A 72,089-nucleotide genomic window follows, 5' to 3' on the forward strand; every position below is an offset into this window, starting at 1 on the left:
TTTTCCATTACTATTAAAATTTAAGAAAAATGACAAAACACATCTGACATGCCATCTACAGGCTTATTAATGCTTCTAACTTTTATCAAATTATAAACATTTGTGTCAACATTGACTTTTTCTTGAATGCTGATCAGAATGTCGTGTGTGAAACATGTCAAACAAAATTATGCTCAAATGAAACAAAACATTCACAAAATTGAACGAGTTAACATGTTTTATATATATATATATATATATAGATATATTTCTAATTGGCAAAGTCGAAAAGACCCTCAAACTTATCAAAAAGATGGTGTAGCTCAAAACTATTATTATATGAGAAGTATTCTTCGAAATTAGTTCATAACCAAATTTCTTTCAATTATATATATATATATATATATATATATGATACTGAAAATAAAAATTCAACGGATAAAGTGTTCTTGAGTATGTTTTGCACGGGCATTATTTTACTTTTTTATTAAGTTCATTTTTTGAAAAAAAATCATTTTATGATATAAATAAAAACAATTTATGTATAATGATACAAGCATAGATGTAATACATTTTTCTATATACATTATATATTGCATTATTTAGATTATCCCGTGTGTTATACGGGCTCTAAAGCTAGTTCCATAATATTTTAGGATATGATAATATCCGAACTAAATAGTGTTTTAAGTTTTGTATATAGGAATTTAAATATCTCAATCAATTTCAATAATTATAATTTAGAGTTCTGAATAAGATGTTGGGATACAAATAGTTTTAGCACGCTGTATGTATATCAGTATATGTCCTGATGTATACATTCGCTTTTAATTTTAAGATAGTAAAGACTTATTATTTTGGAATAAATTGACTTATTCGTTAGTCGTCTTTAAATTTATTCAATTTAATGAGCATTGATATGTTAGGATTAAACGCACACACGAAACCGAACACACACACGAAAGCAGTAAACGAACACGAGGATTTAACGTAGTTCGGTCTAAACTGACCTACGTCCACGGGTGGCAACTAGGTATATCTTTATTGAGTGACAAATATTACAAGTACATAATGTTGTTTATATAGAGACTGAACTAGGGTTAGTAAATTATTATGCAAGAAATCTAAACCGGGCCGGGCTTGGGCCCGACCGCCCACACCCGTCTCCTCTTTTGACTTCATATAATAAACCGGGCCAACAAGGCCTACGAACCCAACAATCTCCCACTCGGAGGCCTTGAGTACTCTCGTCTGCACTCCTGATTGTACTTCTGTAATCTGAACATTAAACTTCTTCTAGTTGCCACCGCCTTCTCATCAATTAACCTGAAGGCCCGTTGAAGCTCCCCGGAGCTCCAACACGTCAGTCACGGCTGAAACTGCCCCTGACCCATTCTCTGTCCCTACCGGCTCCCACTGTAACGAACTACCGGATCCTGAGATAACCTGAGAACAAACACTCTCCATATTCAGCAAGTAATTCATTGGAGAGACTTTTACAGCTGGAATACTGGTTTTCTTAATCCACTGTCGACCTGGAACTGTAACTGAAACACGACCTGTGCTCCCACTGTCACGATGTCCCCCAACTGATTTAACCTTCATAGCTCGTTCATCCTGAATCTTCACTTTGGCTCTGGGTTTGTTACTTGCAAAACGAACCTTCTTCTGCCCACGAGATTCTGTGAACCGGATTTTGTCTTTCACCAAAACTGGATCCACTCCTTTCGATGACATATCGACCATATACAACGAACCCATTTTCTTGCCACGAGCAACAACGAGATTCCCTTTGACTACTTTCCACTGCCCATTCCCGAACTTAACATCGTGCCCCTGGTCATCCAACTGCCCAACTGAAATCAAACGTTTCTTCAAACTTGGAATAACCCTCACGTCTTTCAAAGTCCAAGAAGTACCGGCTGAAGTTATCAAATCAACGTCTCCCATACCCGTAACCTCTAAAATATCATCATTCGCTAGTCGAACCTTTCCAAAATCCCCAAATTTAAGATTCTTCATCGTTTCACTACAGTAAGTGGCATGAAACGATGCACCAGAATCCATCACCCAAGCATCAACGCTACTCTCAACACTACAAACCAAAGCCTCATCACTACTGACCCCGTCATCTGTGTCGTCTTCTGTAACGTTCACCTCTTTCTTACCATTCGGACACTGATTCCTGAAGTGTCCTTTCTCTTTACAACCCCAACATTCAATATCCTTACGAGTCTTAGACTGACTCCTCTTCCTGCTCCCACTGCCTCGCTGTTTTCCCCTACCTCTACCTTCTGTGACTAGCATATTGCCTGATGATTCACCTGAACTTCTGCGTCTTGAATCTTCTCCCAGAATCAGATCTCGAATCCCATCGAAAGTAATATTTGTAGACGAACTACAAACTGCAGTTACTGTTTGCGACCAACTGTCGGGCAAAGAGGATAATAACAAGAGGCCTTGAACTTCATCATCAAACTTAATGTCAACTGACACTAAGCGGGACAAGATCGAATTAAGATTATTGATATGAGTTGTAACTGACCCACCCTCTTTCATTCTTGTTGTCACTAGCTCTCGGATAAGATAGACTTTATTCGCTGCCGAAGGCTTTTCATACATGTTGGATAGCGCCTCCATCATACCACGTGCTGTGGTTTCTTTCATGACGTTAAACGCCACATCTTCCGACAACGACAATGTAATACAAGCCCTAGCTTTCTTGTCTAACTTCTTCCAATCTGCTTCTGACAACTTTTCTGGTTTTTCATCCTCAAACACTACATCCAAGTCTTTCTGAAAAAGTAGTGCCTTAATCTGCATCTTCCACCAACCGAACTTCTGTCCGTCAAACTTCTGTATCGAAACCTTTCCGTCTTCTGCCATAACAATGACTAAAACGAAAAACTGGATAAAAACAGAGACAGACACAACAATGGCACGAGCCTGAACTTAACAACTGTTCTACTAAACTCTGTTAAAAAATCAACCTATTTATACGCAGCGGAATATCGAACTGAAAATTAGAAACCGAAACTTTAAACTGAAACGATAAACCTGACAAACGCGGTTGGCACTGGTTCTCCGTTTCTTTAACGCTTCTTCTGACTTGACAACGATTATTCAACTAAAATAGGATCTTGATTAACGCGTTCCTGGCTCGTACTTTGCAAAATATGATCTCGTCCAAACCCAAATATTTTCAAGCTAAGCTGCTCAAGACTTGGCCCATACAAATTAAACTAAATTGTTGGGCCTAGTGCCTAAATTCGTGACCCAAAGAAAATATAATTTGTTTTTCTTTCTTTTTTTTTTCTATGCCACAAAATAAACCAAATGGGCCTCCTGCCCAATTACTTCAATACGTGATCCCAAAGAAAAAAAATAAACAATTTTAGGTCTCCAACAAAGTAGGAAACTACTTACTGTACAAGGTCATCTTCTGCAACGGTGCATACGATGGTGATGACAAAGTTAATTGCTTTCAAACAGAACCAAACAACATCGTCGACGACGAGCGCGACGGCCGGCAATTACCCTTCTGCGGCGGCACAAAGAAACGGATGGTAGCACTGGTGGCGGCGGCGAAACCCTAGCAGCAGTTAGCAGTAACGCGGCAGAACCCTAGCTCCGATTCTGTTGCTGCGACGACGAAACCCTAGTGCAATAGGGTGGCGGCGGCAGAAGGTTTGGTGACGACTTGACTGGTTCCCGTGTTCTTCGTGTGATCCAACCTAAGCTCTGATACCACTTGTTAGGATTAAACGCACACACGAAAGCAGTAAACGAACACGAGGATTTAACGTGGTTCGGTCTAAACTGACCTACGTCCACGGGTGGCAACTAGGTATATCTTTATTGAGTGACAAATATTACAAGTACATAATGTTGTTTATATAGAGACTGAACTAGGGTTAGTAAATTATTATGCAAGAAATCTAAACCGGGCCGGGCTTGGGCCCGACCTCCCACACCCGTCTCCTCTTTTGACTTCATATAATAAACCGGGCCAACAAGGCCTACGAACCCAACATGATATTCATATTCTAGATTTCTAGCCCATCCAGACGCGTTATTTTGAAATGGTCCGCCACCACTTATTATATTTTATGTTTTTTTTATAATAGCAACTTATAAAGTTTTAAGAGTTAGTTTTTGTTATTTATAAATACTAAACAATTTTAATTATTATAGTTAATTAAACATGGGACATGATTCTGGCTAAAAGGAATCCTTAGGGGCACGTGAAAAGGGATCGTAAAACTGGAACAAAGGAACCCCTGAACTGATCTAAAGATGATGGACAAGTTATAGGTCAAATTAAGAGTGGGAGATAAAACACTGTGTTTGGATTGAGTATGGACTATGGATCGTGGACCAAGTGTTAAAAACGTTGTTTCCGTCACTGTTTGCACTAGAGAAGTTGAAAGATATCATGGTAAAGGATTGATGTGGCTGGGTTGATAACAAAGTGGTGTGGATTTAATCAGTTGTGCATAATTGAAAGGGTACCCATCTCAACTCAATTTTAGTTGATAACAAAGAAGAATGTTTGGCGATACTAGCTATATGGATGGTCACATGGTTGATACGAAAAACAAGAAATGATAAAATTTAAGACAATTGTGACAAGTTGGTGAACGATATCAAAATTATCTCATTCCTTTGGGTAATACACAAAAGTAAGACGTCGAGTTTGGAATGAGAAAAGTGGTGCAAGTTTTGTGTTGTTAACTTTCCTTTGTAACATGTTTGGAGAGTGTTCTAACCTTGTCATTTTTTTTCCTTATTAGTTTTGGGCCTCTTGCGGCTTGCAAGTTTTAACTCTTTTAGTTTTTATAAAATTTGGTCTTTCAAAAAAAATTAATTTTATCGTTTTAAAAGTATTACACTTGAAGAAACCTTGTTTAGAAATATAGTAGAGTAAATTTCATAGAATGTCTCTCTCCTTGTATAATATGTTGAAATGTCACTTTTCGTTTATAGGGTTCATAATATTCCACTCGGCAACGATTAACAGAACATTATAACGTCTATGTGAAAGAGTAAAAAAAATACTTTGCAACGATTGATAAAATATTACAAAGTCGATCTATGTATCCCATAAACCAAATTTACTTTGAAATAAGAAAAAAATAATGCTTCATTAGTTTATTACGTTAACAACTTAAATTTCAGTTACTTAAAAAGAATAAAATCCATCCGTTAATAATAAATTGCTATGAATCTGTTAATGCTATGAATATACGAGACACGCAATAACTAATACATTGCTTGATTAAAATAACGAGAAAAATATCAGTATTCTACCTTAACACTAGAGGTTGGGGAAGCTATATGCTATTGAATAATTAGCAGTTTGTATAGCATTGACTTAGGTTCAAAACTATTATTTATAAATTTCAAAAATAATTAGTGTGCCAACTATTACACAATATGTTTACACTTTATTTTCTTTTATTATTTTTCCTTTTACATCTACAAATATAACTCTACTAATAAACTATTACATATATTTTTTATTGTTATTGAATTGAACGATTATCAGTTGAAAAGACAAAGTCTTATCAACACTTTATTACTATCAAACAAAAAACCATTGGGTAATTATATTACGTGGTTGAATTGGGTTTCAATAAAGGTCAATTATTTTATGTGAAGATTGTTAATGGATCGTATTGCAACAAAATCAGCCCTTCTAATGAGAGGGGTGAACGTAGGTTATGTAACTTGTGCGCTATGCGGTTTCTTCCCGGAGTCTTCGGAACATCTTATGGTTCTGTGTCACGTAGTGAAATGGATCTGGGCCATCATCCAAAGTTGGGTGAAACTTCCAGCTTTGACATGTTTTGTATCAATCTTGAGATTTTGGATTACATTCATAAACACAAGAGCAACAAGAATGAGTGTTCAATAGTACAAGAAATAGCATTCGTTACGTGTTGGTTAATTTGGAAAGCAAGAAATGGAAAAAAATTTAAGAATGTGCCGATATCGAAAGACAAAATGATTAATGACATAAAAGCTATATTTTTTATGGGTGAAGCATAGAAGTCGAAGAGCTAGCTTGGATTGAAAAGATTGGTGCAAATTTAATTTCGTTAATTTTCCCTTATAATTTGTAGTCAGTTGTAATTCGTCTTGTTTTTGTACTTTATTTTCTTTTTAGGGCTCTTGCGGATTGCAAGTGGTTTCTTCTTTTTTTAATGACTAGCAAAAGTGTCCGCGCGTTGCTGCGGGTAAGTGCAAGTTATCGCCTAGTATTGGTTTGTAGTGTTTAGTATGGTGTAATGGGTTATCCGTGCGAGAGAGCTACCGCATGTGATTATGATTTGTTGGATGTCTTATTTTTTCTTCTTTTATTGGGGGGTGGGGGTGTTCACACAAAGATGTTAACGTATGTATATATATAGGCCCGATAACTTTAGTGGCATAAGTGTGGTTCAATACGTTAACAATTAGGGGTGTGCATGCAGGGTCGGTTTTGGACGGTTTTGGGCCAAACCCATAACCATAACTAATATGTCGGTTAATGGAAAATCATATCCATAACTGATCCGTTAAGGCAGTTTCAGTTTATCTGTTTTGACGGTTATAGCTCATCGGTTATGGGCCGATTAACCATAACCAAAACAATGCGACCACGCCCAAGTTTGGTACCAAATATTAGAAAAAAAATGACATAATCCAACCAAATATAAAATTCGCAATTAATACCAAATATTAAAAAAACTGCTATTATATAACTCAATAATGAAATAAAATTAATTCAATAATAAATGTTTCATCGAGAAACATCAAATGGTATATCCAACAATATGTTTTGTGAAAGTTAAATGGGTCGGATGGGTTATGGTGGGTTTTGAATTATCTTTAACCAAAGTCGGTCCATATTTGACGGTTTTTCAATATTCATTAAACATATCCATTGGTTTTTGTTGATTATTGGATAAAGTTAGTTAACAGTTCTGATTTAGTTAACGGTTATACCGGTTAAGTTGTTCACCCTTAATAATAATATAAAAAAACAATTTTGTCAATAGTTAGAATCTTTTATTAGCTTTATAATACTTTTTAATGTACGTGTTACTTTAATATTTCCAAAACCAATTTTATGTCTAGATCACACATTAGTATATGAATAATGTGTTATTTTGCGTGTCAGTCACACGGTGTAAGCAATTAATACATTTTGTCCTCACAATATCAATTTGTCCTTCAACCTTTTCACTTAACAAAAATTACTTGCCATTCCAAAAACATTAGAAGGATTCTATTAAGTTTAAGCCAAAGAATGAAAAATTCTTCTGGTATGACGCTAAATAATACAATTTTTGTTAATCAAAAGCGGCGGGGGCACATTGGAGATTTGGTCGATAATGGGTTGGTTCGTTATGGCACCGAAAATTAGCAGGGACTCAACGCGATTTCAACTGCATGGGTTCGTAACAATGAAAGAAAAGAGTAAAAAGAAAGAAAAGAGAAAAAAGAAATTAGTATGAATAATGTGTTATTTATGATTCTAAAAACGTAATTAATAAATATTAACTAATATCTCCTCCATTTTTGTAGAGTTTGTTGTTGGATATTTTTTGTATTTGTTAATAAAGTAGGTTTATAGGTTTTGTGATTTTTAATTAACATAAATGATTGAATGTGTGTTAATTGAAGAGTGTTTAAAGTTCAAGTTAAAGCCACAAAGTTGTCGTCATGTAAATCCAGAGCAATAGCATGATGAACCAAAAAGTCTCCAGGACCTATTGTTAAATGTAAAAAAGGTAAAGTGGTGGGCATATGTGATTTGATTGTGCACATGCATACTGACTTATATTGGAAAGTTGGTGTTATAAAGTGATAAGTTAATATAAAATCAAACTAAAAGAACAAATCAGTTAATTTTTTTTCTTATTTTTCAACCAGAGCCACCTATACTCCTTCGGCGGCAAATCATGTTCCATACCCTTTAGTCAAGGATAAAACATAATAACAATATCCCTGAAAACCACCGTCTTCATACATCTTGTGTCGTAAAGTGTAATATCCCTAACTCTTCGTACATCTTGTGTCATAAAGTGTAATATCCCTAAAAGCCAACCTATTCATACATCTTGTGTTGTAAAGTGTCATAAAAATTCATACCAAATTTTTTACTTTTAAGAAGACCAGTTTTAATAAAGAGAATACCTACGAAATACGAAAAAATACATAGCAAATTTTGAATGCCCCCCCATCAAATATACAAAGAATCCAACTTGATAACAGTCATCTTTACATAATCTTGATTCAACATCATTGTATATGTACGTACAACACAAATATACCTTGATTAATCAAAGTTGTTCATAACTTCGCTTATGATCCTTCAGTCACATAGTCATCCAAAATGGTGATTCAATGACCTAAATTAATATTCTTTCTACAATCATGACTCATAACTTTGATTTTCTTTATCTGGAACTTGAGCAATAACATGGTATTAACACAAAAAAAAACAAAAAAAACACAAAAACAAAATACACTTTAAAACATATTGGCTTTACAAACAAAAAACGAAATGAAAAGAAAAACAAACAAAAACGAAAAGACTAAGACTATACAACCAAAACTTGGCAGAAAATGAAGTAAACATTCAGTGACCCGTATTATCTGAATGAACAAGAATACAACTTTTTGATCATTTAACTAAATGAACATGAATAAAAGTCTAGTTCGTTTTTGTTCGTTCATTTACATTTATGAATGTTTGTTTGTGTTAATTTATATTCGTTTATGTTTATTAATTTATGTTTGTTCATTCGTTAGACCAGTTCATTTCAAAGTGGTCGACCTTAAAAATAAAAACTTGGTTTGGATCAAAAAAGCCAGTTGAAAAATAAGTAATTCTAATTCTGCAGTTATTGCTTTTATTTACAATTTAAACACAAAATAACAATCAAACTGTAACAAAATTTGCCAAAAAAAAGTCAATATTGACTAAAATGTCAACAAAAATCAATATAAATTAATTTGTAACTTTGTTTCTAATTTTCATATTCATCCATATTAAATGTGATGAACTTTACAATAGGGTTTGAAGCAAAAACAAATCAATATTAAAATACCATGAGCCAAATGGTTGCGATGTAACAATTTAAAAAGGACAAAAATGCCCTTGCAAACTGTATTAGATATTTATTTTCTTTATTACGTATTTTTCATATTTTGAGACCAAATGTTGGAATTAGTTTATGTATAGTAAAAACACAATCTCATAGTTACTTATGCAGAAATAAGTAACATGAATACATGATCAAGTAGGCCTATACAAAAATTAATTTTTATAATCCTTCTATTATTCAATAATTTCATTGAATGAGATAACAAAAGAAGCAACGAATACAAAAAAATGGTAACATTCATAAACCTGAAAGACTATCTTTCAATCCCATGCTTTTTGGAATATATCAATTGCATAAACTTCATTTCTTCAAACTCAACATCATAAACTGTTATGTGAAAACAACTCTATTACTGTCAAACACAAACTTAAACTGAACTTAAATGCAATTAAAACAACCCAAATTGAACTGAAACTGAAACCAAGCCGAATCAAAACTTAAAAGAAACACAAAACCCAAACAAAACTAAAACAAAACCAACAAAAAATACCTTACCAAAACAAAGCAAAAAAAAACTTAACCTAAACGAAACAAAAGACCATATCCTTTTGTTCCGCGAGGCAAATAATAATAATAATAATAATAATAATAATAATAATAATAATAATAATAATAATAATAATAAGCTCGTGAATTAATTCGTGAAAGGTCTTTTCATTTTCAAAATAGGTACGAATTTCGTCAGCGTTATTATTTTCTTAAATTCAACTTACACTATCATGCTTACTATTTAATTCAAGTAGTTGTGTTTGAGTTGATTTAATTAGTTGTATTGTTTTGGTTCGAATCCGTAATGATTTAGCAATTTTTTTTTTTAGTTGTTGAGTGTTGTAGATGTGTTATTGGCTAGGGTTTAATGACTAAATCGGAGTAATGTGTTTCCTGTTTGTTTGATTGATCGTGTGCATTCACAAAGGAAAAGACACTTAAGAAATAAAACCAAAAACCATTTATGGCTCGTTTACGTGAGCTGTTAAGCTAATTGAAGCTTTTCAAACATATTGTATATAATGGGCAAGCCCATTTAAAAAACAATTTTTTGTTGTGTAACATCCCGAAATTTCCAAAATGATATTAATTATATGACTTAATAATAGAGGGAAAGTTAACTCGGGTTCGGGAAATAAATAATAGAGTAGGAGTTGGTATGAGTCGGGCTAGTGTTAGATTATTTGAGATGGGTTAAATGAGAATGGGCCTTAGGTCCATGGGCTTTAAGGGATATAAATATCCCCTAAACCACCATAAAACCCAAAACCTCATCTCTTTCCATTCTAATCTCTACACATTCAAAAAACACACACACCATAAACGAGCAGGATCTGAGAGAGAGTAAACGTTAGTTGGTGCTAGATCGTCGTGACGAACCAAAGCAACAAGACCAGCTCGTGTTCGTAAGTCGACTCGTTCAAGGTACGTTTATGGTTAGAAATCGTTCGTATAGGTTCGGTTTGATTTGAGAAATGGTAGATCTGAGTTTGTATGGTAAAAACGAATCCAACAAAGCTAAACTTACTGAAAATGGTTATGATTTGATGGGTTAATCGATTGATAAAAAGGACCCGTAACCTATATGCCTAAATCGCACCCTCTAAACATCGATGTTAGGTCGATTTGATAGTTGGGGTTTGTAGGCGCTGGTCAGACGATTCCATGGGTACCTAAATCGAGTTATTTGGTTAAGGAACGAAGGATTTAAGAGCGAACAGAACCTGCAGACGACAACTTCGCCTGCAAGCTAAGTTCGCCTGATGAACTTCGCCTGAGCTAAGTTCGCCTGATGAACTTCGCCTAAAGCTAAGTTCGCCTAAGGTTTAACTTCGCCTAAAGCTAAGTTCGCCTAAGGTTTAACTTCGCCTAAAGCTAAGTTCGCCTATGGTTTAACTTCGCCTAAAGCTAAGTTCGCCTAAGGTTTAACTTCGCCTAAAGCTAAGTTCGCCTAAGGTTTAACTTCGCCTAAAGCTAAGTTCGTCTAAGGTTTAACTTCGCCTAAAGTTAAGTTCGCTTAGAAAATAAATTAAAAACCTAATGGAAAATGTGTTAAGACAGTTAATGTAAATAAAATTTTTCCAAGCTGACCTGGCAGTTCGACCCCAGCCAGGGGCTCTGCCCCTTGGACCCTGCTAGGGGCTGCCGCCCCTAGACCCCGCTGCCAGGGGCGCTGCCCCCGGACCCCCGTTCGTTGTGGGTAGTGGTTAAGACTGGAAAGATGATATGAGTAGTGATAGTTGTTTGATACGTGTACTTGTTATACAATCAGCCGTGCACAGCTGAAGAAAGGGATTACGATTAACGGTGAACGTAACCGTGTTCAGGTGAGTTTCTAGCCCCATTCCTTGTTATGTTTTCGGGGCTGTGTGCATACTCGATGTGTTGTTAATACATTTATCCTAAGTGATAAGTGTATGTCATATGTGATATGTGTGATAGATATTAAAGATTGTTTGCCGGTACGTGAACGATCTTCGGATATTGCGCGTACTGTCAGGTTAAAAATAAAGGTACGAATATTATATATCGAAGATGTATGAATATTTCAAATGAATACTTGTCGGGGCGTGAACGATCTTCGGATATTGCACGTAACGACAAGGGGTATGGTTGTTAAATGAATGAGGTAAAGAATGCCTAGAGTGTTCTTATGTTATAATGTAAGTATGTGTATATAGGTACACGAATGGCATGTGAGTTCTACGTTCGACATAGTAAGTTAGGATGGCAAATCCCTTTAGCTTCTGTCAGACATAGACTCGGCTGGTGATGGCGTAGTTAAGGACTGCGAGCCTTATACGTGAAGTAGATGATATATGTAAACGTAGATAAGGACTGCGAACCTTATACGTAATGTAGATAGGCGTCAGCATAGGAAAGGACTGTGAACCTTATACGTGCTGTAGTTGTAGCATAGGGGAGGACTGCGAACCTCGTACGTGCTATGAATTAGGTTGCAACATAGGGAAGGACTGCGAACCTTGTACGTGTTGTGGATGTATTTCAGCATAGGAAAGGACTGTGAACCTTATACGTGCTGATTTTGTAGCATAGGGGAGGACTGCGAACCTCGTACGTGCTATGAATTAGGTTGCAACATAGGGAAGGACTGCGAACCTTGTACGTGTTGTGGATGTACTATGGTATAGGGAAGGACCGCGATCCTTGTACGTACCATAAATGGTGAACATAGGTAAGGACTGCGAACCTTGTACGTGTTCACGACCTTGAGTACAGGTATAGACGGTGAACTATGAACGTACTCTCGGTAGACTGAGGTTAGTGATTGTAGATATGTATGTATGTATGGTAGCAAGTATGTATGTAGAACAGAAGGGTAACTAGTGAAGTATGGATATGTATCTACGGATATGTGTGTATGTGTATGTATTGTATGGCGTTCGATTAACTAGAACTCACTCAGCGTAGCTGACTTTTAGTATGCACGCAGGTGAGCTGATTATAGAGTTAGCATGAGGATGACACACGGCATGGATTAAACGGCTGGCATCTGAAGAAAGAAGTAAAGATGTTTTAAATATAAAGTTTTGTGTTATGGTATCAAAGAAAAGATTTAATGTTTTGTAACAAATGCTTGATGTTTTATATTCCGCGAAAAGTTTTAATAAACTCTGATTTGAAGAACTGTGTTTATGAGTAAATCCGACGCTAAAGTAGGGTCACCGGGTTCGGGGCCTTACATGTTGACCGAATAATGATGATAACTAAAGTTTTAGGCCACGACCCATTATCAATATGCTTTTCATAAACACACATTTTTAAATTTAACTACATAAAATACAATTATGTTGTCATGATTGATTGTACATAGTGACATAAACATTACTCACTTTCCCATAAAACATTATTCACTTTCATCAGCCACATACATCAAGCACAAGTTTGATTTAGAGTAACAAACAAACAGAAATTTTTCGCACAAAAACATCAAAACATTCTAATTTCTACACAACATTTGCTCCCCCAAATGAGAACCAACAATAATCAGTCCACCCTTCTGAACCCAAAGCCGGACCTTGCTTTATGTTAGTTGTCGTTGTTTTGAATAGTGTATAGAGAGCATAATAAGTAGAGAAAATGGAGTTTGTTATTCATTGATATGTATGCATGTATATCTAATACAAGCACAAAAAGCCACTATATATAGGCTAACAAAGTTAATAGAAACATAATGACACATGAAAGTTAAGAATGTGAATAGTCACCATATTAATAATAATAATAATACAATTGAATCATTGAAATCAATTAAACTATTGATGTGGAGTTAGTGGGCGTTTATAATAATTATTTAGTGTTCAAACATTAATTAAATAAACCTTTTGCATCTCTAAAGGCTTGAAAAATAATTTACAAAAAATAGAGCTTTATGAACTTGTACAAGACGCTTGAAAAACGAAATTATGCAATGACAAATTACTTTTGTTTCCCATTTATGAAATGTCTGTTTTACTCTTGTCATGGAATTATGAAATTACTTTTGTGTCAATCACTCTTCCTTTATATATAATATAGATATAGATATTGGAGTTTCTAAAAAAAAAAAGATGTTGCTCAAGAATTCCAAGAGTGGTTGAGATTAAGGTATGATGTTAATCACAAAGCATTTCAACTTAAATAAATTAAATTGAAGAATATTTATGAGGTTGGAAGCCAAACACACAGGACTTTTTAAGAAAATTAAAATATGAGATGACATTCTTTTAACTAACTTGTTCTCGTATACATGAATACCTATTTATATTTCATTCTTGACTTTTTGACACCTTTTAGCTAATTTATACAGCTTGATAACCAATACATTGACATTGATACGTATCAGTTTATCATCCTCAGAAGCAGGCGTTTGAATTGAAAGTTTCTTTCTTTTTAAATGCCAGGATTTTATTAAACACCAATTAACAAGAACTAGTCGGACAAGAACAGAAAAATACATTAAAATTCAAGGAGTTTGTAACCACTCTCTCCAAGTTAATTTGCACATACTCTTCCTATTAAAGTACCAAAAACAAAACATAACATCATCAAACAAAGCAATTTTCAAACGACTCTTCATGAAGATTGTATCCTTCTGAGTTCTGAAGCTTTCAAATAGCCCACGAGACTACAAAAATAGTTGCTCCAACAATGTCTTTTTAGCCATATTAATGAGGAATTTTCTAGGAAATCCATTAAGTCAGTTGGAAATGTCATAATCGACAAGTTCACCAAACGCTACGCCTACAACCAAATCCCAAATCTTTATAGCGGAGCCACGTTCACCAAACACATGAAGAACTTATTCTGAGCCATTCTTACACAAAGGACAAATAACAGACGGGACATCAACACCCTTATCAACCAAATTCATTTGTGTAGGAAGACAATTTTCCAAAACCTCCATGAGCAAATATTTATTTTTTGAGGCAAGCAAAAGAACCAAACATTTTTTGTAGATCCGCCAGGCATCAAGACATCGTAAAATGTCTCCCGAACCTCCCCAACCGAAAATTCAGACATCCCCTACATCGACCACACCCATCAGTCCTTACCATCAAGCATATTTTGCAAGTATATAAACTTTTAAGCGAAACATATGTTTCCACAAAATTGTCTCATTTCCACAACCATGCATTTGAAAGCTAGATTTTATACATAACTCTGTAAATAAATGGCTATTGATAATGGTTTAATACACAATAATTTTAATTAGAGAATTATAGATATATAAACTTCTTGTTTGATATGTAATAATATAAAAATAATGTGGTTATCTAACTGCATTATCGACTTTCTTTATGTTTGGCACCCAAAATGCGTCAGAATCGCTCCTTTGTGACACTTTTCTGACGTATTTTGGCGTCATAACGCTATCAGTTTTTTAGTAGTGATATATCTAAGCAATTATACCTATAAACGTTTATTATAATTCGGTTTATACTAAACGCACTCAAAGCAAATCAACATGCTTGTTTTACTAATTAATAAATCTGAATGTTCTAAATGTCAAAACATGTCTAATTATAAATTCAACCGGCTAGAAACTGTAAAGCAATTCTCACATCATCGTACGTCGTGGTAGGTTAGTTTTTTTTAATTTTAAGTACCGTAGTTAAAAATAATGTTATGTGACGACAGTTTGTGTGCATATATATTCAACAAAAATAGTGTCACATGTGTAGTACAAATTACTATCAGGGTGTTTGGGGCACCCTCGGGGTACCCCATTTGTCATTCTCTAAACAATTTCAGTTTTGAGAATCCAAAGGGAGAGAGAGAAACAGAGAAAGAAAGTGGGGATCAATGTATGTTGTGATAGAATTAAATAAAAAAATAAGTCTCCATATTATCCATCATCTCCATACACCCTTGTCAAATCTCTATAAACTTCGTCACAATGACGTACAATATTAAAAGTTATTAGTTTGATTTGAGGTGTCAATCCTTTATTGATCCATTTTATTCATGTTCCTCCATTTTTCATACACACTAAACACCTTTAATACGTGTTTATAACGTGTCATTAATTTATAATAGATTATAGCACACAAGCTAGATTACGAAGGACTGTGTGTTGTGGAGGGGCTTTGTCGCCCTTCTACTCCATCGCCACGTAAAAAACGGGGTTTCGAAACCTCTATTTATAACACCTATATGTGTGTATCAGTGTGAATGAGAGACAAAGCAGTCATGACCCACCCTCACCCTCCTTTACTGCCCCCTATACAGCCCCTACCGGTGTTCACTTAGGGTTGTCAATTCCTGACACGAACTGAAACCTGACATGAAAAAATATAGGTTTTGGGTCGGCTGACACGACCCGTTTTCTTAAACAGGTCAATCCGAACCCGACCCGTCTAAAAAGTGGGTCAACCCGAACCCAACTCGTTAAAAAGTGAGTTAACCTGTTAACCCGTTTAAGGATATTAGGGAAGTTAATATTTTGATTTTAGAGATAAGAAGTGCTAAATTTTAAGTTAAATTTTTTGATTTTTAATTTTTCATATATCTATAACTTTTAAAAATTAAACTAATTACTTTATAAAATATTTTTATCCATTCTTCACTTACAATATTTTTATTTATTAGTCCCAACCTCCTGTTCTCTTATTATTTTCAGCAAAATATGTGAATCTAAGTTTGTTAATTGAGGATGAGAGATAAATACACAAAAACAATTAAATATATCACAAAATTATGAAAATATTTTTTTTATGAATCAGAGTAATTGATTGTCTAGGTTATTATTAATTCACTTGGTATTACTCGTATTCGTAAATGAATGTAAAATGAGTTAACCCGAAACACAACCTGAACACGACATAAATATAAATGGGTCGACACGACACGACACGAATAAATATATGGGTTGGGTTAGGGTTGAAGAATCTCAACACGCCAACCCGCCAATCCGAAATCTATTAAAACCTGACACGATTGACACCCTTAGGTTCACCCCTACACCGCCACAACATCTAGTCTAACTAATACATGTTATAAATCATTAATTTAAAAAGTGTTCCATTTTAACCTATATTTTTACAGTTTTACCCCATTAGTGTTGTATTTAAATTATTTATTTAAGTTAGAATTTATTTAATGAAAACAACCTCGTAATTATATATTGCATATAATAGGAAAATAATATAAAATTGTGATTTCTAAAAATATATTGTCACCTAGATTTGAGTATAAAGACGGCATAAATTACAAGCTTGGATCATAAAATCTTCTTGTCAAACATATTTCTTTATCTTTAACAGGACTGATAAACTAAAACTTGAATCTATGAGAAAATTCAACATACATTTGAACTGGGTATTCCGGAAGTTTCGATATTGACACATGGATGATTATATTAAATCCATTTGTTCAAATATATATTAATAGTTTATATAACTTAAAAAGTATAAACGTATGATGGATTTGTTACGAATTGTTAATTTAGTTGAATATTTAATGTTTTCAAGTGAATTTAGTTGAATATTTAATGTTTTCAAGTGAGTTACTGAGAAACTTATCACATTTCATGTCATAAACATCTCAATGGATACTTTTAAGCCACAAAGATCATAATGTACGCCTAATGCCTGCAAACTCGACGCTTATTATGAAAATGGTACTTGATGAGCATAAAACCCAGTTTTAAAAGATTATCAAAACTCATACTTACTCGACCCAACTATTGAATAATGCAAACATGACTACCCTCATCACCTATTGGTCACAATCACCTTCTTTGCTGCTGCCTCCCATTTGTCATCACCAACATTGAAGAGGTAGGTCCCAGCAGAGCCCAGTTGGACCCGCGGGACTCACCTTGAAGAGAGACATTTGCGCAGAAACCAACTGGATCCGCAGGACCCACCATGCTCAGAGACGTGACGTCCTTACGCGCAGTACGCAAGCTGTTCCCGCAGGAAATGCCTCCCAATGGTGAAGTACTCCGCCTGTTCCCGCAGCTGCGGATACAAGCCATCAGGGAAGGCCACCCGCGCAGCAAGGCTACACGCACAAGGCACTTAGCTCTCAATAATTCAGTAGTCACCTGAAGGAATGAGCAAAGCCGGGAACAATCCCGCACAAAGGCGGGAGGGGGAATTCTCCCGCCCAAATGAGCCAGTCCGTACGATACTGGAGGAGCTTTTGTACTGTACCTGACGAGGTATGGGCAAAAGATCTGACCAGAGATACGACAGCTCATTGACAACAGTATGGCGAGCAGCATGCTCTTGTACTGTATGTCACTATTAGCCGCTGCCTACTCACCAACTCCTGTCATACCACGTGCATAGCCTGCAGTTGGTGGAAAAGGAATAGTACACAGCAGGCCTGGTCACTGTCAGCCGCTGCCTACCCACCAACTACCAGCAAGGCACGTGCGTAGGCCACAGTTGGTAGAACAGGAATACTATTCAGCCGGCTACACCTTCTTGGAAACCTACCTTCGGCTATAAATACCCCAAATGGTATGATCATATCATCTTATCTTGTATCTTATATCTTATACCTGATATCTGCTCTAGCAATCTCTTAATATACACTTATATTCAAGAGCAATCTAGTCTGATTCTCACGCCGGAGGGTGGTCACAAGGAGGTACCCCCCCTTCTCAGTGACGAGCTCACGGTGTCTGTTTTGCAGGTTATCAGAAGAACCATCTTTGCCGGATCTAACCCCTCGTGGGAAACATCTATTTAACCCCCAGATTATCTGTAATCTGCCCGGGGTCACTTAGTGTTTCTTCATTGGCGCCATCCGTGCATAAAGCTAGAACTTAATCTTTTTCAGTTTTCTCAAAACTTCTGGAAAGATGGTTAAAGAAACTCCGGTAACCACAACCCCAGCTACTGGGGGGAATACCGGTGACTACACAGTTTTTACGAACACTACCCCAGTTACCCAAGCTGGGGCAAGTGCAGTAAATAATCGCTCACTGGGATTCACCGATACCCAGTTAGAGAGACAACGAACGAGGCTCCCTCGCCAAACACTCGATGAAGTTAAAGCGTGGGCGGAAGCACGTCAAAAAGAATTCCAAGCTGAGTTGGATGAACGCTTACGTTTACTCCAACAGGCTAATGAATTCATAGAGTACTTTGACGATAATTCGGAGGAATCCGATAGTGATGCAAACCCTCGTCATAGGGCGAAAGGGAAGCGTAAGGAAACGGACTCCCAACCGAGAAGGCGTTTTGGAGAAACCTTCAAACCAAAAAACGCGGGTGGAAACCCACGTGACTTCTCCAAAACATTTACACCAACTGCTGCAAAGGCGGGAACGTCCAAATTTGCAAGGGACATTGCGGAAGCAATCGTCCCGAAAAGTGCCAAACAGATGTCCAACATCGGCACTTACGATGGTATATCTGATCCAGACGATCATTTGAACAGGTTCATAGCGGGGGCAACCGTCAGTAGTTGGACGGAACCTACGTGGTGTTACATGTTCCAAATGACGCTTGTTGGGGCAGCTAGAGCGTGGTTCGATCGTCTACCGGTCCACCACATCTACGATTGGGAAGACTTCCAGCAGAAGTTTTGCCAACACTTCAGCCAACAAAGAAAGTATACCGAAGAGCAATGGACAATCCTCAATTGCATTCGAGAGGAAGATGAATCTTTGCCAGACTTCATCACTCGCTTCAACTCAAAGAAGCTAAGTCTGGGTAATATTAGCGAAGATCTTGTTCGTGCTGCCTTCATCCAGGGCGCGAACGACCCAGAGCTCATCCGCACCTTAACAGGTAGAGATGGCATGCCATCCACATGGGATGCCATCATGACAGCAGCTAAACGCTTTGCGGAAACGGAAAAGCAACTGGGTAGAGATCTTCCCCAGAGCACAAATCTCTACACCCAGAAAACAAGAGAAGACAACATCCTTACCGCCCGACTAAACAAAAAGCGGAAGCTAGGCATTTGGCAGTCAAGGGTAAACTTTGACACCTCATCCGGCTTGCAACATCGGTTAGGCGGAAGGGATAACGTACAGTCGAACCAGAACTCCAGATGGACGCCACTCACCAAAAGCGTCACCGAGATATTCGCCACTGAGGAGCTCCCATGGCCAAAGGCTCCAATAATCCGACATCGTCACAATGCTGATCGGAGCAAATACTGTGACTATCACAGGACAAAAGGCCACAACACTGAAGAATGCACAGACGTGAAGGACATCGTCGAAGCATTCGTTAGAGATGGACGCTCGTGCACCCCGTGGCGTAACGAACGCTGAGCAGGCCGATGCGTGTAGAACCCCAGCTGGGGAAAACACAAAATTGCAGCTTCAATGTTGGAGACTACATACTGCGTAAACAACGAGATCCCGAACCAGGTGCATATCGGCTCGATGGCACTCCCATCCCAACAACATGGAAGGGAGCTCAATCACACAGTTTGCATGTAGATCAATTCCAAACTTGTAAAGGCCCAGAGCCACTTCTAATGGAAATGATTCTCCTTAGAACATTGATGCTGATGATCTTACATTTATACTTATGAACTTTCCACACGGATATGCCGGTCTTCACCGCATATATAAGTGTGAAAGAAAGTCGTTGCGTGGGGAAGGCGGCAAAACCCGCATAAACCCAAAAAACGGCAAACCTTCACGTAGGTCAGTTAAAGGTAAAGTTCAGTCATCCCACTAAATGAAAGTGCCGGTCTATCCGCACGAATCATGATAGAGGAAACTGAACACTAACCTATTAACAACCGCGCGTCGAACGGTTAATTTATTCAACACTGATATGCCGGTATTCACCGCATAATTACGTGGAAAGTCGTTGCGTGGGGAAGGCGGCAAAACCCGCATAAACCCAAAAAACGGCAAACCTTCACGCAGGTCAGTCATAGGTAAACTTTGGTCATCCCACTAAATGAAAGTGCCGGTCCTAACCGCACAAATCATGATAGAGGAAACCGAACTAACCTATTGACAACCGCGCGTCGAACGGTTAACTTATTCAAAATACTTAGAAAATTTCTAACAGAAGGATGAAGAAAACCTCCACGCAGGTAAGATGTAGGCAAAGTTTAGCCATCCTACTAAGTGCAAGTGACGGTCTTACCCGCACAATCACGAACGAGGAAGCAAAACTTCAACCTAGTATCTACCACGTTCAAAGGTTAACTTATTCTAAACACTTAGAAAATTTCAAAGGAAAAGATGAGGAAAACTTCCACGCAGGTCAGGTATAGGTAAAGTTTAGCCATCCTACTAAGTGCAAGTGACGGTCTTATCCGCACAATCATGAAAGAGGACGAAAAACTTTAACTTATTATCTACCACGTTGATAAGTTAACTTATCTAAGTACTAAAGAAATTGCTAAGTTAATTCAGAATATGCGTGAAATAAACAAGGCAAGGAATTAGCAAATAATCTTTATTCCATCGAAATTCAAATATTACAGATTGCTGGGTACATACCCGCATACAAAAGAAGCTATACAAAAATAAAAATCTACTCTAATGGTGGAAAGGGATCTTCAGGATCAAGCTTCAGGACCACTTCCACTTGGACCCGCACCATCAGTAGAGCGTGGCGGTTCAAGGAAAGCTTTAAGGATAGCTAGCCCATCATCAGCAGCAGCAACTTCGTTCACCTTTTCCACCACCGGATGCGGAAATGCGGCATACTGATTCACTGCTTGGTCATATACAGCTTCAGTATCAACATCATATAAAGGGAAGTTGGAAGGCGGGATGCCTTTCTCAACGAACCCTAGACCAAGCAGGAAGCCGGCCTTTTCCCCATCCTCATGAGAAGCGTTGAGGGCTGCGCTCATGGCATCGTCGTATGATGTGTCCGTGAAGACTCGATGCACAACCTACAAGAAAAAATACAAGTATCAAAACCTTTTCTATTTACAAAGAAAAGCGTAAAGATATAATGAAATTAAACATACCTGAGACAACGCTTCTCGAAGGAGCCATTCCTTGGTAACCAGAGCTTCCTGGAGGGCAGCTTGAGCTTGGTTACGGGCGCGTTCGGCTTCACTTTTGTTGAAGTTGGCAAGCAACACTTCTTTAGCCGCAGCCTTTTCAACGCCCTTTAGCTTCCGCTCAGTGTGGTCAAGCACCCCCCTCTGGTCCAAGATCTCTTGGAGCTTCTTGGCGTCTTCCATCGCCAATGCATCATGAGCCTGTTGGAGCGCCTCTAGTTTGGCTTTAAGTTCCTCATTCTTGAGGCGTAGAGGCTCAGCAACAGCTTCAGCCTTGGTGGCCCTCTCGGTTGCGTTTCGTGACGTTTATTTAGCCAGCCGAAGCTGTTCGTTAACAGCTTGGGCAGCCTTGGAACGGGCCTCGAGCCGGGCCTGAACTTCAACCTCGAGGGCCTTGAAGGCCTTCTCCTTTTCCGCAGCCACTGCGGTAAGCCTCTTGTTCTCCTCCCGGACAGCCCGCGCCTGAGCTACTTCTTGGATGCGAGCTGCTTTTAACTTGTCGTTTTCACGACAAAGCAGCTCGACGCGCGGCTGCATCCGGGCCAGGAGAATCCGCAGCTCATTGGTTAGCCTACCCTCCTGGTAGCTAGCCATTGCTTCCCCCAACGCACCACTGGGAGCTGCGTGACGAGCCCACTCCACGCACTCCACAGGCGTGCGAAGGGTTGTTCCTCGGCGGATGTTCCAGCGTGGAACATACACTTCATTGGAATCCGACACTGCAAAAAACAAAAAGCAGTTAGGAAAAGATGATATATATATAAAAAAAAAAAAAAAAGAACCCTACGCACCTGTAGGGTCGACAACAGGCCGATAGCCGCCAAACCCATCACCTGAACCCAAGGGAAATCCATCCAAGAGGTCAGGCAGATGGGAAGGAGGCAGAGGTTGGCGAGAAGTCCCAAGCATACCTGAAGGATCGGCCGTAGCTGCCGACGTCGGAGGAGGCATAGAGGCCGCCGCGGTAGAAGCCAATGGAGGTGAACTCACCGGAGGTGAACTCACAACCGTGGTCGCCGCTGCGGAAGTACACGCAGAAATAGTCACCGCCGGCTCAGTGAAAGATTCAGTAAATATGGCACTGACAGCCGGCGGAGATGTCATCACAGTTGGAACAGTTAGCTCAACTGGGTGAGCAACTGAACCAACAACTGAAGCAGGCGCAGCCGCCTGGGTCATCGCCTCAGGTAGGTTGACCAAGCCTACCGTCATGGGTCCGGAGGTGCTCCTCCCCGCTCCACCCTGGAATGCGGTAGCATCCACGCCTGCACAAAGAAGATATAAGTATAATAGCGGAAAGATATGAAGTTAAAAAGTAAAGTTAGTACTTACGGGTTTTCTTGAGCCTAAAAGTGCGAACAGGCGGGGACGAACCCGATGGAGCCGGCCTTTTCACGCCGCTTACTGTCGTTGTCCTGGGCTGCTCGGAGGTGACGGTCGTCTCAGCCTCCGGAGCAGTGGTCTTATCACCACTAGGGTTCCCCGCCATCTCCTCGCTTTCGGTCTCTGAATCAGACCGATGCACCGGATCGGCAGTGGATGCAACCTTCGCCTTCCCCTTCCCGCCGGCAGCCTTCTTTTTCCGCACCAACGGAGGACCATCTGCGGATTCCTCATCAGAACACAAGATTAGAGGAATTCCAGCAGAGGTTTCAGCATTGAGGGGTCGAGGGTTGAATAACTCCTTACCTGGCCGCCTGGCGCTCAGGATCTCGTGGCCTGGCGGGTAGACCTCCACAAACCGATCCGCCGTCTGTTCAAGGATGGGCAACTCGTTCTCATCTAGAGCACGAGTACCCATCCGAGCGGGACTATCAGCCTCCCGCGGATGCAGGAGCGACTGCAAGTCATTCCCCTCTGAAATAAAAAAAAAATAAACAGTTAGAAGAAAAACCTATATCAACAAAGAAGACAGAGCATACCGTAAGGGACAGAGTTCAAACCGTATTCGAGGACGATGGGAACCTGTGACGCCTCCTTCCACACCCGGCTCATCCCAAGCATCACCATCCCAGATTCCGCAAAGCGGTATACCGGAGTCTGGACCCGGGAGATCTTGGCGAACCACTCCGCCTCCTGGTAGTTGAGGGCGTGAAGGGCGGGGAGTGCTCTCCCATTCTTAAAGGTCATCGCAAGGGGGACGACGCGAGCGGAGATATAAAAAAACTCACGCTTCCACGACCGAAGACTGCGCTCGGTAGCGCAGATCTTCAACCCCTTGATCCGATTGACCAAGGTGTACCACCCCTGGATGCACCTCCAAGAATAGAAGGTCATCAACCGGTCAACATGGGGCTCCACGCCCAGAATGAGGCACACCCACTCAAAGTGGCGGATCTTGGCGATCGCCATCGGGTGTACCTCCGTCAGATGCACACCGTGCCTCTCCAAGACACGGTATACAAACTTCGTCAATGGGAACCTGAGATTCCCATAAACGAAGAATGCAGCGTACACCCCTATCTTGCCCTTGGGGGCATCGTACACCGTCTGGTGTGGCTCCGGAAACTCAGGCTCGAACGGCTCGAGCATGAACTTCCGGACGACGTACCGATAGAGGTCGGCCGGAAGAGCACACTGGCATTCGCCAGCAGTGCTCTTATCGTCTTTATCAGACGTAGACGTCGGGATCTCGACGTGCACGTCAGATTCTTCGGCAGCAGCTTCAAAATCGTGAGTAGAAGACATGGTTTGGAGGTAAAGAAGAGTGATTTCAGGATAATGTTTGGCATAAAGTATTCGCCGGAAATCGTTTACAAGAGAAGAGTGAAAGTGTGAATTACAAAATACCCTCTCCCCCTTTATATACTCATCGCAATTAATGCGATGAATTTAATGCGGAAGAGAGAGAAATCGCAGGTGCAATGAAACTATGACACGTGGCAATGAGCAAGTTGGCAACAGCTGTTGAAAGGACGCGTGCCATTAATTTCGCGGCCACGCGCCCGAAAAATCGCGCCCACGCGCCTGAAAAAGCGCCTGGAATGACCATATACTGTCACGTCGCCATAACTTCCTGCACGTCCTGACACTGTCAGAAGAAACCGTCGGACGACGTTTCAACAGTTTGGACTGTTCTTATCCTTTCACCAACTCTTCGAATTTCAAAATTTCAAAAACATTCAAAAGTAAGCGGGAAAATACCCCTTACCTTGGCAACCAAGTAACTATAAGACAGGTGCGAGTACAGTGTTAAGGCAAAACCCTTCACATACTTAGCACCTGCAGGGAATTGAAGCCAAGAATACCTCGGCAACCAAGTAACCATAAGACGGGTGCGAGTACAGTGTTAAGGCAAAACCCTTCACATACTTAGCACCCGCAGGGAATTGACGCAAGGAACACCTTGGAAGTAAAGTAACCGTAAGACGAGTGCGGGTACAGTGTCAAGGCAAAACCCTTCACATACCTAGCGCTCCGCAGGAAATTGAAACCAAGAAGGATCTTCTGGGCCATGCTTGCGGAAACGGGAATAACATCCCCGCATAGCGGGAACGTCGAGAACTATATTGTTTGAAGCTCCAAGATGGAATTGGTGGTTTTAACATAATTGATCACTATGTTCAAAACTACCAAAACCTCATGGAGAATCCACAAGTGGGACTCAACGCTCCTGACTTGCGAGGAGGTTACAAACCTACCCGCATCATACCCAAAGATCAAGCAGGAAAGTCGGGAATTTCTGCAAGTGACATTAGGACTTCCGCGGGAAGAATCCCCATGGAAAACCTTAAAACTAAACCCTTTTCAAAAACCCTTTGCTTAAGTCCAAAAGTTCACCTCACTTATTAAACATTCATGAGAAGAACATTGGACTGGGGGGACTTGAAGAGGTAGGTCCCAGCAGAGCCCAGTTGGACCCGCAGGACTCACCTTGAAGAGAGACATCTACGCAGAAACCAACTGGATCCGCAGGACCCACCATGCTCAGAGACGTGACGTCCTTACGCGCAGTACGCAAGCTGTTCCCGCAGGAAATGCCTCCCAATGGTGAAGTACTCCGCCTGTTCCCGCAGCTGCGGATACAAGCCATCAGGGAAGGCCACCCGCGCAGCAAGGCTACACGCACAAGGCACTTAGCTCTCAATAATTCAGTAGTCACCTGAAGGAATGAGCAAAGCCGGGAACAATCCCGCACAAAGGCGGGAGGGGGAATTCTCCCGCCCAAATGAGCCAGTCCGTACGATACTGGAGGAGCTTTTGTACTGTACCTGACGAGGTATGGGCAAAAGATCTGACCAGAGATACGACAGCTCATTGACAACAGTATGGCGAGCAGCATGCTCTTGTACTGTATGTCACTATTAGCCGCTGCCTACTCACCAACTCCTGTCATACCACGTGCATAGCCTGCAGTTGGTGGAAAAGGAATAGTACACAGCAGGCCTGGTCACCGTCAGCCGCTGCCTACCCACCACCTACCAGCATGGCACGTGCGTAGGCCACAGTTGGTAGAACAGGAATACTATTCAGCCGGCTACACCTTCTTGGAAACCTACCTTCGGCTATAAATACCCCAAATGGTATGATCATATCATCTTATCTTGTATCTTATATCTTATACCTGATATCTGCTCTAGCAATCTCTTAATATACACTTATATTCAAGAGCAATCTAGTCTGATTCTTACGCCGGAGGGTGGTCACAAGGAGGTACCCCCCCCCCCTTCTCAGTGACGAGCTCACGGTGTCTGTTTTGCAGGTTATCAGAAGAACCATCTTTGCCGGATCTAACCCCTCGTGGGAAACATTTATTTAACCCCCAGATTATCTGTAATCTGCCCGAGGTCACTTAGTGTTTCTTCAAACATTGTGGTGGTTGCATGTGTCGCATACATGTTGGGATGACAAACGAATTATATGGACAAACCCGAAATATTCAAGACATATTAACCAAACAAAACAACGGAATAACAATAATTCACTTTATTCACTCATCCATTTTATTTCACTATATCAATCTAAAAGCTATGGATTAGTTAGTAACTTAAATATATCTGTGTGCATTGTCTCTTTATTAATTATTAATTAGGATAAAATTTCAGAAATATGTTGGTTCCATTTATATTATTTTAAAGTCAATTTGAATATAATAATAATAATAATAATAATAATAATAATAATAATAATAATAATAATAAAAAGTAAAACATGGAGGCTTATAAAATTCTTCCTACAGTCAAGCAAGCCAGGCCAGCGTCACACGCTACTATAAAAACACCACCAACATCTTCTCCGTCACCAATCGCTTCTCTCTCCGCCGCCGTCGCCGGTTATTACATTAAATACCTACAATACAACATCTCTCTCTACACACCTCAATATATTATAATATATATACATACATACATACATACTTACACATCAACATAATAAGCTGTTACACGTAAAATATATCCATCGGAAAATGCCTCCGAAGAAGTTCATCGTTCAGGTGGAGCCAGCTGTTCCGGCCAAAGACGGACGTCCGTCAATTGGACCGGTTTACCGCAGCGTCTTTGCTAAGGACGGTTTTCCGGCTCCGGTTCCAGGTTTAGAGTCATGCTGGGATATTTTCCGGTCAGTGCTTCTTTACGTCTTTAATTTCATTTTATTAAAAACTGCTTCGTGCTTGAATATGTAATTCTGAATTATGGTGTGGCTGTAACGATTTTAATCATGTTTGACTTTCTTTTTTTAGTTGACTTTGATTCTGCTTATTTGTTGCTATGATCATATTTGGGCCGTTAAATTTAAAAAGTTGATTTAGGCAAATAAATATTTCATAAGTCTACAGGGAAAATTCAATTAGTTACAAATATATTGCAGGCAGTTGATTTTCATAGCTGTAAAGTTATCTAATATAATCATCATCACATGAATCCATGCTATATGCTCTTTGATCTGCCTGGTTATTATTTTATGACTATATGCTAATATTGTTAAACAAATAAACAATTTGATATCTAAGAACACGCGACAAAATCATATTGTTTCTATGTTTTTTCGACCTTTTCCTTTTATTTTCGTGAATCACCTTTTGTTTATAACGCGTCACAAATGCAAAGACAATGATGATAAACTTAAGTTTTGGTTACGCCTTACGTCTAATAAGACCAATTTTGACACGGTTATTTACACTTAAAAGACATTAAAAGCGTTTATGGAGAATAGATTGATTGCCTTTCATTGATAACAATAATCCCTTTATATAGGGAGAGAATACAATGATACCTATCTCTAATGAGGAAACATAATCACCCTATAATTACATAAGATAAATACCAATAATACAAATAATATATCTTCTAAATATATTCTAATAATATCGGCTAAGACTCCCCCGCAGTTTGAACGGGCGTAGGACAGACGTTCAAGCTGGAACGAAAAAACTGAAACAATTGGCGTGACAAGCCCTTGGTGAAAATATCCGCATATTGCAATGGAGAGGGGACATGAAGAACGCGAATATCCCCAACATGAACTTTTTCCCGAACAAAGTGAATGTCAATTTCTATGTGCTTCGTTCGTTGATGTTGAACCGGGTTATCGGACATGTAAACAGCTGAAACGTTGTCGCAGTAGACCACCGTAGCCCGACGGAGCGGGAGATGTAATTCCAGCAACAAGTTGCGTAACCAAGTCGCCTCCGCAACCGCATTAGCAACACCCCTATATTCCGCCTCTGCACTAGAACGTGATATTGTAGGTTGGCGCTTGGAGGACCAAGAGATTAAATTATCCCCAAGGAAAACACAGTACCCACTAGTAGAACGACGGGAGTCTGGACAACCTCCCCAATCAGCATCTGAGTAAGCAACCAAAGAAGTGATGGTAGATTTACGTAATCGAATACCATAGTCAACAGTGCCTTGTAGATACCGCAAGATGCGTTTTAAGAACGCAAAATGGGGATCACGAGGTTCGTGCATAAACAAGCAAAGTTGCTGAACCGCATAAGAAATGTCGGGACGAGTAAACGTCAAATATTGTAAAGCGCCTGCAAGACTTCGATATAAAGTAGGATTAGCAAATAGTAACCCATCCGAAGCACTAAGCTTGGAAGACAAGTCAACAGGGGTGGTACATGGTTTACAAGAAGACATAGATGCACGAGAGAGAATGTCCTTCACATATTGCGATTGATCCAAGAAGAACCCGTCAGATTGTTGTGTGACCCTGATCCCCAAAAAATGAGATAGCGGACCCAAATCGGTCATCGAGAATTCCCGTGATAGCATACGAATGATATCCTGTAGTAGGTCATTGGTCGAGGCAGTTAACACAATATCATCAACATACAAAAGAAGATAGGCGGTTTGAGATCCCCTTGAAAAAATGAACAAAGAATTGTCGCACGTGCTGCTGAGAAAACCTTGCGATACTAAAAATGTGGCAAATCTGGTATACCAAGCCCGAGGCGCCTGTTTAAGTCCATAAAGAGACTTTTTCAACCTGCATACAAAATTAGGATAACGCCGATCCACAAATCCTGGTGGTTGATGCATAAAGACAGTCTCATTTAAGTTGCCATGCAAAAAGGCGTTCTTGACATCTAACTGATGTACTGGCCAAGAACGAGAGATAGCAATAGAGAGAACGGTGCGTATAGTTGCCGGTTTGACCACCGGACTGAAGGTATCGTCACAGTCAAGTCCCGCAGTTTGTGACTTACCATTAGCCACTAGCCGAGCTTTGTAACGCTCAAGGGACCCGTCAGATTTAAACTTATGGCGAAAAAGCCACAGGCACCGGATAACTGGCCGATCGGCCGGTCTAGGGACGAGTTCCCATGTCTCATTAACCTGTAAAGCACTAAACTCAGCCTGCATGGCAGACATCCAATTAGGGTCGGCAAAGGCTTTGGCATAAGAGGTGGGGACCGGGGAGATCGTGGTGGTAACAAAGGTACAGTGGGCTTTGGAGCGGGTGGTCATGGGGTGTGTGTTTGTAGGTTGGAGGGGTACGGTTGTGGTGGCAGGGGACGGCGTGGGGGTGGGGTTTGGATGGGACGGAGCGGTATTGGGCTGTTGTGAAGGTTTAGGACGACGAGCATATGTATATAGGACTGGGGGCTGCGGTGAGGGCTGCTGGGTGGGGCTGCTGTGGGGCTGCTGTGAGGGCTGAGTTTGTGGGTAGGCTGTGGGAGATGCTGGTGGACTGAAAATGAACCCGGATTGTGGGGGCGGGATGTTGTCCCGAGGCTGTGGAGATGGATGTTGGGTATCAGCCGAGTGTTGAGGCTGAGGTGCTGCGGGGGTTAGAAGTACCGTGGACTGGTGTTGTCGTGCTGCCTGTCGAATGACTTCATCATTCAGCATAGCTACAGCCATGTCCCAATCAACTGCTTGAGAGTTGATCAAGGAAGCGGTTGTTTCGAATTCCTTAGAGAGGCCACGAACAAGCTGTAGTACGAGACGATCTTCGGTTATTATCTGGTCTACATCAGCGAGTTGATTGGCAAGATTTTTGAGTTGCTTGCAATAATCATCAACGGAACTGCAAGCGGGAAGAGTGAGGTTAACAAACTGAGTTTCGAGGGCAGCAGCTTTGGCACGCTTGTTACTACGAAAAATCTTTTCGAGTTTCAGCCATGTTTGACGAGCCGAAGCTTCGGTGTCCAATATGCGGTGTAGATACTCATCTGAGACGCAGCTGTAAATCCATTGCGAGACCAGCGCGTCCAACTCTTTCCAGGCCGGGTAAGCAGGATCGGTGACAGCCGGAGGAGGGGTATCATCGAGATGATCGACCACCCTATAAGCAGTCGCATTAAACTTGAATAATTTGATCCAGGCTGAGTAGGTCACCTTATCGCCATCAAGGGTTCGAATTTTGGACTGAATATTGTTTACAGAATATGCAGGATGTAAAGAAGGGTTTGAGTTGGGAAGAATGAGGGGCGTATCTGGTTTAGACATGGCTGCCGAATGCTTTTGTTACAAAACTAGGGTTTTGTTGGAAGAAGAAAAGAGATAGGTATTCAGAACCGAGGCTCTGATACCATAAAAACGTTTATGGAGAATAGATTGATTGCCTTTCATTGATAACAATAATCCCTTTATATAGGGAGAGAATACAATGATACCTATCTCTAATGAGGAAACATAATCACCCTATAATTACATAAGATAAATACCAATAATACAAATAATATATCTTCTAAATATATTCTAATAATATCGGCTAAGAGACATATGATAAATGTAGAAATTTATATTAAGAAGATACATTCATATAGATAACATATGGAATCAAAGTTGAACTCATTCACCGTTTATTTAAAGTATTACTGATCATGTGCTTTTTTAGAATATTTTCTTAACAAAAAATATTGTGGATGTTTTGCTTCATTGATAGTTATAAAGATTGGAATTTGATTTTTATTTGTGTTCCTTTATCTCTGTTATACTGTTGTGACAGCTTCTAAAATGTTTGTTTGGTACCCTTTACAGCCTGGCAGTTGAGAAATACCCGAATAACCCAATGCTTGGTACCCGTGAATTTGTGAATGGAAAGGTATATTGGTTTGACCTTTTAGTCTCCCTTGCTCTATTTGACTTTGTGTTGACCTTTTCTAAAATGTACTCTTGTTAACCTTACAGCATGGAAAATATGTATGGTTGACTTACAAACAAGTATATGACAAGGTGATACGCGTTGGAAATGCTATCCGTGCGTGCGGTGTTGAACCTGTGAGTGATATGCTGATAACATCATTATAGCATTTACATAATCAATTTGCTTATTCATTTTCTTAATTTATAAGGATTCCTGCTTACTGATACTTATTGTTGATGTAGGAAGGACGCTGCGGGATTTATGGTGCCAATTGTGCAGAATGGGTTATGAGCATGGAGGTAATAATTACTGTCATCCCTAAACTATTATTATTATTATTATTATTATTATCACATGTACATTCGGTTCTAGATGTTAGTTATAGTTTATTTTCATGGCTAACAGATTACTGTTTTAACATTCACAATTTAATCCAGGCATGTAATGCACATGGGTTGTACTGTGTACCTTTATACGATACCTTAGGTAAGTGTATTCAATGTTATTACTCTATCTTAATTTGTTTATTAATCTGTGTTATTTAATATATATACTATTTTTGTACATATAGGGGCTGATGCAATAGAATTCGTTATTTGTCACGCTGAGGTTACAATTGCTTTTGCAGAAGAGAAAAAGATCCCTGAGGTAATTTAGTAGGGGTGTAAACGAGACGAGCCCAAGCTCAAGCTCGGCTCGTTTTAATTTAAGAGGGCTCTGGATCTAGCTCGGCTTGTGAGTGGTTTGTCAAGCTCGAACTCAGCTCGTTTATTGTTTATTAATTAATTTATTACTTTATTTATTTAGAATTATTTACAAATATATTTAAATTATAATATTTATATATAATATATATTATTTTAATGTTTTTATCATATGTTTAAAAGGATAGAAAAAGTTTTATAAAAATATATTAAATAAAAAGCTAGTTTAGGCTTGCGAGCTGCCTTGAGCTTGATATGTTAAGCTAGGGCTCGAGCTCGTTTATTAAATGAACCTAAATAAATATTCTAACTCGGGCTCGAGCTTGAGCTGGATTAAGCTCGGCTCGATTTAAGTGTTTAACAAGCCGATCTTGAGTAGCTTACAGGCGGCTAGGCTCGTTTACACCCCTAGGTAATTGATATCACGCTCATATTTAATTTTTATGCATAGAAAATAAAAACTCCTAAAAACTTTTGATTCTGAATTGAATTATTAATAAACTTTTGTTGATTGTTCAGTTGTTAAAAGTAATTCCCAAAGCTGGAGACCATCTGAAAAGTAAGTTACTCATCATGTCTAATTTAGTAAATTCTTAATTCTTAAACATATAGATATATAACATTTTATACATACTAATATTATATGCATTTCTTTCTTGTAGCAATTGTGAGTTTTGGGAAAGTTACTCATGAACAAAGAGAACAAGTTGAAAAGTTTGGTTTGGCAATTCATTCATGGAATGAGTTCTTGTCATTAGTATGTTTTTTTATTATTACCTTCTTTATATTTATCAATATGGAATCTTCTTTTATTTATTCTAATTTATCATTTGCAGGGTGATAAAAACATTGAGTTGCCACTTAAGAAGAAAAGTGATGTATGTACAATAATGTACACTAGTGGAACAACTGGTGATCCGAAGGGTGTTCGGATTTCAAATAACTGCATGGTAACACTTATTGCGGGTGTTAATCGTCTGCTCGATAGTGCAAACGTATCAGTGAGTTCCCACCTGTGATGTGTACATGAATGATGAAAGTATATTATTATTTTCAGGCTGATTTCATACTTATGATTAATATTAACTTTTCAGTTAAATACAAAAGATGTTTATCTTTCGTTTCTACCTCTCGCACATATATTTGATCGGTTGATTGAAGAATGCTTTATTAATCATGGGGCATCTATAGGATTTTGGCGTGGGGTAAGCTGATTATTAAATCTTTTTTTACTTTATAGTAGATGTATAATGTATTATACATTATACATATCATCATTTTGATGATTATTATACGCAGGACGTTAAATTGCTGATTGAAGACATAGCGGAGCTGAAACCTACTATTTTCTGTGCTGTTCCTCGAGTTTTAGATAGAATTTATTCAGGTATTTTGCTGTTAGTCGCATTGTTCCTTTGTATGATATTCATGTTATTGATAATTAATAAGTTTCCTTAATCTATCAGGTTTGCAACAGAAGATTTCCGCTGGCAGTGTTATCAAACGCAAGTTATTTAATCTGGCATATTCACAGTAAGCATTACTATAATATATGAACTAAGATTAAACATCATTTTCTATATTCATTTGTATTTGCATGATGTAACTTGTGCAGCAAGTCACATAATATGAAAGCAGGGAAAGAACATTCAAAGGCATCTCCTTTAAGTGATAAAATCGTCTTTAGTAAGGTGATACATATTTGTTCTTCCGTTTTTTCCCCTGTTCTTTTTATAAGGTGATAATATCATAACTCATTATATCATTTTATTTAATTGCTGCAGGTTAAGCAGGGGCTTGGAGGGAGAGTACGCATTATTCTATCGGGCGGTGCTCCATTAGCTCCACATGTAGAAGCTTACCTGAAAGTTGTTACATGCGCTCATGTTCTTCAAGGATATGGTACACTCGGTCAACTTTGGACACGTTTGACTTATTTGGCATGTTCGTTTCAGTTTTATTAATTTGTTTAAATGCAATGCAGGCTTGACAGAAACCTGTGGTGGATCATTTGTCTCGATGCCAAACGAAATGGATATGTTGGGTACAGTGGGCCCACCAGTCCCTAATTTGGATGCTCGTTTGGTGTCGGTTCCCGAGATGAATTATGATGCACTTTCAAGCAAACCACAGGGAGAAGTATGCATCCGAGGGGACGTTTTGTTTTCAGGGTACCACAATCGCGAGGATCTTACAAAAGAAGTTTTAGTTGATGGATGGTTCCATACAGGTGTGCTTTGATATATTTTGCTCTTAGTACGTAAATATATCTCACTTATTTAAACTTACATATACATGCATATATCATGTTTCAGGTGATATTGGTGAGTGGCAACCGGATGGAAGCATGAAAATTATTGACCGCAAAAAAAACATTTTCAAGCTCTCACAAGGAGAATATGTGGCAGTTGAAAATCTAGAGAATGTTTATGGACTTGTTCCCGACATTGATGCGGTATGCATTTTAGAATTGTGATGCTATCCTAACCAGGCCTAGGCCCAGGAGCAAAAGCGCGGTCTTAAGAAATCTTTGTTCTTCTACTAAAAATTCGGGCCTGGTAGGGCTTTATTTTAAACTAGTAATCTAAAAGCATAAGATAAAGTAGAAAACTGTAACTTTTAGCATAAGTCACAGAATTAGTTAAATTTAACATACAGTATAAAGCATTATTCATAAAATATTTTTTTTAAAAACCTCAATAAATTTTTATGAATAATTGGACCGTTTTTTGGGTTTTAGGCTTTGTGGACCGGGTCAATTTAGGCCTGTAAACAAACCAAACGTCTAATGAACTGTTACCTAACTGTTCAGATGGAAGTTCGCTTATGCTCATTTATGAAACAAAACTTGTCCCGTTCATTCATTTATGTTCGTGAATGTTCAATTTGTTTATGTTAATTCGCTTGCGTACTTTTATGTTCGGTAGTTTACGTTTGTTCAAGTTCATTTATGTTCGTTCATTTAATATTACTTTGAACTTTTTAGGGCCATTACAGTTAGTCTGGTTTTTCTTTAATAACTTTTTAGGCCCAGCATATTGTTTTTCACTGTTACTTTTATTTAGTTGGTGTTAGCTTAATTATATCCGTTCATCGATGTTCGGTTACATTTGTAGTTTCCGTTTGTTTGGTTAGTTAATAGTCACAAATGAACATGAACACGCTCATTTTCTTAACGAACATATTTTTTCTTCATGTTCTGATTATTTGTTTGGTTAAAGTTAAACTCGAGTTGTGCATGCAATATGCCGATATGAAGAAACATTTACTTACTATTTCAGGTATGGGTATACGGGAACAGCTTCGAGTCCTGTCTTGTTGGTGTTGTGAACCCGAATAAACAAGCGATAGAACATTATGCACAATCACATAATATTTCTGGGGATTTTGATTCTTTATGTGAAAACCCCAAGATTAAAGAATACATACTGGGAGAGCTCACTAGAATTGGAAAAGAGAGAAAGGTTATTTTTCTTTTTCGTTTTTAAGACTAGAGTATTATATCAATGGTTCTATATATTTAAGTGTAAACTTGTCTTGCAGTTGAAAAGTTTTGAGCTTGTGAAAGCTGTTCATCTTGACCCGGTCCCTTTCGACATGGAACGTGACCTTTTGACCCCAACATTCAAGAAGAAAAGGCCCCAGATGCTCAAATATTACCAGGTACTATTATTATTATTATCGTTATTATTACTATTACTATTGTTGTATCGGTTTCTGATGAATATATCTCGCCTTTTTGCAGAATGTAATTGATAACATGTACAAAACTATTAACAAAAAGTGAATCGCGACATAGATATGATATCTTCTCCTCTCTGCGTAACTAATGGTTTACTTTCATTTTGTTTTGAATCATATATTATTTTCTCTGCGTGATTGTACATTTCATTTGTTATATGTAATAACATTTTAATGTAAAAAAAAAAATCATGTTTTATGATATTTTTTTTTGTAACTAACATAACTACATGTGTTTATGTGTTTTCTTTTCCTTTTGTAAACATGAGTCAGCAGTTGACTTGTTAATTTAGTTAAACCTACAGATAACAAACTTATAATCACTAATCAGTGTTGGGTACATGGGTTAATGTAAGCTTTGCTATAATCTCAAAAGGCTTCTAATAAGACTAAAGATGAACAAACTACAAAGCAAATAGTTTGTAAAAACTCTAGAACTTCTAATTTTAGGCAAAAACATTTAGTTTGTTTTGAAACAAAATTACAACTGACAATTAGATCAGATTTCTTCGCCTACAACCCCATCTTGATTACAAAGATTCTTCATGTTTTTATGAGTATGCTTTAAAATTATAAATTTATTGAACACAAGAAGAATCATGCTTGTTATCAATAATCCAAGTCATTTTTTCGTTTGCTATGTTTTTCTTATTATGTGCAGATTTTATCATCAATTAAAGTGATAACAATTAACAAGTAAAAAACAAGAACACAAATTGTGTTGCATAATCCATGTGCATATTAGAACTTGAAATGTTCCAAATTTTCACCAAAAACAAGTGAAGATAACTTAAGAAAAGCTAACTTGAAGTGAAAACAGACAACTCTAGCCTATATCATTCATACCCTATGCTAATCAAAGAGGATGAGAAAGAGGATGAGCACTTCTTTAAACTCCTCTCTTCACTCCTTTCTTCCTCCATTCTTTCACACACTTTAAATAACCTAAAAATCACAACTATAAAACCACTTCCCTTAGTAGCTTCTTGTATGGCTTCAACAATCTTTAACACCTAAACAATCTACCTCATTTTAATTCCTTTAATGGCCACATTCGCGCTTGAATTATGCCAATGTGTAGCCGGAGATTGAAACTTGTGCAGGTGAAGCAGAATGGATGTACACAAACTCCATGCTTTTGCCTGCTGCTAATGAGCTAACCCATGTTGGGAACCCGTATGAACCACTTGGGCTCTTGGTTAGACCCCATAGTGGACCGTAGAGTTTGGAGACCGATAAGTTAAGGTTCTTGATTGTCTTTCCTGATTTGTTGGTCACTACGGCTGAGTATCTGTAGTATGTTTTCCCATTTGCAACCCATGAAGTCGTAGCCTTTTGTTCGACAGCAATTGGAGCTATAAACAAAGATAACATAAAATTTTGAATCAGAATTTATAAAAAATGGTAAATAAAAACCAAGATTTTCATTTAAAATTAATCAACGAAACATTTTTTTTTCTAATTTGTGTATGCATATATATTTCATTTTATCAACAAATTAGTAATGAAAAACATAACTTTAATCTAAAAAGGTTCAAATTATACCTGCAAAAGGTGATTCTTTAACTGGATTAACCTTTGGTTGAGCAGCAACAGGCTTAGCAAGAGGAACTTCAACTGCAAACAAAACCAAACGCGTTTAATCAAAAGAACCCAAAACAATCACATCAAGCACACCGAACTTTAACCATACCCGGAAGCAGCTGGTTGTAACCACCATGACCACCATGAAACCTAGCCAAAATACCAAGAAGCGGTGCGTTGTTATAAGTAGCAGGCTCGGTCTGCTCATAATTATCTCTATGATCAGCAAAATTGTCATAAGCATCAGGCCCACCAACAATGGCACCAGTCAAAAGATTGGGGTCACTCGCTTTCCTACTAAACCATGTTGCATAACCACCTCGGCAACTAACAAACGACGGGTCAACCTTGACCGACACAATAGATGACCCTCTATGGTGAACTTGTTGTGGGTAGTTATTCCCATATCCAACCATGTAACTTGTTGCCCGTGGATTGTCACCAAGAATGTAATCCACCTAAAAAAAATTAAAAACTATTTACACTTTTTAATCATAATGACTCAAACTATTAAAAAATAATGAATATTTTTTACTTGTGACTTGGCGAATGCTAGTAGCTCCGAGGGAGCAACACTGCCTGAAGCACAATGCAGGTCTTTTCGGGCAGACGTTAAGTAATCAGAGTAGACTGTTAATAGGAAAGATGCACTTGTGACGAATTGTAAGTTGTTCCATCTTTGTTTGTAAATTAAACCACCAGGAGTCTTTTGAACATTTTGATTACTTTTGCCTAGACATGAACACATAAAAGACTCGGCTTTCTCTTGGTACTTTCCGAACACTTGAGCATGGCTGTTGGCTTTGCCACTCATCAAAAACTGCATCAAATCAATCAAACAAATCTTTAATACCATTTTTGAATATGTTATAGAAATGCAAAAATAAGCTTGAGTTTAAGTTCTAGCATGTATTGGAGCTTATTTAATAAACAAGCTCGACCTGAAGCTTTGCATATAAAGCTTCACTATGATCGCAAATCCTAAACATGCCTATTATTTATATAATATATTGGATATATTAAATAAAAATTTACATATTTATTTTCATTATATTCAATTTATGATAAGAATAACTAAAAATACTCAATACACTTAAATATATTTGATATAAAAGCGTTAATTAAAATTATAAAACAATTACAAAATGTAAATAAATAAATGAATTAAAATATTATTAATTAAAAATTTGTTGAGAGTCGAGTTTGAGTTTCAAAAACTACTCATGAACATATATCAAGTCTTAAACTTAAGTTTTTTTAAGTTAGACGTGACAAGTTCAAGTTACGCAATCTCAAGCTCGACTCAATTCATTTAGACCGGCGTAACAATACCTTAGCAACAAGAGTTTGAACACCGGCATACTTAACATCCCAACCGAACTCGGTCATGGCCCACCCGGTCCCACCAAGGGCGTCCCCATTTTCACCAAGATAATCCAAGTAGTACTCTTGGCCAGTTGCCTTGTACATCCAAGCAGCTGCCCAAAGCAACTCATCCTGCCCAAATTTAAAAAAATAAAAAAATAAGTCAAAAGGGTAAAATGGTAATATCTGTAAAGTGAAACAGTTAAGTTTGGTAGTTGATCACATACAGCATAACCACTGACAGATCGGTAGTACTTTTGAGCCACGGTGATGCTACTGTCATATTTGCCCCTGTATTTGTCGGCAAAATCAAACAACTGAAAACAAAAAGAGATGTAATTAGAGACAAGTTGCAAGGGTAAAATAGGAAACATAATATCTGATGCAGTGTTGTGTTGTACGGTACTACCACCACCGACAGTGAGTGATTAAATGTGTCGTGTTGGATAGCAATTATACCAACACTTTTATGACCCAACATGTGCGCCGAATAAATGTACATGCAATTTTTTAATTCTATAAATATATTTTTTATACAAGTAGTTGTGGGTTTGTAACCGATGCATTAAATGTTGAATATCAACTCCATAGCTTAAATTTATATTTTCTATTTCAAAGAAAATAATGTTAATAAAATAAAATAAATATTATATCATTTATATGCATTAAAGAGAAATAAATGGAAAAGCACATTATATTATAGAACAGTGGACACCTATACACCAAGCTACCTCTGCTAGCTTCAAACAGCCAAAAGCTGCCAAGTAATAAAGTTAATAACAGTAACTACTTTGCTAACTAACGCATGCCTGTCTTTTGCTAACTTACGCACCAGTATTATACAACTTTTAACAACCGGTTTAAATTAGTTCAGAAAATCATGAATTAAGCAAAACTTAAAACGGGTCAAATTTATTTAAGAGGTGCTTAGGATTCTTTATTATACCTCCTTGTAACTTTTCTCGAAGTTAAAAGGTAAGAATTTTGTAACTTATCCATCACACTCACACAATATCAAATTTTTGAAAGGTTAATATAAGTTATAAAATGTTTAAAATAACATCCTAAACACCCACTAAATCAGTTCAACTAGTCTCGCTAGTCTAAACAAACATCTGATTGTACATTATATATTTCACAATTTAATTATGTAGTTCGTATTTTAGAAAAAGAAAGCATTGGAAAAAATATCAAACAACATAGATATTAAAAAAATATAACTATAAATAATTGTAAATTCACCTAAATAAAATGAACACAAATTAAAACAATAAACCAATCAATTTCGAGCATGAATTTTTTTTCAAAAACAAATTGAAGTACTAAAACAGAGCTCAAAAGAAACTAAAAGCATACTCAAACTCAAGCTCAAACTCTATTCCTACAAAAAAGCCGAATTCAAGCCAAAACAAACACAAAATCATTTCATCTTAACTTGTCTAACCCCTACTTTTTTAAATGAAATTAACAACTGACAAAAGCTTAAAGTGGTAAAAGACCTGAGTAGCATGTGTGAGAAGCTCTCGAGAATAAGTCGGGTTAGATCGGCGAAACACGATGGAAGCCGCCGCCATAGCAGCCGCAGTTTCTCCAGCGAGATCCGAACCAGGGTTATTTTGGTCAACTCTATAGGCATATCGAGACGTAGTCATATCCTCCGGCCTTTGCCAACAAAAATGATCCGTGTTACCATCTCCCACCTACATTAACACACAACAAACCAAAACATCAACACCAACAAAAACACCCAACAACATTGTCACAACAAAACAAAAAACATAAAATCAAACATAAGTACTACTTTACCTCTCCGTACAAAACATGAGGTTGAGAATGAGCTTTAATTAGATAATCAGTACCCCATTTCACAGCATCCATAGCATGACCAAGCTCACCACTCCCACTCATCTGATTCCCATATTCCAATATACTCCATGACATCATTGTTACCGTAAACGCCATTGGTAGCCCAAATTTCACATTATCACCCGCGTCATAGTACCCTCCGACCAAATCCACCTTCAAATTTTCAAAATTAAAAATTAAAAAAAATACCCAAGTTCAACTTTAACTAAAAATTAAATTTATTATTTTATTATTATAATAATAATAATTATTATTATTATTAATTTGCAATTCAAAGAGAGCTAGCAGCGCAACTTGTTGCCTGTTGCTTTCTGTCTTGACGTAAATACTACTTTTCTATATTAATTTGAAATTATATGTTAAGAAAAAACTATTAATAATAATAATAATTAATAATGTTAATATTATTATTACCCCGTTGGCTTTGCCATCATAGAGTCCAGAATTGCCTCTCCATTTAACTCTTTGATTCCCAGGAAGGTAACCAGATCTTTGAGCTTCAAAGAACAAAATGCTTTTGGTTAAAGCAGCACCATAGTCATGTCCACCTGCTAAAGCCAAAGGTACAACTCCAAGAAGCAAGAACAGAGTAACTGCCATTTGAGAGAATGCAACCACTTTCCCCATTAAACAAGAACCAAACTGAAGTGGGTTTTCATTTGTTTGGGCAATGCAATGCTGGTGTAATTCACCAGGTTTTAGAGAGAGAGTTTGTGAACTGAAGAAGATGGAACAATGGGTTTGTATATTTATATGGAGGAGATGAAGGGAGATATGACTAATTAATGCATTTGCTTTAAATTAAATATATTGTGTATATCAATATTTATAAAATCTAATTATTGCGAAATTTGAAGAATTAATGGTTTTTTGTAGTATGAACAGGTGAGCGAAAAAGAGTAACGCATGTGTGCTTGTTGGCTTTCATTTACTTAAAAATTCGGTGGTTTTTTTCTCATTTTTATAATACAAAACGAATTTTAAATATATTTTGCGTTTACGTATAAAATGGCGTATTTGGTTTAATGATATGATATCTGGTGGTGGAATAGGTATTTTTTTTATTTGGGAGTCGAGGGCTTAAATCCTTTAGAAGTTGAATATTAGCTGTTAAAAAAACTGTTTATGTATTTTGCGAAGATCGAAGAATATTGATATAGATTTTATTCTTGGAGAAAGTTATAGGGAATTGTCAAGCTAAATTGGGTGATCTACCATTAATTACGGATCCAAGCCAAACATAAAGGAGATGAGTCAATGTGAAGGGTAGTTGTAAATTAGTGTTATTATAACCACCATAAATGATTTATTTATTGAAATAAAAAAGGGGAAAAAACCACATGTTTGAGGAAAGAGATTTGGTGTTCGGTTCGAGGGTCTTAAGATCACACTATCTATGTGTATGTGTGAAGCTCACAAGTATTGTGTTGTTTCACTTTTAAGATTGGCCATGACTTGGAATAATCTTAGTTCATGAATTGCTAATGTATGATGAAATATAACAACTCAATATGAGACAAGTAAATGGTCACATGCATTGTTATATACTTATATGGAATTTATAAAATAAAATAAAATAAAAAAGATGACAAATGTAACATAAATACACGATTACGGATTACCCCTTCAAGACTGATCAAGCAGATTCGCGAGCTCACTCGTGGTGGAGGTTTTCTTTTCGTTGTAACGGTATTATTACCTTTTTTTATTTTTTTTATTTTTTACAAACCATGTTTTTTTTAACATAAGTACCTATTCAAACTCTAAAAAAATGCATCATTTTTTTTTTCACTCTATTTTAACTGTGAACCCAAACAACCAGATTATAACTATGAACCCAGACAACCCTACGAACGGAAGCAACAACGTTAACCGTTGTGTATCAAACGGGAGATGCGAATCATGGATGGTCGAGGAGGAATATGTGTGGCAAGGGTGGAGATCAGTAGTACTAAACGAATGCTGGCACTTGGTCAAGCATTAGTAATTTATTGTAGAGTGAATTGTCATACATCTATAGGGTTTAGCATGCTATAAGGGACTAACCTGATGAGTGAACGAGTTGTGAATTTTGCTCTCACCAACTATTAATTGTACCACGGGTAACGGTTCATAAATGTTAATTGTTAGTTAAATGGGAGACAACTTGTTTAATGGTATTGTAATTCTATAGTTACGGAATTAAAAATAATTAATTATTAGTTGTTATTTGTTATTTGTTGTTTTATATTTTTTTTAATATTGTTTATGTTTATTCAACCTTAATTATTTTTGTATATTTTTTGTAGGGATTGTAATAAAACTCAAACTCAATGGAAAAACCCGAAAGGCAAAATATATGAAACGGGTAATACCTATTCCAATAGGGTATGAGACAGGTTTTGAATTACTTTTGAAATTTTTCACAGCCTTAGATTTTTAATATACCCGATTATCGGATAACATAAACTTATTTATCCATTTATATACTCGAGTAACCTTACATATGGTACACCTTAAAAAATATTATTTGTGGTGGATTTGTTTATTTATTAATTTTGTATTTTTGGTGGAATTGGATTGTATCATATATTCATATGAAACTTGGAGCATTACTTATTCGTCAAAACTTGTTTACAATATTTATTTGTTGTAATTGATTGGTTATTGACAACATTTTATGGTAATCATGTTTTGTAACTGATTAATAGTTACCTTCTCAAAGTAACCGACTAGTTACAAATTGTCAAAACCCGAAAGATACTTGACAGGTTTTCGGTCAGGTATATCAGAAACCTAAGGATTTACTAGATTTTCGATGCGTAATTACTCGACTAACATCGGGCGGGTTTGAGATCGCCTTTACTAACTTGGTATGGGTTTAGGAATGACTTAACCCGTTTTAAACCCGAACAATTATCAACCATGTTTTGTTGATCGGTTTTTCATGTAAGCAGTGGAAAAATGATAAATATTAACCTAATGAGCATGTTACAACAGTGAGAGTAGTAACCACAACAAAGAAGGATGTAGATGACATGGTTGTCAGCTTGTTCAAGTTATCCCTAAGGATGTATAGTTAAGGATGATGTTAGGGTTCTTGAGAAGAACCTAATTTTTTTAGGAGAGATGAGGCACACAAAATTATTATGTGTGTGTGATTATGTTATGATGTTAATATTTATCTCTCTATATATACATCTAAGGGAAACCCTTCATTAGTTGTTAAGGGTAACATGGTTCATCAATAATTACCAAACTAGTATATAATAAGGTATAATTAATATTTTGATTTATTATAATATAAATTATTATAATAACCATATATAAATATAAATATATTATATATTTAATCTTATATGTTTTTGATAAATAACGGGAAATAATTTAACTGGTTTGACATATATCTTTCAATTTTAAATTAAAAAAGGGTGTAAAGTGGGTTGAGCTAGGTCACGTGCTTTCTCACTACACTTAACTCATATTTTCATAGTACTTTTGCATTTAGCTAGTTGTATGGAGAAATCTTTCCTCAATATGACGAGGTTAACGATGGTATGTTTTGAGGTGATCTTGCTCACTAAAAGTATTTTAGATCCATACTTGAAGAGGTAGGTCCCAGCAGAGCCCAGTTGGACCCACAGGACTCACCTTGAAGAGAGACGTCTGCGCAGAAACCAACTGGATCCGCAGGACCCACCACGCTCAGAGACGTGACGTCCTTACGCGCAGTACGCAAGCTATTCCCGCAGGAAATGCCTCCCAATGGTGAAGTACTCCGCCTGTTCCCGCAGCTGCGGATACAAGCCATCAGGGAAGGTCACCCGCGCAGCAAGGCTACACGCACAAGGCACTTAGCTCTCAATAATTCAGTAACCTGAAGGAATGAGCAAAGCCGGGAACAATCCCGCACAAAGGCGGGAGGGGGAATACTCCCGCCCAAATGAGCCAGTCCGTACGATACTGGAAGATCTTTTGTACTGTACCTGACGAGGTATGGATAAAAGATCTGACCAGAGATACGACAGCCCATTGACAACAGTATGGCGAGCAGCATGCTCTTGTACTGTATGTCACTATTAGCCGCTACCTACTCACCAACTCCTGTCATACCACGTGCATAGCCTGCAGTTGGTGGAAAAGGAATAGTACACAACAGGCCTGGTCACTATCAGCCACTGCCTACCCACCAACTACCAGCATGGCACGTGCGTAGACCACAGTTGGTAGAACAGGAATACTATTCAACCGGCTATACCCTCTTGGAAACCTACCTTCGGCTATAAATACCCCAAATGGTATGATCTTATCATCTTATCTTGTATCTTACATCTTATACCTGATATCTGCTCTAGCAATCTCTTAATATACATTTATATTCAAGAGCAATCTAGTCTGATTCTCACGCCGGAGGGTGGTCACAAGGAGGTACCCCCCCCTTTCTCAGTGACGAGCTCACGATGTCTGTTTTCAGGTTATCAGAAGAACCATCTTTGCCGGATCTAACCCCTCGTGGGAAACATCTATTTAACCCCCAGATTATCCGTAATCTGCCCGGGGTAACTTAGTGTTTCTTCATTGGCGCCATCCGTGCATAAAAGCTAAAACTTCATTTCTTTTCAGTTTTTTCAAACTTCTGGAAAGATGGTTAAAGAAACTCCGGTAACCACAACCCCAGCTACTGAGGGGAATACCGGCGACTACACAGTTTTTACGAACACTACCCCAGTTACCCAAGCTGGGGCAAGTGCAGTAAATAATCGCTCTCTGGGATTCACCGATACCCAGTTAGAGAGACAACGAACGAGGCTCCCCCGCCAAACACTAGATGAAGTTAAAGCGTGGGCGGAAGCACGTCAAAAAGAATTCCAAGCCGAGTTGGATGAACGCTTACGTTCATTCCAACAGCCTGAGGAATTCGGAGAGTACTGGGACAATGATTCGGAGGAATCCGATAGTGACGCAAACCCTCGTCATAGGGCGAAAGGGAAGCGTAAGGAAACGGACTCCCAACCGAGAAGGCGTTTTGGAGAAACCTTCAAACCAAAAAACGCAGGTGGAAACCCACGTGACTTCTCCAAAACATTTACACCAACTGCTGCAAAGGCGGGAACGTCCAAATTTGCAAGGGACATTGCGGAAGCAATCGTCCCGAAAAGTGCCAAACAGATGTCCAACATCGGCACTTACGATGGTATATCTGATCCAGACGATCATTTGAACAGGTTCATAGCGGGGGTAACCGTCAGTAGTTGGACGGAACCTACGTGGTGTTACATGTTCCAAATGACGCTTGTTGGGGCAGCTAGAGCGTGGTTCGATCGTCTACCGGTCCACCACATCTACGATTGGGAAGACTTCCAGCAAAAATTTAGCCAACACTTCAGCCAACAAAGAAAGTATACCGAAGAGCAATGGACAATCCTCAAATGCATTCGAGAGGAAGATGAATCTTTGCCAGACTTCATCACTCGCTTCAACTCAAAGAAGATAAGTCTGGGTAATATTAGCGAAGATCTTGTTCGCGCTGCTTTCATCCAGGGCGCAAACGACCCAGAGCTCATCCGCACCTTAACGGGTAAAGATGGCATGCCATCCACATGGGATGCCATCATGACAGCAGCTAAACGCTTTACGGAAACGGAGAAGCAACTGGGTAGAGATCTCCCCCAGAGCACAAACCTCTACACCCAGAAAACAAGAGAAAACAACGTCCTTACCGCCCGACTAAACAAAAAGCGGAAGCTAGGCATTTGGCAATCAAGGGTAAACTTTGACACCTCATCCGGCTTGCAACATCGGTTAGGCGGAAGGGATAACGTACAGTCGAACCAGAACTCCAGATGGACGCCACTCACCAAAAGCGTCACCGAGATATTCGCCACTGAGGAGCTCCCATGGCCAAAGGCTCCAATAATCCGACATCGTCACAATGCTGATCGGAGCAAATACTGTGACTTTCACAGGACAAAAGGCCACAACACTGAAGAATGCACAGACGTAAAGGACATCGTCGAAGCATTTGTCAGAGATGGGACGCTCGCACACCTCGTGGCGTAACGAACGCTGAGCAGGCTGATGCGTGTAGAACCCCAGCTGGAGAAAACACGAATAAAATTGCAGCTTCAATGCCGGAGACTACATACTGCGTAAACAACGAGATCCCGAGCCAGGTCATATCGGCTCGATGGCACTCCCATCCCAACAACATGGAAGGGAGCTCAATTACACAGTTTGCATGTAGATCAATTCCAAATTTGTAAAGAAAAGGCCCAGAGCCACTTCTAATGGAAATGATTCTCCTTAGAACATCGACGCTGATGATTTTACATTTATACTTATGAACTTTCCACACGAATATGCCGGTTTTCACCGCATAATTACGGGGAAAGTCGTTGCGTGGAGAAGGCGGCAAAACCCGCATAAACCCAAAAAACGGCAAACCTTCACGCAGGTCAGTTAAAGGTAAAGTTCGGTCATCCCACTAAATGAAAGTGCCGGTCTATCCGCACGAATCATGATAGAGGAAACTGAACACTAACCTATTAACAACCGCGCGTCGAACGGTTAATTTATTCAATACTGATGCCGGTACTCACCGCATAATTACGTGGAAAGTCGTTGCGTGGGGAATGCGGAAAAACCCGCATAAACCCAAAAAACGGTAAACCTTCACGCAGGTCAGTCATAGGTAAACTTTGGTCATCCCACTAAATGAAAGTGCCGGTCCTAACCGCATAAATCATGAGAGGAAACCGAACCTATTGACAACCGCGCGTCGAGCGGTTAACTTATTCAAAATACTTTAGAAAATTTCTAACAAAAGGATGAGGAAAACCTCCACGCAGGTCAGATATAGGTAAAGTTTAGCCATCCTACTAAGTGCAAGTGACGGTCTTACCCGCACAATCACTAACGAGGAAGCAAAACTTCAACCTATTATCTACCACGTTCAAAGGTTAACTTATTCTAAACACTTAGAAAATTTCAAAGGAAAAGATGAGGAAAACTTCCACGCAGGTCAGATATAGGTAAAGTTTAGCCATCCTACTAAGTGCAAGTGACGGTCTTATCCGCACAATCATGAAAGAGGACGCAAAACTTTAACTTATTATCTACCACGTTGAAAAGTTAAATTATCTAAGTAATAAAGAAATTGCTAAGTTAAATCAGAATATGCGTGAAATAAACAAGGCAAGGGATTGGCAAATAATCTTTATTCCATCAAAATTCAAATATTACAAAGATTTCTGGGTACATACCCGCATACAAAAGAAGCTATACAAAAATAAAAATCTACTCTAATGGTGGAAAGGGATCTTCAAGATCAAGCCTCAGGACCACTTCCACTTGGACCCGCACCATCAGTAGAGTGTGGCGGTTCAAGGAAAGCTTTAAGGATAGCTAGCCCATCATCAGCAGCGGCAACTTCGTTTACCTTCTCCACCACCGGATGCGGGAAGGCGGCATACTGATTCACTGCTTGGTCGTATACAGCTTCAGTATCCACATCAAATAAAGGGAAGTTGGAAGGCGGGATGCCTTTCTCAACGAACCCTAGACCAAGCAGGAAGCCGGCCTTTTCCCCATCCTCATGAGAATCGTTGAGGGCTGCGCTCATAGCATCGTCATAAGACGTATCCGTGAAGACCCGATGCACAACCTACAAAAAAAAAAAAATACAAGTATCAAAACCTTTTCTATTTACAAAGAAAAGCGTAAAGACATTATGAAGTTAAGCTTACCTGAGACAACGCTTCTCGAAGAAGCCATTCCTTGGCAACCAGAGCCTCTTGGAGGGCGGCTTGAGCTTGGTTACGGGAGCGTTCGGCTTCACTTTTATTGAGGTTGGCAAGCAACACTTCCTTTGCAGCAGCCTCTTCAACGCCCTTTAGCTTCCGCTCAGTGTGGTCAAGCACGCCCCTCTGGTCCAAGATCTCTTGGAGCTTCTTGGCGTCTTCCATCGCCAAGGCATCATGAGCCTGTTGGAGCGCCTCTAGTTTGGCTTTGAGTTCCTCATTCTCGAGGCGTAAAGGCTCAGCAACAGCTTCAGCCTTGGTGGCCCTCTCGGTTGCGTTCCGTGCAGTTTCCTTAGCCAGCCGAAGCTGTTCGTTAACAGCTTGGGCAGCCTTGGAACGGGCCTCGAGCCGGGCCTGAACTTCAACCTCGAGGGCCTTGAAGGCCTTCTCCTTTTCCTCAGCCACTGCGGTAAGCCTCCTATTCTCCTCCCGGACAGCCCGCGCCTGAGCTACTTCTTGGATGCGAGCTGCTTTTAACTTGTCGTTTTCACGACAAAGCAGCTCGACGCGCGGCTGCATCCGGGCCAGGAGAACCCGAAGCTCATTGGTTAGCCTACCCTCCTGGTAGCTAGCCATGGCTTCCCCCAACGCACCACTGGGAGCTGCGTGACGAGCCCACTCCACGCACTCCACAGGCGTGCGAAGGGTTGTTCCTCGGCGGATGTTCCATCGTGGAACATACACTTCATTGGAATCCGACACTGCAAAAAACAAAAAGCAGTTAGGAAAAGATGATATAAAAAAAAAAAGGCCAAAAGAACCCTACGCACCTGTAGGGTCGACAACAGGCCGATAGGCGCCAAACCCATCACCTGAACCCAAGGGAAATCCGTCCAAGAGGTCAGGCAGATGGGAAGGAGGCAGAGGTTGGCGAGAAGCCCCAAGCATACCTGAAGGATCGGCCGTCGTTGCCGATGACGGAGGAGGCATGGTGAAGGCCGCCGTGGTAGTAGAAACCAACGGAAGTGAACTCACCGTAGGTACAGAGCATACCGTAAGGGACAGAGTTCAAACCGTATTCAAGGACGATCGAGATCTTTTGCGCCTCCGCATCCTTCCACACCCGGCTCATCCCGAGCATCACCATCCCGGACTCCGCAAAGCGGTAAACCGGAGATTGGACTCGGGAAATCTTTGAGAACCATTCCGCCTCCTGGTAGTTGGAGGCGTGAAGGCTGGGGAGTGCTTGCCGATTCTTAAACTTCATGGCAAGGGGGATGGCGCGAGCGGAGATATAAAAGAACTCCCGCTTCCATGAACGAAGACTGCGCTCGGTTGCGCAAATCTTCAAACCCTTGATCCGGGTTATCAGAGTATACCACCCCTGGATGCACCTCCAAGAGTAGAAGGTCATCAGGCGGTCGACGAAGGGCTCAACGCCCAGAATCCGACACACCCACTCGAAGTGGCGAATCTTTGCGATCGCCATCGGGTGTACCTCGGTCAGGTGTACACCGTGCCTCTCCAGAACACGGTACACAAACTTCCTCAAGGGGAACCTAAGATTCCCATAGACAAAGAATGCGGCATATACCCCGATCTTGCCTCTGGGGGCATCATACACCGTCTGATGAGGTTCAGGAAACTCAGGCTCGAGAGACTCGAGCATGAACTTCCTGACGATGTACTGATATAGATCGACAGGCAGAGCACACTGGCACTCGCCAGCAGTACTCTTGTCATCCTTGTCGGACGTGGATGACGGGTTCTCGGCGTACACCCCAGCCTCCTGGGCTGTAGCCTCAAGATCGTAAGCAGAAGACATTTTGCAGGTATGAAAAAGAGAACGATTTCAAGAGAATGCTCGACTGAAAAGGTGAGTATTCGCCGGAAATCGTTTTGAAGATGAAGAGAAAAGTGAAAGTGTGGATTACAAAGGACCCTCTCCCCCTTTATATACTAATCGCAATCAATGCGATGAATTTAATGCGGAAGAGAGAGAAATCGCAGGTGCAATGAAACTATGACACGTGGCAATGAGCAAGCTGGCAACAGCTGTTGAAAGGACGCGTGCCATTAATTTCGCGGCCACGCGCCCGAAAAATCGCGCCCACGCGCCTGAAAAAGCGTCTGGAATGACCATGTACTGTCACGTCACCATAACTTCCTGCACGTCCTGACACAGTCAGAAGAAACCGTCGGACGACGTTTCAACAGTTTGGACTGTTCTTATCCTTTCACCAACTCTTCGAATTTCAAAATTTCAAAAAGATTCAAAAGCGGGAAAATACCCCTTCCTTGGCAACCAAGTAACTGTAAGACAGGTGCGAGTACAGTGTTAAGGCAAAACCCTTCACATACTTAGCACTGCAGGGAATTGAAGCCAAGAATACCTCGGCGACCAAGTAACTATAAGACGGGTGCGGGTACAGTGTTAAGGCAAAAACCCTTCACATACTTAGCACCCGCAGGGAATTGACGCCAGGAATACCTTGGAAGTAAAGTAACCGTAAGACGAGTGCGGGTACAGTGTCAAGGCAAAACCCTTCAGATACCTAGCGCTCCGCAGGGAATTGAAACCAAGAAGGATCTTCTGGGCAATGCTTGCGGAAACTGGAATAACATCCCCGCATAGCGGGAACGTCGAGAACTACATTGTTTGAAGCTTCAAGATGGAATTGGTGGTTTTAACATAATTGATCACTATGTTCAAAACTACCAAAACCTCATGGAGAATCCACACAAGTGTGACTCAACGCTCCTGACTTGCGAGGAGGTTACAGACCTACCCGCATCATACCCAAAGATCAAGCAGGAAAGTCGGGAATTTCTGCAAGTGACATAAGGAATTCCGCGGGAAGAATCCCCATGGAAAACCTTAAAACTAAACCCTTTTCAAAAACCCTTTGCTTAAGTCCAAAAGTTCACCTCACTTATTAAACACTCATGAGAAGAACATTGGACTGGGGGGACTTGAAGAGGTAGGTCCCAACAGAGCCCAGTTGGACCCACAGGACTCACCTTGAAGATAGACGTCTGCGCAGAAACCAACTGGATCCGCAGGACCCACCACGCTCAGAGACGTGACGTCCTTACGCGCAGTACGCAAGCTGTTCCCGCAGGAAATGCCTCCCGATGGCGAAGTACTCCGCCTGTTCCCGCAGCTGCGGATACAAGCCATCAGGGAAGGCCACCCGCGCAGCAAGGCTACACGCACAAGGCACTTAGCTCTCAATAATTCAGTAACCTGAAGGAATGAGCAAAGCCGGGAACAATCCCGCACAAAGGCGGGAGGGGGAATACTCCCGCCCAAATGAGCCAGTCCGTACGATACTGGAAGATCTTTTGTACTGTACCTGACGAGGTATGGACAAAAGATCTGACCAGAGATACGACAGCCCATTGACAACAGTATGGCGAGCAGCATGCTCTTGTACTGTATGTCACTATTAGCCGCTACCTACTCACCAACTCCTGTCATACCACGTGCATAGCCTGCAGTTGGTGGAAAAGGAATAGTACACAGCAAGCCTGGTCACTATCAGCCACTGCCTACCCACCAACTACCAGCATGGCACGTGCGTATGCCACAGTTGGTAGAACAGGAATACTATTCAACCGGCTATACCCTCTTGGAAACCTACCTTCGGCTATAAATACCCCAAATGGTATGATCTTATCATCTTATCTTGTATCTTACATCTTATACCTGATATCTGCTCTAGCAATCTCTTAATATACATTTATATTCAAGAGCAATCTAGTCTGATTCTCACGCCGGAGGGTGGTCACAAGGAGGTACCCCCCCTTCTCAATGACGAGCTCACGATGTCTGTTTTGCAGGTTATCAGAAGAACCATCTTTGCCGGATCTAACCCCTCGTGGGAAACATCTATTTAACCCCCAGATTATCCGTAATCTGCCCGGGGTAACTTAGTGTTTCTTCAATACTCGTGAAGTATCCACGTATAACTTGTCATCGACAAGAATTTGCTTCTACACATGGTGAGAATGTTTATACTAGAAACATGCACATATAAATCGATGCATACACTATCATGACAAAACCCTTCCGTGTATAGGCGTGTATGTATATACTTATTTATTGTTAGCATTTTTATCATCAAATTTATTTCCACATAAAAATAATTTTAATTTGCATTTGCAAATATTTAAACTCACCATCTTTATTTTAAAAGGGTAAACACCATACTATTAAGTCATGGACTCGATGACAAATATTACTCATACATTTTTACACCTTATCTTGGGTTTGAACCTAATACATTTTCAGTAAGAGGCATGCGCCTTTATTAAGTAGGTTAGCCCCACACTAATGACGTGTATGCATATAATTACTATATTAAAAAATCCAATAATGAGATGTTACCTATAATGTCTCATGCACTCATGCACGTCTTTCATTCCCTATAAATTGACCACTTTAATCATATATGCTTGCTATTATGATTAATTATGTGACCTTAAAAAATTACTTAATTCTTAAACGTAATTAACATTCTTTACGTTCTTAAGCAAAATTAACAAGGTTCACGTCTTTTAGCTCCATATTTTTTGAGTTTTATAGTCATATTTGATTTACATTATTACATACGGCGTATATATTTTTACATTTTTTACAACTTTTTTTAATAAATGCTTTTGAAAGCATGGTAGTTCCTTCAAATACTACAATATCAATAAAATTTTTTTATGGTTTCATCATTTTCAATAGTTTCAAAATTAGGTGTTCGAATTAGAATCCCGGCAAAAATTTCTTCACTTTTTTCAGTTATCGTAATGATTAAAATGTGTCTCGGAAGCAATATAATATTAACAAAAGCTTTAGCATATTTTATATTATTTGGGACAGAACTAGAAAATCGACTTTGAAAAAAGAAAAGAAAATGGTCAAAAAAGTAGACCACGTTCAATTATTTTAATAACCGCAATCAACGGTTTCCCCAAGAAAAACAAAACAAAAGGTGCTAGAATGCGCATTACCTTATTTTCTTTTTACACTTTTAATTAAAATATATATATATATATATAAATGATTTAACTTATTTGAAGGTTACATCTGAAAACCATCTTATGTTGAAAAGTCAAAAGCGCCCACACATCCGCAATTACCGGCTTACTTTGGTTTTCTTTTTTGTTTGTCACTAACGACTAAGTAACCACGGGTACTTTGTACGTGGTTCCTAATGACTAAAAGTAGTCCGAGCAGGTCATAAGTTCAGACGGACAGAGCCCCTTAGTAGTCCACCTATTGAGGGATTCCCTGGATAAAACCCGACTCCCACGCTCACCAAACGGCACGACAGCGAGGAGCCGGTAAAACCGGGTGAGATCAGGACTCGAACCCTGACAAGCCAGGGTCATCCCTCATATCTCCCATATAAATTGATGATAGTAAGGTTTGAATCATCTACCTCTCACTTGTAAAGCGAATGCTCTACCATTGAACCACATCTAATCTATCTGTTGGAGGTGATTTAATCATTTAATTATGATTGATACTAAATTACGGTAACGGCGCTTGTTTTTTTTATAATCTAATAAAACATTATTTTTTCTTCAATTGTTGTTGAGAAGGTTAAAAATAAACAGTGTTTGTATTGAATAAAAAGATTGATTGTCTGTGATATCTTTGGGTCCCAATAAAAATATTTTAACATCAAAAGGAGGTAAGGAAACGAGACATGTTATTTATTCACTTTCTTATTTATCGTAGTAATGGAAGGTTTGAATGTGATAATGCAAGCAAAACTCTGTCTCCAATGGTGCGTATTTGCCAACAATGGCCTTGTCCGCCGTGTTGCATGCCGTTAATGTCATGCTCATTGGGGAGTGGTAGGTTAACAATATGATTATCCTCAAGAATCCTCGGGTGCTTCTGCCTATTGCTATGCTTGAAAGTCAACTTCTTAACTAGTAAAGTCTACTTGATCGATGTGGAATAGCCAAAAGTCCATACGATCGCTAACATCTTGCATGTTGTGGTGTGGCAAATTCCCTTTTTATCTGCAATTGCGTATAGAAGCTAATATGAAACTTTAAAAAAATGAAGCTTATAATTGGGAGGTCCAAAGCTCTGCTTATGGAAAGCTAAGAATAGGTTTTTGATTTTTTAAAAAAAAAAATTTTGGGAGGGGGGGGGGGTCTAATGTTAGTTAAATCAGTTTTTTAAATTTCCTCCAGATGCCTTGGATCGTATCAAAAGGAACTTGTGGGATGTAATGAGATATAAAAGAAGATAAATTTTGGGCTTGAAACAAGTTGGTTATTCGAAAGGATATGTGTGGGTTAGTACTCGGGGTTCATGAGCCTTAGGTATGAACTTTGTAGTTCTTGCCAAATGGCGATGGAGGCTGAGAGAACCAAGGATAACTCTTTCATAACGTGAAAATTCACAACCATAGTAAGATGGCTAGGAAAGCAGTTATAGAAAGTAGAAACATAGAGTGATATCTATAGAACGAGAAAGCCCTTTGAAGGCAAGTTAGTAGAATTGATGTAACACAATTTGTTCATCAAAATTAATCCCATATTTATAGAATATTCCATACAAGTTCGTTGTATTTTGTTCTTATTTAATTTATTTACGAACTTGCAGGCCCAAATGTCCACTCGACAAGAAATGACGAAAATATGATGTTTCGTGGCAAAAATATGATTCTGCCCACACCACCATGCAAGGGAAGTGCATGACAATACCGTATGTGCATGACCATGCCAGAGAGGTGCATGACCATGCACGTACCAAGACCTGCCAGTGCATGGGCCCACACTAGTAGTGCATATCAAAAAGTTGAGAATGCATGACCATGCCAGACACATGCACAACTGTGCACCTGATGTGCATGGCAGTGCACATGCCAGTGCCGAGCTAGTGCGAGAATCATACCAGAAGTGCATGACCATGCCAACCTTCTCAAAGAGTGATTTGGACTTAATCGAATATGGCAACTGCGATCTTGGTCGAACGAAAGCATAAAACTGACTTTCTAAATCGGTTGAATGATTATGCACATGATATGCATGGTAGTGCACTTTGTCCGGACAACATTATAAGCCCCACCCCCCCCCCCCCCCCCTTTCCTTCATTTTCAAGTGTGGAGTCTTGGGGATTCTCTCTCAACCAAGTGAAGATTTTTTAAGGGATTCTTGGAGGCTTCCAACAACACAAGATCCAATATTCCATCCTTCAATCCTTGCTTGATTTTGGTATGCACTTATATGCTTGAGAACATGTTTTGTAAACTTATTTTGAGGTGTATCAAGCTTCATGGGCTAATTACTCTTACTATCTAGACAATATTGATGCTCTTGCTAATGCAATTTATCATCTATGCATGATTTTGGTAATTTGATGGTCTTTCAAGATTATAAAAAACTTATGAGTTGATATCAATGGTTCTTATGCTTGTTAGATTTGAATGATTTTGGCAGTTTTACAAATGCTTGACCATTTATGTTGGAAAACCATGTGTTAGGTGTTTGTTTGTAAGCTTTGAATGCTTATGTTTGATTTGTTTACATCTCTATGTTATGAATGACTAGTGAAAATTAATTTGGTTGTGAAAATGCCAACAAGTATGGAATCTTTTACTTGATACTGGATAACTAAAGAGTGTTAATATGGTTCTTGAAATAGTGATTGATTTCCAGTTGAAAGAATCATATGTTGATATTGATTTCAAGAGTTTATCTAATTTAACATGATTTTAGGTAGTTGGAATGTTTGTTAATGCTAGCTTTCCTTTGATAATGAGATTTGGATGTTTTGAAAAACAATTTAGTTTATATTTATTATCTTCAATGAATACCTGTCTGGATGATCATTTGTTAGTATTAGACCGCCTTGATTGGTATCTAGCATTTATTTTTTAATCATGACGTTTTGTCATTTCATGTTATTTTATCATATTAGTAGAATTGATTCATGTTCTAGGTAGTCTTGTTGATTTAATTGTTTTTTTTTTACTTTTACTTGCTTTATTTCATTATTGTTGTTTAGTTAATCAAAAATTCAAATCAAGATTATTTTGTTCGTTTTTATCATATATGTATAATTTAGCAAAATTGAGAGTTTTTTTTAATATTTTATTTATGAAATCGAGATGCTAGATAAACGTTTTGGGCTTTTTAGTGTTTAAAATTTTCTTTTTTTTGTTTTATATATTTTTTTTAAATATTGTTAAGGGTTTTTTGTGGTCAAAAATGGTTTTTAAAGTTTTCAATTTCAAAAAAGTTATATTAGGAACCACACACACACACACACACATATATATATATATTCTCACACGACAAAAATGCTTAAGAGAAAAATGTGAAAAGATGTTTAGTTAAAAAATCACACCCTTAAAGATGTGTCCTTTAGATTGTTCGAGCTGGAATCGACTAAGAATTGTCTGATACCGCAGATGATTCAAGGGGTAGCATGGTTGTTGTAGAAAACTAGTGGTGAATAGTTTTTCTTGTCTTTTAATATGATTTTAACGAGCTAATGACTCTGTTAAACTCTCTTCACAAGTTATAATAATGAACACAAATAAGTGTAGATATAAGAGTTAGAGATGACACGACTGGATTTATAGAGGTACAAGTGAATGTTAACTACTTCACCTTGTGTTATCTCAGCAATGTCTCCTTGTATAGTATGGATTCCAAACATTCATGATCTGAATGTGAATAAGTCAAATGACTTTTCCCTATGCCTGTTAGTGAACCTTCTCTCTAGGGATTATGAAACTAGAAATATTCTTGTTATTGCTTCGACTCATATTCCCCGAAAAGTGGATCCCACTCTAATAGCTCTGAATAAATTAAATACGTGCATTAAGATATGAAGGCTTCTTCTTCCACAACAACGAAAGCACTTCTTCACTCTTTCATATACTAGGGGATTTCACTTGGAAAAGAAAATGTTCCATACTAATGGATTCGGGTTCATAACCATGGGTTCCAATGCACGAGATCTTGTAGCACTTACCAATGAGGCCCTATCGATTAGTATTACACAGAACAATCAATTATAGATACTAATATAATTAGATCCGCTTCTGATCCTCGATCGAAAGTTTTCTTCACTAGTCGTCTCCCTAAATGGTAAGGATCACCAATACAAACGTATCTTTTCAAGGATGTGATCACCTTCTTCACTGAGCACACAAAGCACTTAGCTGTACAATTTCTTTTAATCTCACTATGTCAAGATAGTGAGCTTTCGCGTAACAACTAATTAACTCTATATCAATATAGAGTTTCCAACCCAAATACAAAACAACACTATATCAAGATAGTATGCTCCCCCTCTCAAATCACCAACTAATAATAAATCCTCACATGGTAAAACACTAGAACAACCTCTAGTGTTAACCCCTCAAATTACAAGTAAGATGGTTGGATGATAGCTTTTAAAAAGCTCTTCTTTTTATATACACTTGATATAATGCTAAATATATATGTTTCCCTTGTAAATTTTATTTAATATTTAATTAGTTTTTGTTCGATTTTAGTTAAGATTTGTATACAACTGACATTATTGTGTTTTGTAGGTTCCTGAGGTTGATCATGGTCGAAAAGGGCGAAAAATGAGTAGCCGGAACGCGTCAGGAAATGAACTGGAATGTGAACTGGTCGGACCGGCCGGTCAGACTGCCCCTCTATTGATAGCGCCGCGCGGCACCTAGACCCAAAAATTACAGAAAGTTTACGATTTTGTCAGTTTAAGGCCCTGTTTCACTATATAAACACCCTTAACCTGAAAAATACCCTACAACCACCAGATGAATTTTGAGTTTACTTGAGCTATATTTCGAGATTCTTGGCAGTTTTGAAGGCAAGAGAGCATCCAGTGAAGAGTTAGACTTTCGAGAGTGAAGATTACGAGTTTTATCACCTTTGATTTTCTGTTCTTTATAATCTCACCATGTTTTCCTATTTTATTAATTTGTTTGATTTTGATTACATGACTCTATGCTAAAATTTATAAACTACCTAGGTCATGATGAACCTTTGTTTGGTTGGATTTTAATTGGGATTATGTTCGTTATGGATTTTATGTTTAAGTTGAGTTTGATTTAATTGATGCATATGATTACTTGGTTTTATTTGCTTAGGTTTATTGTTTCACATCACTCTTGTTGATTGTTTCATAGGATATGATTTTGTTAGGTCATTTACTGTGTGTTCTTGACTAGTTTGTGATTGATATGCATTAAAATCATAAAAACAATAAAAATAATCAAATAAATAAAAGTGAGTTGCTAGCCTAGAAAGCTGTAAGGTCATAGGTTATTGATAGATCTTTGTTGATCAGAATTGCTAGATTTAGTTCTTCGTAAAGAGTCCGTCTAGGTTTGATTGTCAACTTAATCTATTAAGTCAATTGATTCTGCTTAGCTATCTTTGATTTCCGCGTTGTAAGGTAGGATTTCGCCATAAAGATACTTAAACATAAATAATTAAATAACCATAAGAAAGTTTAATACATATAACTGGTGTGTCTTAAAACTTGTTAGAAACTCATATGTGTCTTCTTGAAGGGTCAATGGTCATGTTCGGGTTTTCTTCAAGGATTTATCTTACGATCCCAGTTCCATAACTTAATTTTCCTAGTCAATTGATAGCCATAACTTAGGGGATTCTAGCCTAGGTAGTTACTTTCATCATCTGAATTAATCCAAGTAATTTACTAGTTTATTAATCTCTTAATTCATTAGAGTTTTTATTAGTTTGTTAATATAATAATTAATTAGGGTTTAAGTAATCATTATAATCTATTATTATTAAAATAATTAGGGTTAAGTTTTAGCTTAAAATTAATTAGTTTAAAAAAAACCCCATTAAATAATAATATTTAAATAGTCGTGTCAGTAGATCGAGTCTAATTTGCTAGTTACGTAATTTAAAAAGTCTTGTGCGTTTGATATTCGGACTTACTTAGCTGTACTAGAGTCGAGCGGTACACTTGTCGTTTAGTAGTTTAAGTTAAGTTTAAGAGTCTAGAGTATTACTTAGTGTCTAGATTAGCGTGTTTTTATTTGACTACTTTTAGCACATCAACACTTTTATTCTTCTCTCTATATATTGAATCCCGATTAGACTTGAACGACGGAAGAGATTACCTTAATGTATGTACGTAATTTTTGTAGAGTAAAGGGGTGAAGACTTAGTTTGAATAAGTCTTCTATTTATAGCCAATCATGTGAGAGACAAGGCTAAGGGAATGGTGGCCCAACGGTCGCTTCTAATGATCGTGGACGCCTAGTCCACTTCACATTGGGTTTACCAGTATGAACGTTTGCGTGTGGTCATTGTCTTGATATTTTAGCTTTTAATGTTGACCAACACATATGATAACATGCCCCAATCACTTCTCACTTCTTCTTATAACACAACCCAAGTATTTCACCAATTTGATTAAACATATTTTATAAACTTAAACAAAAGTTCAACTCTTTCCAACTTTGAGTTTGACTTGCCTCAATAGTATAGTTGGTTGTCAAATGCATGAAGAATATAAAAATTTACTAAGAGCAAGTTTGGGATTGAGTTTGAAAAATACTTATTGGCTTATTGGTTTTTTCAAAAAACCATTTTGAAAGGCAGAATTTTTGGATTTCGAAAAACTGTTTTTTAACCATTTCAAAAAACTAAAATAAGAAAGATCTTTTGTGATTGCCAAACACATTTTAACTTATTGGCTTTTCAAAAACACTAATAAGCCAATAAGCATTTTTCAAACTCAATCTCAAGCATGCTCTACGAGTGGAATAAACTTTCAAATACTTGAATTTCAAATCTTCCATATATTTAAACAATTGTGTTTAAATATATTATCCTTAGTTCATAAAAAAACTAAGCTATACTAAGTTATTAATTTGTCTTTAATATATCAATCTTGTAATTTCTTCTTCATGTTGGTGTAGAAATCTTGATTTAATTCTTGGTAGACATAAACTTGATAATCTTGATCTTGGATGCGTGTAGTCATGATTAAGTTTTATGTTGCTTAATTGTGACAAATGATGATTAATCAAGTGTTAAGGGATATGCGTGTGACATATAGTTTCTTAAACAAGTCATTATCAAAACATTAAGATTGATTAAAGTTTAAACCATTGTTTTCCAGCATTTGCGATGACTATTGGAGTGGCATTGAAAAAGAAGAAACTCTCTCATGTTGAACATTTGGAAGATTCTGATTGAAGAGCATGATGGAGAGATGCATTATCAGGTATTCGAAGGATAAATGGAGCTGGTTTGTTGACGCCTCGAGGAAATTATGGGTGCAGTCAATTTGACGATGCATGATTCAATAGATGTTAACTCCATGATGAACTTTGTTTGAATAAATTGAATCACAATCAAAATTGGACATTTCATATTGACGCCAATTCAAGACATGATATTGATTACTGGAAAATTGTAGGTTAGAGAGGTGAATGTGCTCTCCACTACTTGCCCGTTTTGCTCCCGGTTCAGTTAAATCTGCATAGCATATTTTTGTTAGATGTCAATTCGTTAGTGATATATAGAGCGGGATCCAGTCGTGGAGAGCCTAGGATGTCTATGTGAAAGTGTCTTTCTCGAAGCTGATGTTGCGTACGGTAGTTGCCACTTTAAATCAAGAATTAATTTTTTTTCCTTTACTTATTCGTCATTTTGGGTTCATTTAGATGGCTAGAGATATATGTGTGTGTTCAAGAAAATTAAAACTTGTTATCTACCTTCATTGGGTAGTTGTCAAATTATGTTACTTTTTTCTTAAGCGACTCATTTCAACATATTTTTGTTTTTGCCAAAACTCGTTTTGACACAAACCAAATTAAATTTTTTTTAATGCCACCATAACTAAAAAAGTATTCGCATGGTGAAATACGATTTACAAATACAACAGTACATTACATGAATTAATAAGATCTTAAAAGTTAAACCTTTTTTTTTACTTATAAATCTATGACATGCGTTACAAGTATCGACGAAAAAAATATTCTGAATTGTAAAAACGAAAACATGTACTTAGAGAAGGATTTGAGTAACCAAAGTATTCATATGTTCAATAAGTATAACTCTTTAAGTGGGTGTAGAATATATTTGGGGATTGATATGGACTTTATTTTATATGAAGACAAAAGAACCAGATAGCATTAGCAAATCAATGAAATCCAAATCCACTACGTTGCTAGTGGTTATTGATTCTTAAGAATTTGAAAAGAAACAAACATCTTTCTATATATATTTTTTATTGTTTCAAGTTTTAACCAACTGAGCTAAACGGATGAGACTATATTTTTTATTATGTGTCTACCGTCTAGTAATTATCATCCCATGATGGTTTATTATTTATATTTTATCTATTAAAAATCAAATAATAATGCTATTTAAAAGTTAAATATCGAACTAGTGGTTTTATTATGGAAAAAGGTTATCAGATTCAAACAATTGATATATGGATTTGGATTCATATATATGGTCTTTTAAAACTAGAAAGTCATAAGATTGGTCGCTATAGGGCTCCGAAAGGTGATGTGGCGGGCGCCGTTGGGCGCGGAACACCGCTGTGGGGTGCGGTTCAACCAAGGACGCCGAGGGAAAGGTGGTTGTGACGCTGGACGCGGATGATGCTTTGATGGTGGGGCCCTCTCTCTATCTCTCAAACACACATACATACATATGTATATATGTATTAAAGGGGCTTCGAAGCCCCCCGCACCATAGAGGGGCGACTTTCGAGTGGGGCTTCGAAGCCCCCAGTGCCCACGTGACGCTGACGTGGCACTGGGGAGGGGCTTCGAAGCCCCTCATCATAAAGGACAGTCTAAGAAGGGTATCAAACAAGTTTTGATTGAACTCAATCATGAAAATTGTATAAGAATCATCTTCAAAGTGGAAGGCGGTTGTTCTCCTCATTGTGATTTGTGAATATGAAGAAATGGTATATATGTTGTGGGGATAATTTTCTTGGTAGTTGATGAAAAGATAAAAAGTCAGTTTTATTCCTTGCTAATCTGCTATGTGACATTGGTATGAGACAATGTAGCCATCCCAATATATATATAATCACATGAGTGTAGTATTTCAACATCCAATGATGAAAATTTGTTTTGTAGCTTAAGCTCGTATATGAAAATGCATAGACACTTTTTTAAATTTTATTTATTGAACTCACTAGGTTACGTACCCGTGTGTAACACGAGTTAGAATAAATAAATTTATTCAAACGACGACATTATAAGAAATAAAAAAAATGTGTTAAATTGTTTATATAAATATGTATTATACGGTATATTAAATTACATATTAAACAATATGAAGAAATATATATACATTTCGGAAATTCATAAACATCCAAATATTTTTTTTTGTTACAAATAAAATTCAACTTATTTAATATTTTAACCCATTTGAGATAAAAACAGTGTTCAGAAACTGGACCATATTAGCTATCCAACCAAATAAATAAAGACATAAAAAAATGGTTGGTTGTTCGCAAACCAGCTTTCAGAACGAAAACAACAACCGGGATAACATTAAATATTTTTAAAACTGGGTAGATGTATGCAATAGTTTATGCACCGCCTAGTGATAATAACAAGTTGATACACTACCTTGTTTTATCTTGTCTTTTATAAATGTTTGTTTTCTTTTTTATTACTCATTGGAGCAATATGAGATGATATATGGTTTTATTTTGAATCTTGAAGTGTCAAGTGACACAAAGATGGTCATATTAGGTGTCAAGTGACATAACTATATTTTTGTTTATTATATTAAGGATGAGTTTTCATTGTTTTCTTTTTTCAGCGGCACCGAAATAGGCGTTGTTCGTATTAAAAATTGTAAGAAAGACAACTATTTAGATGGAACTAAAACATATGTGTTTAGTAAATTTAAATTTTTATTTTTCAAATTAAATTCAAGTTAAATTAAATAATAATGGAATACCATTAGAAATATATGACAACGGATCTGTAGATGCATCAACTGAAACATTAAAACAAATAGGTACAATCTTATATGTTAGTTGTAATATAAAATAAATACGTATCCCCTAAAATTTAATTATAAGCAGGTAAACGAATGATACTTTGCTGTATAACTCCTGTTAGAAACATCGTTCTCCGAATTTATAAGATGGGCTTTTAATCTTTTAGACATCGTCTTATCATTTGACAAAACAAATACATTTATAAAAATGAATCATATGAATGGTATAAGAAGTATAAAATAGCATTAACGATGAATTTAAAGCGTAAACAACATGAAGAAAATTAAAATTGACCAATCACCTCCTAAAGTCCGGTTTGGTTTATACGACCCATAATTATAAAAATCATAAACCAAACCGTTGGTCATGATTTTACACAACTTTTAGTGGGGTACCACCTTTATGTTTATTGTATCAGTGACGAACTATCGTTTTTTATAAAGAAACTTCATTTTAATATTCTATTTTAACGCCTAATTAAATTTTATTTTATATATTTGTTTAGATAATGAAATAGAACCTGCATGTTTTTTAGGGGACCTAAAAAACTAAATCCCAAACACCCCTAAATTAAATTAAAATATTGAAGATTGATGGATAATAATTGCATACTATTTTTAAAAAAATAAAAGGTATAATCAATTCATACTATAATAGAAGGATCTAATAACAACATAGAGATATGTAAGCGGGCAACAAGCTGCGCCGTCGTCCTCTTTTGAATGGAAAAACCGTCACCCTCTTTTTGAATGACAAGATCCTACTAACAATGGCGAAGTATACTTAGGGCCCGGGTGGCCCCGGCCCCCCCTGTTTTTTTGCGCGGTAGTGTAAATTTACCCGTTTTCGCCCGAAATTTTTTATACGTAGTGTAAATTTAGCCATTTTCGTTCTAAAATTTGAGCCCGCCCCCCTCTATTTTTAAGATTGTTTAAAAAGCTCTCGACTTGAAGTTTGCATGACACTGGCGCCGCTAGCTCGAGCCATCATAAGCTCACTCGTTTGTCATGATAAAAGAGCTAAAAGAGCATATATGTATATAGGGTAAGGTTATAATAAGAAGTGGAGTGTGTCTAAGAAGTGTAAGAAGTAATATGGCGCGTTAGATATGTTGATCTGACGGTGGATATGGAAAGTGTGTTTATTGTACGGTGTGTTTTATTTTAATTGCGATGTGTTTATTGTGCGGTGTATTTTATTAGATCTAATGGTGAAAACACACTTCTTACAATTCTTAAGAAAAATCTACTTCTTATTATAACCTTGCTCTATGTATATACATTGAATAATTGCCTACGTGTAAGCTAGACACACATACACGTGCATGCGCACACAATATATTAATTTGTATAAAAAAAACTAAAAGTAAACAATCTAGCTCGAGGCTTTTAATATGTTGAGCTTGAACTCAGCATTTCAGCTCATTAAAAAAAAGAAGCCAAGCCGATCCAGCTCGTTTAACTTCAAGCCCAAACTCAACTTGTTTGCATTCTTATTTGTATGTGAAGTGTGAACCACCTCCATCTCCCTGTATATAAACTAAATTTTAAGCAAAGTAGTATAATTAAAATAATCGTATAAGAGTTTAGATTTTAAGATTAAGAGTTAATAGTATCATCATTGATAAACATGGTTTTAAATGATGTATCTATCTAAATTATTAATAAGTATAGTAGGGGGGACAAAAGATTATGTAAAAGACACTATGAACAGAAATATGCCAACATACAATAATGATGTATAATAAATAGGTCTTGTGGGGAGACCGTTACCGATCGTTTTTCACAATAATGATTTCTCAAGTTACTCGGGGTGGACCAAGGACAAGAGTGAGTTCACTCGAGTAGTGTTCAATATATCGTCTAAAGATCTAGTTCTCTTCCACGCGATCGCAAGTGGTTATGTTCCTCAAATACTATTGTTCGGGTCAATTATGAAATACTGAAAAAAAGTTGAGTAAACATACTTATATTTGCTCGGTGTGTATATTGCATTCTTCAAAACGCCATGGTTTTGATTTGCTTTCAAATTCTAAATTTTTTGTTGTAAATCAGTCGCGATGGTTTTGTCCTGAAAAACAAAACGTTGGTCACAACATAACTATCTTCCCCTCGTTGATATAGGAATTTCCGCAAACACTTATAAATTTTGTTTGTTTCTTTTACACTTTTTGTGAACAAGGCTTTGACCATCCTATGAGCGTGACCAATCTACATCATGTGGGAGTTGATAGTAATCTATTATGGGTATTCATCATCTATCATTTTGCTTTCTGCAAATGTATATATAATGATTGCAGTTAAAATGTTAAAACGTTAAAACATATTCTTAATTACATATTCTGATTACTTAAAAACTTGTTTCTTAAATGTCAAAAAAATAAAAAGAAAAAAAAACCTTATGAATTTAGTCTTTTACTACTTTATAACACCAAATTTATGGATTTTAGTTTAGTACTATAAGAGCATCTAGACACGTTTAATTAAACGAGTTGTGTTGAGTAGAGATAGTGGGCTCACACTTCACACACACAAGGTGGAGTTAAAATAAGAAACTAAACTCACAAAAATATAAAACTAATCATTTGTATCGGATTCGCCGGTGTCGGAGTCATGATGTTGAATTGGAGCCGTAGCCTCAAGGCCTCAACCAAAAGCGCAAACATGGGATGATGTTTTAGACAAGGCGAGATGACTAAAACTGCTGTTATAACTTGCAGCAGTACTAACGCGTTGCCTAAAAAATGCATATACTACGGCTGCTTGGCAGGGGCGGCTAGGTAGAATTGATTGAATTCATAATCTAGGCTTTCAAATTCGTCCACTTTGCCCAAATTTAATGTTTTCTATGATCGGCTAAACCACCATTTTGCTGAAAATCAACAAGAATTACTGACAAAAAACTGGTTCTCTGGTCGTGCGTTGTTTTCCCGCACGTGCATCCAATCTGTTGCCAAAGCGACCTCTTCATCATCGGTCCACTGAATCATTCGTGCTCTCAGAGGCATTTATTGGATGAATGAATTAAGTGGATTGAGAGAGTGAATTGGATGAAAGAATGAAATTTTGTGTTAAAAATGGTTGAACAGGGGTTAACTGTATAGGGTAAATTTTTATCTTTTTTAAACATTTTGACTGTTCTCAAATGATCATATTACCTTTGTGCGCAAGGGGGACTTGGCCCCACTTCCCCGGTCGGGGTGAAATTTGTTTGGTATCCAGGGAGGCGGGGCGGTGTTTCCGGCTGTTACCTCTTAGCACCACCCCATCTTTGGGGCACTCCGTCTCCGTCTACCATAATACCTTAATAGATAAAAAAAATATATTAGAGATACGAAATCGATATCATACAAAGTTTAAACTAAATGTCATATGTATTTTATCTGTTTTGTACCGATCAATACTAGTATTATTAAAAATACCAAAATGAAATGGTGGTCGTACCAAAACATGAATAAAATGAATACCGATGTATGCACGATAAATAAAGGAAAATGTTCTTTTGTTATTCCTTCCTTTCCTTTCGTAGCTTCTTGTTTTATCTGAGATGCATGGACCCTTATACTTTATTCTTAAACGTCCTTTCTTCTTTACTTTTACTTGGTTCCTCCATTTATGTTTCCATGATCTTCTTTACTTGTCTATTCCCTCGTTGCAAATCATGAATTCATCATAGCAAATTAGCTAATTGAACTGACATATCATTCCCCTTGGGACGAGGGTATAATTTTTATGTTTTATTTTTCACGTTTATTCTTATTGGTATAATTAAGTTTTTTAACCTATTATTTAACACCGAAAGATATTAATACAATATTATAAGTTGTGTATACAATAATAATAATTATGTATTATTAGCTTTTATTGTTTAAAACAACATGCATCATTAGATGATCAAGGAAATAAGTATCAAATAGATACAAAAGACATTAAGGATATGCGTTTGTAGTTTGTGGAGGGGCTTTAAAGCCCTTCACGTTACACCTACGTAGATAATGAGGCCTTAAAGTATTTTTTTATAAAGTCCGGTTGTGGATTAAGCCCTTTATCATTTAGGGGGCGGCCCGATAATCCTTAAAAATTACAGGCATAGGCAAGTAAAAAAATGATATGTTAAACTATAAACTTAATTAATAACTCATATTATTGATGTAGTTGTGAGAACAATAAATAAAATAATCTAATTTACATACTTAAACAGACCGTGAATCTCTCCTAGTATTATTGGAATCAAATGTCTCAATCAACCATTTTGTAATCCATACTTTATAATATATCGTTCTCTATAGCAATAATGATTTATATGTACCAATGATAATGGTAAAATTATGATTTAAATGGTCACATGAGATAAGTTACATATAACTAAATAAGTAATTAACAATAAAAAACAACTTTATTTCTATAATATTTGGATTTCTAACCATTTATATGGTAATATGGTCATTTTGTGTAAAAAAAGGTTATAAAATTGGTGTGGAATTGAACTTATTTCTAACAAGTGTATTTGGTAATATATCCATTTTGTTAAAAAAATGGTTTGGAAGGGTGGAATCGAACTTCAGAATCGAGATACAAGCAAACATGTTTTCCCACTTCACTATTTTATAATCCGTTGTATGTTTATCAAAAACAAATCTATATATATTAATATATAAACTATATAATTCTTATTAAAGTTTTGAACCCAAGAAATGACCGAGCCTTGGGCGTAGCCCTCCTCGCTCCTCCCTTGGGGAGTTACCAAGTTATATAAACATACATAAATATAAATGTGTGTGTATGTGTGCGGGTGAAACAATCCATCCATGGCCCCACGATTTCCATCTTCATGGCCTGGTAATATTTACCGTTCCCATCTATGTGAATTTTGTTTAGAAATAGGGTATATATGAGATTCCTAATCACTTGGGGGGGGGGGGTTGGCTTTGTTTTTTAATCACAAATAGAGTAGTAGTTTTTAATAGTGGCGAATAAGAGATTTGATATAGATGTGTAAGAGAATATAAGAGGGTTGTCAGGTGAGAGAATGCTATTTGTATTTGATAGTGTCGAATAAGTTTAATTTCTTTTGATAGTGACGAGTAAGGTTAATTTACCGTTAGCACTTAGTAGTGGCGAATAACCTTAATATCTTTTGATATTAGCGAGTAAAAGGCTAGGCTCTGCTTGTATTCTACATATTGTTTATATTTCATAAAATACTTTAAAATTTTATTCTTTTAATATTGTTATACAAAAATAGAAATATTAGAAGACAATGTTAAGTTCTTACGCATATATTCTTTTTTCTAAACAAAAATTAATACTCCTAATTTATTTTAGTTGCTTTGATTTGGAATAAAAAAAATCATATATAACCACTTCTGGGTTAAAAAGTATTATTGGTAATATGTGTTATATTTACCAAATTTATATTTATATGAGATATATTTAGAAGTTTTAAGCCTAAAAATACGGGACAAAACCCTTCCTCAGTTCCTTGTTCCTAAGAGTTTAGATCATGAGTATAATGTATATCAAGTTACCAACCACACTAGCGTCTTTAAGATGAAAGAGATATATAATTAAGAACACTATCTGATGTACCATAGGAACTTTAAAATCCTCCACTAACTAGAATCATTTTGCGGTCTCACACTTAGGTTTCATTTTTGTATAACAATATTAAAAAATAAAATTTTAAAGTATTTTATGAAATATAAATAATATGTAGAATACAAACAGAGCCTAGCCTTTTACTCGCCAATATCAAGAGATATTAAGGATATTCGCCACTACTAAGTGCTAACAGTACCTGGTCACGTGACCTCACTCTTACTCGCTACTATCAAACGAAATTAACCTTACTCGCCACTATCAAAAGAAATTAATCTTATTCGCCACTATCAAATACAAATAACATTCTCTCACCTGACAAACCTCTTACATTCTCTTACACACATATACCAAATTTCTTATTCGTCACTATAAATACTACTACCCTATTTGTGATTAAAAAACAAAGCCAGCCCCCAAGTGATTAGGAATCTCATATATACCTCATTTTTAAAAAAAATTCTATCTATGTAGCCCCCTTCATCCGTCTAGGTGCGGTGTTGGGGTTTACCACCTAGCCACGTAGGCATGCCGCCTCTTCCATCGTACTAAGCCTAACCGTTACTACTAGAGATGATCATTCAAACCGGTTCCTGGAACCGAACCGGTAGACCCGAACCGGTTCCTACCCGTTTTTGTAGGAAACGGACCCTATCTGATTCAACCCGATGATCCGTGACCGGTTCTTGCGTTTCTGAGTGGGGGCGGGTGGAACCGGAACCGAACCGGAACCGGTTCCTAACCGGTTCCATCCGGAACCGGTTCCTAACTGGTTCTAGCCGTTGGATCGAGTATAGCCGTTGGAAATCGTTTTTTGGCCGTTTTTTGACCGTTGGGGTCAAAAATAGCCGTTTTTTGGCTCCCCCAAGCACCCCACTACTAGTATAAATAAGTATTTGGTGTCATGGGTTCATCACAACACTCAAAACGCAAACCCGAACGCAAAAAAATACAAAAAAACGCTATTACAACGTTTTGAGTTCTCTAATCTCTTGTTTTCTCTTCTTATATATTCATATTTGTTGTTATGGCTGCCTCACAATCATCGGTTGGTCAAGGTTCCAACGCCGAACCAAGTTTCGTTCGTATTGTACCTCATAATCGTAATCAAGAGATTTGGTGCAATTGGGATTTGGTTGAATTGAGTGACCATTCATTGAATGCTCGGTGCAAGTTTTGTGGGGTTTATTTAAACCCACTTTCGAATTCAAATTTGAAGAAACGCATCGAAAAACCGTATTGCAAGGCGTTGAAAAAGAACGTCGATTCGCAACAAACGCAAATGGATAGTGAAGGCGGAATATTTACATACCAAATTGATCGAGTTGAAGATCATATGACGAAGTTTGTGATTCAAGAAGCTTTGTCGTTTAGCCACTTCGACAACCCTCGCTTAACCGCCATGATTCGAGATACGCTTCAACCACAATACACTCACGTAAGTCGTCATACTCTTAAACGTTATTGTTTAAAATTGTGGAAGAAGGCCAAAGAGGTACTAATTGCATATTTTGAAAAATATAAATACGGGAATAAACTTAACTAGTGATATTTGGTCGGCTCCACATGGTCTACCCGAATCTTATCTTTGTGTCACCGCTCATTGGGTAGACCCGTCATCGTGGGAAATGATGAAACACACCATTGCTTTCGAACTCTTTGAGTATCCACATACGGGAGATAATTTGTTTGAAATTTTAGATTATGTTATAAAAACTTATAAACTAGAAAATAAAATATTTTCAATGGCATTTGATAACGCGTCGAATAATACATCGGCGGTTGATAAATTAAAATTAAAATATACGCCGATTTGCAATGGTGTATTTTTTCACTCAATGTGTGTTGCACATATCATTAATTTAATCGTGCAAGACGGACTTGCTTCGGGCGAGGTTACATCGGTTATAAACGATTTTAGACTAATGATACATGAAGTTTTTAAGAAAAGTAAAAAAAGACAAATGGATTATAGAAAATTTTGTAAAGATACGAGAAGAAAAGCTTTGGGAGCTAATTGGGATGTACCTCATCAATGGAATTCCACTTGCATAATGTTTCAAAGTGCTTTGGAACAAAGTGAAACTTTACAAATGTTTCATTCTAGTCTTGCCGAGAATGATTTGGCAATCCCCTTTTCAAATGAGAAATGGGAAATTATCAATGACTTATCGACTTTTCTTGAAGTTTTTAAAACATCAACTACGAAACTATCGGGAACGTATTATCCGACAAGTCCCTTGGTTCTTTCGGAGTTATTTTTAATTGTTAACAATCTTAAAGAATTTGAATATAAAAGTCCAATGTTTTCAAACATCATATTACCAATGAAGTTTAAATTAAAAAAATACTTTCTTGAATTGCCACCGGTTTTTACTTGCGCCGCCGCTTTAAACCCAATGTTAAATGTTACGGGGGTTGAATGTGTGATAGAAGAAATTTTTTCAGCCTTAGATATGCATGAAGTTGACCCAAACTTTTCAACAGAGGCAAAAAATTATTTTAACTTGAATTTTAAATTTATGTATGACTTTTATTTAAATAAATATGGGTCAAACATACACATGCCTATGCCGGGGGGGTCTTCATCAAGTTCAAGTGCTACTAGAGTACGAGATCCCATGATTAGCCTTATGAACACCGTTCGCAACGTAACGGCTAAAAAACAAAGGGGTAACACCCCTTCAAGCGAACTAGGAAGGTATAGTGCAAATGATTACTCTATCGGTTTATCCGAAGAGGAATATGGCACTTTTGATGTTTTGGCTTGGTGGAAGGTAAAGGAAACCGAGTTTCCGTTTCTTGCCACCATGGCCCGTGATTTACTAACCGTCCAAGCTTCTATGGTAGCTTCTGAATCCGTTTTTTCTCTTAGTGGCAGGGTAATATCGGTGAGAAGAACAAGACTAAATTCGGAGTCGGTGGAGATGTGCATTTGCTTAAAGGATCACTTGGACTCAATCGATCGTATTCAACAAGTAACCACTCTCGAAGATGAAACACCACTTGATGTTCGAGTGCACGATGAACAAGAAGGCATTTCTACAAGTAATTCCGAGGAAGAAGTCGCCGCTCAATAATTACGACGAACAAGAAGGCTTTTCTAGAAATAATATGTCACAACTTTATATTTATAAGTTTAATGTTTTGTTAGTTTGTTTTTGAAGATTTTAAAACATGTAACATTTTTTTTTAACTTCTTAAAGTAAATAAAATGAATTTTATGTTAATTGTTTTTTTTATTTTTCATGTTATACAAATACGAATCGTAGTTTAGAATCCAAATCGCAAACGAAAAACGAAAAATTTTTTTTTTTTTTACACTGCAGTACAGGAACCGGTAAGAACCGGTTAGATAGGTTAGGGGTCCGAGGGTGGGAGAACCGGTTCGGCCTGAA

General features: G+C 37.8%; 2 protein-coding genes across 2 annotated transcripts; one reads left to right on the forward strand and one right to left on the reverse strand.

Moving 5' to 3' along the window:
• Nucleotides 1-26,846: 26,846 nt before the first annotated feature.
• LOC143551520 (long chain acyl-CoA synthetase 4-like) lies at nt 26,847-35,731 on the forward strand. The gene is made up of 19 exons (XM_077041929.1): nt 26,847-27,134; nt 31,010-31,073; nt 31,160-31,249; nt 31,358-31,414; nt 31,553-31,601; nt 31,687-31,763; nt 32,339-32,378; nt 32,482-32,576; nt 32,656-32,820; nt 32,914-33,024; nt 33,119-33,206; nt 33,286-33,352; nt 33,435-33,510; nt 33,604-33,721; nt 33,804-34,049; nt 34,135-34,274; nt 35,101-35,283; nt 35,363-35,482; nt 35,565-35,731. The coding sequence occupies exons 1-19, from the start codon at nt 26,983-26,985 to the stop codon at nt 35,604-35,606; spliced, it is 1,980 nt and encodes a 659-aa protein (XP_076898044.1). The 5' UTR covers nt 26,847-26,982; the 3' UTR covers nt 35,607-35,731.
• A 612-nt stretch (nt 35,732-36,343) lies between these two features.
• Nucleotides 36,344-41,078, reverse strand: LOC143551522 (endoglucanase 6-like). Its single transcript, XM_077041930.1, has 9 exons — nt 40,790-41,078; nt 40,316-40,528; nt 40,009-40,209; nt 38,737-38,826; nt 38,477-38,641; nt 37,680-37,964; nt 37,254-37,602; nt 37,106-37,177; nt 36,344-36,915 (listed from the first exon to the last, which is right to left on the reverse strand). The coding sequence occupies exons 1-9, from the start codon at nt 41,000-41,002 to the stop codon at nt 36,626-36,628; spliced, it is 1,878 nt and encodes a 625-aa protein (XP_076898045.1). The 5' UTR covers nt 41,003-41,078; the 3' UTR covers nt 36,344-36,625.
• Between the last annotated feature and the right edge of the window lie 31,011 nt (nt 41,079-72,089).

This window comes from Bidens hawaiensis, unplaced genomic scaffold (genome assembly GCF_021521415.1).
Source record: "Bidens hawaiensis isolate Kalapana, Puna unplaced genomic scaffold, B.hawaiensis_p1.1 tig00016460_1, whole genome shotgun sequence".
Classification (NCBI taxonomy): domain Eukaryota; kingdom Viridiplantae; phylum Streptophyta; class Magnoliopsida; order Asterales; family Asteraceae; genus Bidens; species Bidens hawaiensis.

Excerpts from the sequence above, each read along its gene's own strand:
- LOC143551520 (XM_077041929.1), top strand. The coding sequence starts at position 26,983 with ATGCCTCCGAAGAAGTTCATCGTTCAGGTGGAGCCAGCTGTTCCGGCC. Across the intron at positions 31,602-31,686 it reads ACCTTTATACGATACCTTAG|GGGCTGATGCAATAGAATTC; the intron begins GTAAGTGTATTC and ends TTGTACATATAG. Across the intron at positions 33,722-33,803 it reads TCATGTTCTTCAAGGATATG|GCTTGACAGAAACCTGTGGT; the intron begins GTACACTCGGTC and ends AATGCAATGCAG.
- LOC143551522 (XM_077041930.1), bottom strand. The coding sequence starts at position 41,002 with ATGGGGAAAGTGGTTGCATTCTCTCAAATGGCAGTTACTCTGTTCTTG. Across the intron at positions 40,529-40,789 it reads ATGATGGCAAAGCCAACGGG|GTGGATTTGGTCGGAGGGTA; the intron begins GTAATAATAATA and ends GAAAATTTGAAG. Across the intron at positions 38,642-38,736 it reads GATCTGTCAGTGGTTATGCT|GATGAGTTGCTTTGGGCAGC; the intron begins GTATGTGATCAA and ends AAATTTGGGCAG.